Source organism: Corylus avellana, chromosome ca4 (assembly GCF_901000735.1).
Source record: "Corylus avellana chromosome ca4, CavTom2PMs-1.0".
Lineage (NCBI taxonomy): Eukaryota > Viridiplantae > Streptophyta > Magnoliopsida > Fagales > Betulaceae > Corylus > Corylus avellana.
The window spans coordinates 18841436-18898241 of record NC_081544.1 but is presented as its reverse complement, the minus strand read 5'-3'; the positions used below and the strand labels follow the sequence as shown (position 1 = coordinate 18898241).

The window sequence follows — 56806 nt, the reverse complement described above, 5'->3', positions numbered from 1 at the left end:
AGTCCCTCTACACACCAAGTCTCAGCCATAGCAACCATGGATTATCCATGGACAGCTTCATGACATTAATTTCATCTAATTACCCATCTCTCTGTCTCTCTCTTCCTTAGTCCAAACCATGGCTTTGCTCTCTGTTTGGTAGCTGAGAAAGTCCTTTATGTGGCCCTAGGAATCCTACAGGAAAAAACATTTATTTGACACATGCTGAAAGTTGAAGGTAAATGATGAGACTTAAAGCATAAGAAAGAGATTAAGGTCAGCAAGTGTGATAAAAAGCCAACATTCCTGTCTTCCTAATTAAACTTTTCTGCATTCCATACACATCAAACATTTCTTTCTGCATAATATATCAATAGACACTTCCTAAAAAGCAATTAAACAGGGAAAACAAAATGTAGAAGATAGAGAGTAATATATGCTTGCTACTACTTGGGTTCGACTTTTGCCGAAATTATGTTTCCGCCACTGTAATCAAACGCATCGCTGCCACTGACATCCTTTCTTGGCAAAGAGTCATTGTAAGTGTTAGAAGAATGTAGAAGAATGTGTTAGAAGAATGTAGAAGAATGTATTAGGGTATGAGGGCAATTTGGTCATTTATGTATTCTCAAAGCTTATATATAATATGTGTGAGGTAGGCTATGTATCTTTGAACAGCCTCCTCTTTTCTCTATACTTTATTCATAAAAACCTCTCAACATGGTATCAGAGCCTAGGGTTTATACCTTTTCCTGATATCTTATTCTTCTCTCCCAAATCTTTTTCTTTCTTTTATTTTAATCGTTTTTTCCCCGGTTCTCTTTCCTTTTTTTTCCTCTCCCATTTATATTGCTACTGATTGAACGTAGTTGAAGTGCTGGGCTTCAAGCCCGTGGTGGAAGATGGCGCTAGGTTCCCCATCGCCGATGGTATGAACCGCCGTCATCTCCATGGGCCTTAAGTCGTCGTCGATGATCGGTTGGTGCTGTCTGTGGTGATTACCGCTCTCTGCGGTGGCCGGAGGTGTGTTTGGTTGGTTGTTTTCCGGCACGATCTGGGTGTCGCCGGCGTCTGGCAGTCTCCGGAGGTGTGTTTGTCGTCGTTGGTTGTTTTCCGGCACGATCTGGGTGTCGCCGGCACGGTTTGGGTGTCGCCGGCACGGTTTGGTTGTCGTCGGCGAGATCTGGTTGTCTCCGGCGCAGTTCCGGTAAGGTCTGGCTGTCTCCAGCGAATTTCCGGCGATGTCTGGCAGTCTCCGGCGTGGTTCCAGCAGTTTTCACAGACGAAGATTGGGTGTTTGGCTCCGGGTTCCTGCTGTCGCTTATTCGGGATAAGGATATCCCAAACTTCAACCGGGATAAGGCTATCCGGTTTCTGGTTCTCCACTGTCCAGACCGGTCCAGCCCATTTTCCGGCCGGTTCAGTCCATTTTCCGGCCGGTTCAGTCCATTTTCCGGCCGGTTCAGGCCAGGTTCAAGCCGGTTCAGGTCAGTTTTTGCTAATTTCTCTCGGTTTCTTCCGGTTCACTATGGTTTAGACCTGTTTTTGCTCAACTTCAGTCCGGTTCAGGTCAGTTTTTGACGTATTTTATCGATTCTACCATGGTTTGAGTTGTTTTTTGGTTGGCATTCATCATTGTCAGCAAGCTTTGCTTTGAGTTGGGGCTGTTTTGTGTGGATATTTTTTTTTTTTGGTAGTTCGCTGGTTGGTGGACTTGTGTAGTTGTTTGCATTTGGTTAGTGCATTATCATGGCTCCTCCTTCCGATTTAATTAATTCTGCCTCTATGGGTCCGGCTACTATGACACTTGTGAAACTTAATGGAAAAATTATAGTTATTGGTCACGATCTGTGGAAGTATACTTGAGAGGAAAAGGTCTGTATTCTCACTTCGAATATGAGCAATCTCCGGAAGATGACTCCAAAGGCCTTTGGGACCAGGCCGATAATCAGATTATATCTCTTATGTTGAATAGTATTGAACCTCACATTGGATCCTCATGTCTCTATCTTCCTACTGCTAAAGCAATTTGGGATCATCTCCGGCATACTCTGGCGCTGGGAATATCACTCGAGTTTATGAGGTGTGTCAACGATATTTTGGACTAGAACAAGGTACTCAATCTTTAGATGAGTACTACAATCAGGTTGTGACCGTCGGGAAAGAGACATGTATCAGCCACTCTCCACTGACTTGCAGAAAATGGAGAAGCAACGTCAAGATGTGGATGTGGTTCGATTTCTTCTCGGCTTGAAACCTGAGTATGAGTCTGTTCGTGCGCAGATTTTGGGAGGTTCTGATCTCCCATTGCTTTCTGAGGTTTTTTCTCGGGTTCAGCGTGCTACTATTTCTGATCATGGTTCTTTGTTGAGCATGGAACGTACTGGTGATCGTGCTGCATTTATTGCTGCCCGTGGTAGTTATGGTGGCTCCCGTGGGGGGCGTGGCAGTCGAGGTGGTCGTGGTTTTCGTGGTGGCCGTGATTTCCGGGGAGGTGGTCGCATTGGAGGTCGTGGACCTCGCAAATGCACTCATTGTGGCCGTACCAATCATTCTGTGGAGTTTTGTTGGGACTTACATGGCACACCCTCTGGGTTTGCCAATCAGGTTACTTCTCATGAGGGTTCTCTAGCCCTGGCTGGACCACTTGGTACTCCAAGCTCACCCCTTGAGAATGATCTCATCTCCATCCCGAAAGATGAGTATGCTCAGTTCTTAGCCCATAAGCAGGCCTCTTCCTCTTCCACTGCTACTCTTGCTCAGTCAGGTACTGCATCTCACTGTCTTTTATCCTCCACTAGCAACCCGTGGGTTATCGATTCTGGCGCCAATGAACATATGACTGGTTCGTCTACTTTCCTCTCTAATTATCATCCTGTCGCATCACCTAGAAGTGTCACCCTAGCTAATGGTTCCCTATCCAAAGTGGTCGGTTTAGGCACTACCCATCTGAGTCCTGACATTGAGTTGTTATCTGTTTTACATGTCCCTGGCTTTCCTTTTAATTTGTTATCTATTAGTCAAATCACAAAATCCCTTAACTGTTCTGTTAGTTTTTATCCTTCTCTATGCATTTTTCAGGATCTCAAGACGAGGAGGATGATTGGTATGGGGCATGAAGTTGATGGCCTCTATTATCTCGATCTAGCACCCACACTTTCCTCTTATGCGTTGCAGTCGTCGGCCTCCGCTCTTCAGTGGCATTGTCGTCTTGGTCATCCTTCCCTTTCTACATTGAAGCATCAAGTCCCCAGTCTTCGTCATGAGACGTCTGTGCCTTGCGAAGCTTGTCAGCTTAGCAAGCATCATCGTGTCTCGTTTCCGTCTCGTGTTGTTAATAGGGTTTCTAGTGCTTTTGAGTTAGTTCATTCTGATGTATGGGGTCCAATTAATATCGCAGCCAATAAATTTCACTATTTTGTGACCTTTGTGGATGATTTTTCCCGTATGACATGGTTATTTTTAATGAAAAATCGTTCAGAGTTATTTTCTATTTTCCAACTTTTTCGCACTATGATTAAGACTCAATTTGCTCAGAAAATCCGTATTTTGCGTTCGGATAATGCTAAAGAATATACATCTCATTCATTTGCCTCTTATTTGTCTGATAAAGGCATTATCCATCAAACATCATGTGCTCACACTCCACAACAAAATGGTGTGGCTGAACGCAAAAATCGTCATTTATTAGAAATCGCACGTTGTCTCTTAATTCATATGCATGTTCCCAAACAATTTTGGAGTGATGCTGTCCTCACCGCTTGTTATTTAATTAATAGGATGTCCTCCTCGGTCTTAGATGGTACCTCTCCTCATTCTCTTTTATATTCTTCTTCCTCCTCATTCTCCTTGCCATTGAAGGTTTTTGGGTGTGTTTGCTATGTTCATAATTTGGGTCCCGGATTTGATAAGCTTGACCCTCGTGCTACTAAATGTGTCTTCCTTGGGTATTCCACAACCCAAAAGGGATACCGTTGCTATAGTCCGGTTCTTCGACGCTACTTCACTAGTGCCGATATCACATTTGTTGAGTCTCTCCCCTATTTTTCCGCTACTACCTCTTTGGGTGACCCTTCCCTTGAGCCTGATGTCGCGTCTCTTCCGCTGCCTATTCCTCTTCTCTCTGTGCCAGTCTCTCCTTCTCCTCCGGTCTCGCTACCTCACCACCAACCTGCTCCACTCCAAGTCTATCAACGCCGACTTCGACCATCAGCTCCTGCACCGCCATCATCATCCTTATCGTCTCCAGATCCGCTGCCTCCACATCCATCCGACCACTTGCCTATTGCCCTACGGAAAGGTACACGTTCTTGCACTACCCAACATCCTATTAGTCAATTTGTCTCCACTCGTTCTTTATCCCCTACATTTTCTTGCTTTATTTCCCATCTCTCTACTGTTTCTATTCCTAAGACAGTGCAGGCTGCAATATCTGACTCTGGTTGGAGGCACGCTATGGAATTGGAAATGAAGGCCTTGCATCACAATGGGACATGGGAGCTTGTTCCCTTACCACCTAATAAGAAAACTGTGGGTTGCAAATGGGTCTACACAGTTAAGTTTCATCCTGATGGTTCGGTTGAAAGATTGAAAGCTCGGTTGGTTGCTAAAGGCTATACGCAAACGTATGGTATTGATTATGATGACACTTTTTCTCCTGTTGCCAAAATTTCATTTATTCGTGTTCTTATTTCCATGGCTACTAATCTTGATTGGCCCTTGTTCCAATTGGATGTCAAAAATGCCTTTCTCCATGGGGATTTGAGTGAAGAAGTTTATATGGAGCAACCACCTGGGTTTGTCGCTCAGGGGGAGTCTCAGGGCTATGTCTGTAAATTAAGAAAGGCATTGTATGGTCTCAAGCAATCACCGCGGGCATGGTTTGGAAAGTTCTCTGAAGCGGTATTGAAGTTTGGTCTGCAGAGATGTCAGACAGATCATTCAGTATTCCACTTACATACTAGTGCTGGCTATATTCTCCTTGTGGTATATGTAGATGACATTGTCATTACTGGGGATGATTCAGGAGGCATTGCCCGATTAAAACAATTCCTACATGATCAATTTCATACAAAGGATTTGGGCAAACTTCGATATTTTCTAGGCATTGAAGTTGCTAGATCTCGAACAGGTATCAACTTGTCCCAGAGAAAGTATGCACTTGATTTATTAGAAGAGACAGGTCTTTTGGGTTCTCGGCCAGTTGATGTTCCAATGGATCCAAATAAGAAATTACTAAAGGATGAAGGTGAATTATTTGAAGATCCCGGCAGATACCGTCGTCTAGTTGGGAAGTTGAACTATCTTACTATCACCAGGCCAGATATTTCATATGCTGTTAGTGTTGTCAGTCAATTCTTGGAGGCTCCTCGGGTTTCACATTGGGAAGCTGTTACTCGGATTATTCGTTATGTAAAGAGACAACCTGGTCTAGGAATATTGTATAGACCAAATGGACATCTCAGGGTAGAAGGTTTTACTGATGCAGATTGGGCAGGTTCTCCTTCAGATAGACGGTCTACTACAGGGTATTGCACATTCTTTGGTGGTAATCTTGTAACTTGGAAGAGTAAGAAACAGACTGTGGTGGCACGATCTAGTGCTGAAGCAGAGTACAGGGCAATGGCTCATACGACTACTGAGTTGACATGGTTACAACATTTCCTTCAGGAGATCGGCTTCTCGACTACTACTCCTATCCAATTATCTTGTGATAACCAGGCTGCCATACATATTGCATCTAACCCGGTTTTTCATGAAAGGACTAAACACATTGAGGTTGATTGTCATTTCATCCGAGACAAGATACTCAATGGAAACATATCTACAGTATTTGTGAAGTCTGGAGACCAATTAGCTGATATGTTTACAAAGTCTTTATGTCGTAACCGGTTAGAGTTTATTTGTTCCAAGCTGGGCTTATATGATATATATGCTCCAGATTGAGGGGGAGTGTTAGAAGAATGTAGAAGAATGTGTTAGAAGAATGTAGAAGACTGTATTAGGGTATGAGGGCAATTTGGTCATTTATGTATTCTCAAAGCTTATATATAATATGTGTGAGGTAGGCTATGTATCTTTGAATAGCCTCCTCTTTTCTCTATACTCTAAAACCTCTCAACAGTGGATAATAGTCGTTCCTTCTGCATTTAGAGCGGGAACGGTACACATGCATGGATGGTGTATGATAGTGGGTCCTTCTCGCTTGCAATTGGAACAGGGAAGAAGGTGCATGGCACGGATAAATCCCATATAGCCCACACAAATGATCCTAGAAATGGTCCATAAGATTGGTAAGTTTTCGTTTGTGGGAAAGTATAGCAATGTGGTGATGGAGTCACATGTGAAAGGGAGATTGTTGATATACACATTTGAGTGTAGAAAGGTTAAGTCCTACATTAGAAAGATGTGATCTATAAGTGGTTAATATAGCATAGTTTGGCCAAAATCTATAGGCTTAAGCTTTTGAGATTGAGTATTCAACATGTTATATGATGAACTCACTTAAATACTCTCCAAAGTGTCAATCTCCTTTAACACCTTAGATGTGATAACAGGAGAAAATACAAAATGAATATTGGTGAACTGCTGTACATAAATCCCATGCACAAAATATCATCATGACATGCGGCATTGTCCTTGGGGACAAACTCACTCAACTGAAAAAAAGGTATGACATTCCCAGCAGGACATCCATCTTTCCACTGAACACTTAGTGTGCAAGGGTTGCTAGTTTTACCGGTAAATACTCTCACAAAGAAAATTTCCCGGCAAACGGGTAAGTGGCAGCTGGAGAAAAACATATGGACTAGGAATCACATAACCTATGGACAAGGGACCAAATCCATATCTCTTATTTAGAACTTATTCACACAGATTTATCAGATAATAGCAGTGACCAAACGAGAGACTGATTGTCTGGGGACTTCATTTCCGTACCAATGTACCACAATTCACTGTCTAATAGCAATTATGGAACGAAAGAGAAATGGAACAGCTAAACATCAAATAATAAGTAACTGAAAGGACTAACCTCGTAGAGACAGCTAGTTGGCTCCCAAGGTGAAAAGATGCCTTGGAGCACCACTCCATCAGGAAACTGAACCCGGATAATAGTTTTTTTGTATCGTCTCCTAGCAGCTTTCGCCTGCTTTTCCTTGTATGACTTTGGTACCAAAAGTTGAGATTCTGCAATCTTTTTCTTCTTCATATCAGCTTCTCTTTTGAGCTCTTCAGGCGTAAGATTATAGAAAGAAGCTGGTAACACAATTTTTGCTGCTACGCTTTCAGGCACTGAAAAGAATACGCGGACCTGAAAGAAAACAAAAATTAAGCAGTAAATGAAAAGAAAAGATGGACCGTACGTATATAATAAGAAGACTAGAATAATGAGTAATTATAAAAAGCACCAAAATGTAAAGAATAAACACCGTCATTAAATATCACATATAACCTAACAAGGGGACTTATTTTAAACAATAACAATAAGAAGCAGTACTAGAACACAAAAGGAAGTACTCTGTGATCATTACATTCTATAACCGTGCAGAGTTCATTTGAAACTGGTTTAACTGCTAGAATGATCAGCAAAAAAAGGGCAACAAGATACAAAATTCAATAACAAGGTCTTGAACTGTTAAATTACCATGGATTGGGGTCAAAGTTTCCATTAACTTCCTGGGGCCATGCAATTTGCTAAAAATGTAATTTCAATTTTTCATAAGATAACATATGAAAAATGTGCAATGAAGCAGTCTTCTGCCTTGATCATTTTTTTTTTTTTTTTTAATATGAATTATAATTTATTGAAAATGAAAGGCAAATCCCTCATACATGAAAAGTATACAAGAGAAACAATCACCCTAAAGGTGTCTAGAATCTAAAAAGTTAACAAGATCTAAAATATTCAAAGAGGAAAAATTAGGAACATAGGTTACAGCTGAATCCAAGAGAGATCTTAAAAAAAGAGGATTTTAAATGAAGCACATTAGATTTGCAGTCCTCAAATAGACGTCAGCTCCTTTTTCTCCAAATGCTCCATGTTAAGAACGCTGGAATAACTTTCCAAAGAGTCTGCTTGGGATGTCCCTGCCCTGAGTCCTCCAGCAATGTAGCAGCTCTTGGATGTTGTGAGGCATCACCCACGAAACTCCGAATAAGTTGAGAACCAAGTGCCATAGATCACTAAAGGACTCACAATGGATGAGTAGGTGATTGACGCTCTCTTTTATTTTATTTTTTTTGCAGAGGCAACACAAATTTACAAGAGTGCTTCTAAGATTATCAACCAAGTGCCAAAATCTTTGAACCCAATGACATATCCTCCCCCCAAAAGTAAGGGGCGGAGAAAGAATATCTTAGGAATTTGTAACAAGAGAGAATTTTGGGCTCAATATTTTTTTTAATAAGTAATCGAATATCACTATAAAGCGCAAAAAGCGCAACTCAAATACATAAGAAGTATCTAAGAGGGACACCTAACTAAAAAGAAAAAGATGGCCAAAAAAATCATGAAAAGAAAGCAAATAAGGAAAGTTTAAAGCAGCTGCCTAGTGGCTCAAAATAATTTTCTTTTATAAGTAATTAAGATATCATCAAAAGAGTAAAAGCGCACCCAGTTACACAAAAAATATACAAGAGTTACACCTAACTAGAAGGAGAAAAAAGAACAACGAAGGGCTCAAAATTAATATTAAGGTAAGAAAGGTTATAAAGAAACCAGTAGAGTCTTTACTAAAGTATTTAATAAATTCAAGATATGGGTGCAAATGTAATTATCGCATTTCTCATTTCTTAATCATTATAGGAATAGGATCAGGATCCTCTCCATTTCAAATGAATTAGATAATATCCAGTTAGTTATAGTGGAGGAGTATTTTTGTCTTTTCACTTTTTGAGGAGACAAAAATACACCTCCACTAGAACAAACTGGATATTATCCGGTTCATTTGAAATGAAGAGGATCCTAATTCATAGGAATAATGATGATAGGGTAAAGACACTTCAAGTACTTAAACTACCACAGAATTCAAACTTGATTATATTATCCAAGTCACTTTATGAACTCAATTTCGTTAAATCATATAACCTGACTGGAATTTGACTAGATTTTCAAAGACATTCATATATAATAAACCTGGAATAACTTCAATGCAATAAACTTGGTTAACCAAACAACATTCAAGCATATGCTATCACAAATTAACATACCTGTCTGTCAACCTTTTTTGGCTCCAACCGTTCTTCCACATGAGCTGAAGTTGCAGATGGAGAGTTTTCTTTCTTTTGTGGTTCCTCTGCCTTTTGTGGTTCCAATAACGCCACTGCACTATTAATTAAACTAATCTGGTCCTCCTTAGGAACCTCCATGACCGCCCACATCTCTCCATCCTCCTCTTTCAATCCAAAACCTACACACTCCAACAACTCAACCCCCCCAGTAACCTCACCAATGGCCTCCCTTATCTTCGGATTACTCATCCGAATCCTCCTAAACTTAGCATTCGCTGGTTCCCTCACTATATTCCTCAACAGCTTAAGAACAACCTCCACCGATCCCGCCGGGGGCTTCCCCGAAACAAAAGCACCAATGCAACTCTCCAATTCACTCTTAGACTCCGCCCCATTGTCGACCAAATCCGAACCACCATTGTTTTCAACCGAGTTGTTGACACAACTATCCACATGTACAGACACCTCTTCTTCAGACCTATAAGACTGGCCACAAATGGGGCATTCATACACATTTAGTGAGTACCCATTTTGTGATCTCTTCCCAGAGGTAATCAGCGAGCCAAATGGATCAAACCCGTTTGCGGGGTTGCGATTAGGGGCTGAATTCTTCGATGAATCCGACCTATTCTGATCGGAATTAGGTGTGTTTTGAGACAAAGGCTTCGAATTCAATCTCGCTGAATCGGCAGAAGGTGGATTCGGCTTTGGATTGGGAATCTGCGAAGAAGGGCGAGAGTGGATAGGATTAGCGGGTCCGGAAGAGGACGACCCTAAGACTCTACCTTGGCCCTTGAATTTACCGGTAGACGAGGATGAGAAAGGATTGTTGACTTTTTTCATGAAGCCCTTGACCTTGTCTTTCATGTCACCCATGTCTATATATGCCCCAAGAAGATTTCTCTGAAACGAAACTAGGGTTTATGATTGAAGAAAACTGGGAAACAACAAACAAAAGAAGAGGTATTTTGAGGGTTTTATAAGACAGGGAGGATGTACTAACCTCGGAAGCTCAGAAGAGAAGCTGTCCGAAATCCGAATTGGATTAGAAGAAGAAATCCGGGCTGTTATTGGCGGTTGGAACGTGGGCATCCCGTGTTCGGGACTTCGTCAGCTCATCAGGAAGTAGTCCAATGACGTCATGCCACGTTGGCGTATGTCAATAGTGGGCCTGCGGCCCCCGGATCCAGTTGGAATGTGCTGCTTCAGCAAGGCTTCTGGCTTCAACGTTCCCTTTTTTTTTTTTTATTTTTTTTTTTTAACAAAAAAAAAAAAAAACAAAGCCAATCATTTACATAACGGGGACTCTTCCAATATCTGTCCAGACATATGACTCTTAGGAAAAAAGGTAATTTTTAAAGTAAATTGAATTTGTAACTATGTACGCCTATTTTTTTATTTGAAATTTTTACAAGATAATTAAATATTAAAGTAGTGCGTTGCAAAGGGAGGAGGAGGAGATAGCACCACCTCCATCTTCTATACTTAAATGAATAAAGGTATGGAAGTAAAAATAAGACAAATAGGTAGATATTGGGGCATGAGAGGTTAGTTGGTCATTGCCTTTAGCCAACCTTATATAAGTGAGGTCTTGGTTCGATGGGATGCCCTATATAAGGCAAGTATTTTTAATTAGTGATTTATTTAGCTGATTGGATCTTTGATCATGTCACGAGTGTCCTTTGATATTCATCTTCCTTATCAGTACCATTGTCTTTGGTAGGGAGAGAGTTTTCCTCCAACCCAATTGGAGGAAATTCCTTCAACTAGTTATAAAAATAACTTATGTCTATTTTTTTTTAATAACATGTGAGATACACATGACTTTTTATAACAGGAAAAAAGTTAGAATAAATAATATTAAAAACTCATGTATATCTCACATGTTATTAAAAAAATAGACATATGTTATTTTTATAACTGGGTTGAAGGAAGTTCCTCCAATTCAGTTTGGAGGAAAACTTTGTCTCTTTGGTGGAACATCTTTATTTGAGGTGATTCTTTTTGGGTAGGCATTCTTTCTTTTTTTAAGAGTGATTTGTTGTTTCGGGCTCGTTTGTGTTTGCGATTATTTTTCTATTCAATTGAACTGAATTCAAAATTATGAATATCGAGGAAAAAAAAAGTGTTGAAATTACGTTTGGGTTGTTTGAAAAATATAAAATTTTGAATAAAGTTAAAAAAATTTGAGTTGAATTGAATATTAATAATGTCAAATCAACTAAAAAACAGAAAAGAATCGAGAAGAATGGTCTTCCCAAATAAGTAATCATGAGCTTTTGTTGCCTCACTTGAGAGGATTTTCTGCTAGCGACTTGCATCCCACGTCCAATACTTATTGGAGCATCTGGGCTCGCGGGTTTCTAGGTGGCCCTAAAGTCGCGCTTGGGCTGCTTGGACATTGGGCCAGCAGATGTTGGATCTGCATTTGGGTCAGCTGGTTACTAGGCCAGAGGGGGACATAAACCCCAATTGCATGCTTTTTAAAAAAAATTGGATAAAACTTCTCAAAATATAAGTTGCAGTGTAGCTAGTGTAGCTCACCGTAAACATTCTTTAACACCAAAAATTCTTTCTCTCACTTTTCTCTTTTTATTTTTAATTTATAAAAGTGTTTTCTCTCTCCCTCTCGTTTTTCTCTTTCACGACATACCCACAACAATGCCCACAAGAATTTCAAAAAGATCACTACTTTACACTATATTGATCAAAACAAATATGGTGATTGATGAACCTATATTGATCAAAACAATAAATTACCCAAGAATAAAGCTTAAAACAATATGATGATTGATGAACCTATATTGTTTGAAAAATTCTATTTGGCTTTTAAAATTCTGTGTTCTCAAAAAAGCACTTCCTTATCTACAATTTGAAAATGCAAAAAAAAAAAATTGTGTTTTCGAATTGCAATTTTCAAAAAACACAATCTCAAATAATTTTTTTATGCAATTTAGTTTAAATTCACACTTTTTATGTATGATATCACAATGTCAAATGCACCCTTATAAGGCTTTCAAGATGTCCTCAAAATAGAGAGAGGAGTTGATCATGATGATCCAAAACGCTTTCAGATATATTAGCATCCATAATTATAGCTGCACTCTCCTGTGGACATAGGCACATTGTCGAACCACGTAAATTTGTGTTTCGATTTTCTCTTACTGCTCCATTTTTTATTTCATATTATTTATCATTATTGTGTACGGTAATAACAGTTGACCACTAGATTTGTACCGTTTGAAGAGTTTTTAATGTCTAATCTAATGGTTGGGAGTAGGGATGAAAATGCGGTTAGTAAAATTTACTAATCACATTTTTAAAGAAAGAAAAAAAAAAAAAGGTTCACATTTATGAAAAAAAAAAAAAAAAAAAAAGGTCGTTTATATGATAATATGATAATACCTACATACGACATCATTTCTAAATTTAGGGAAAACCTGTGGTTTACCTGATTTACAATTTACTCCATGTGATATCAAAACGAACTCAAAGGTCCTCGTGGTATGCAAAAAAAAAAAAAAAAAATTTAGTCCCTGCAATTAAATTTCATCCATTAACTTAACGGATTCTGTTAGTGTGCCACGTTACATCTAATAAAAGTATGACATATGTCATATTTTATTTATGATTCTTAAAAATCCATGTCATATTATTATGCCAACTACTATTTTCACCTCAGATTTACTCTACGGCAAATACAAGTAAAATATTTTTTAAAAAAAAAACCTAATTTTACCAAATTATTGATATGAGCACCACCATCTTCTTTTTCTTCTTCACGGACTTCGTGTTCCTCTTCTTCTTCTTGTCCTGTCTTCCTTTTTTTCTTGGTTCTCTTCTCATCTTTTGAAATTCTAAATCTGTTTCTTAATTTAATTTCCTCTTCTCTTCCTATCTTCTATTTTTTTTTTTGCTCGGCTCTTATGCTTTTCTCTTATGTTGAAATTCCTCTTTTTCTTGGCAACTTTCAAGAGGGAAGTACATAGATAGAGACAAAGAAAAAAAAAATTATGTTGCTTGACAGAGACAGAGACAGACAGAGAGACATAAGAATTTTTCTAACTCAAATTCCATTGAAAAGAATTCACTAATTCTGTCAAAAAAGAAAAGAAAAACGAATTAAATAAATCAAAACAGCAATTTGAACTTTCTGTTGCTTTTCGTTGGAGATAGTGGATTAAAAAAAGTGATTTCCTTACTGTGTTTGCTTTTTGTGGATTTTGTTTGCCCCTTTGTCTGAATGCAACACGGAGAATTTACAATTTCTCAACTGCACATTCATACAAATATTTGCGTACGGACTTTTGACCAAGACCATTCAAAGAACTCCAATGTTGTGTTTGGATCTTCATTGAGTTTTTTTTTTTTTTTTGGTCCTAAAAGTAGTTCCTTTTATGTTATTTATTTTTTATTTTTTGAAAAATATGAAACTTTCATTGATGAACTTGCATAGAGTATACAACTCTGAAAAATCATAGCCAAAAGCTATGAAGGTTACAAAGTCATAAAAATGACTTTAAGCTTCCGCTAACTTATGTACAATTACATTTAAGGAACAGATTTACTTCGTGCAAACTATATCTAGAACATGGGTAGCTCAAATACAAAACAAAAATAAAAAAACAACTTGAAACTAAAAATCCGGCCGTGAGAGTTAAGCCCCCACAACGATCTACTCCATCCTAAACTCGAAGGTCAAGACAACAAATCCATCATCAACCCGAAGGCCAGGACAAACAAACTAAAAAACAAAAAATAGAAACCCCACAAGCAACAGCGGAGGAGCACATCGTAGATATCCCTTCTGAAGACACGCCTTAGCCAAATAAAACGATCAGATCTAAGGTTGAAGAGACTAGATCTAGATCTAGATTTAGATCTACATCTACATCTACATCTACAAACTAGATTTAAAGTAACCTGCTAGAAACGGAGACTAGCGGAACCTACAAAGAAGACACCGAGCACTGCTACAGTGAAAGGGGAGGATCTCCTCTTGAAGTTCTTATTGGTGTTGTCTAGAAGAAAAGAGAGAGAGAGTAATTCTAGAGGGGCTTGCTTTTTTTTTTTTTTTTCATAGCATACTCAATTTTTCCTCTTCTTTTTAATCCCTTTTATGTTATATATGTGTAGGATAGTCGAAAGGAAAAATATATATAGAGAGAGAGAGAAAAAGAGATATTTATTTCATGTTGTTTTGTTTTTCCTTAGTTTCTATTCTAATTTATATATTATTTTTCATTCAAATTTCATAATTTTCTTTTGTAAATTTAATTGACTTTGTTGTTCATTATTTTTTTTTTGTGTTTCAATATTCCTTCCATGATTTTTTTATCTCTTTCTGTTATGAAAGAGATAAAACTACTCCAATGGGAATAAATATTTTAATATGTTTTATGAGTCTTATGTTTTAGAGCACTAGTAGCAGACGCCCTATAGTCCATTCCCTTCCCTATGTTTAGAAAAAATCTCAAAAAAATCACCAAAAAACACCCACATCAAAAGCCCCAAATTTAACCAATATTAAATGGCATCTACAGTGTTTTTCAATGCAATGGGAAATATTGTAGACTTCCTATACATTATTAAATTATAAAGCATCTCATTCTCTCTCCTCTCTCTTTTACATGTCCCAACAATTCTCTCTCATTGGTTGCAATGATGAAAAAAAAAAGTATTTAATTAATATAGGAAAAAAGAAGGGAATCTATTGTGAAGTTTTTTTTTTTTTTTTAGGAAATCAAAAAGTAATTTTATTCCCTAAATTGAGAGAAAATGGTTGGGAAGCTGCTACTAGTGCTTTTAAGGGTCTTATATTTTAACTCATTCCAGGTTTTCTTCATGCTGTTTTCTTTTTTCTTTACACTTCTTTCTATTTTAAATTACACATATGAGAATTTTTTAATATGTTTTAATTTATATGGATTAAAACTAAAATTATATACGGTTCTTATGATAGTATATCTTGGCGCATTTTTTTGGTCTAACAGTCTCCGATTGATTTGATCTTCACGTTCTTCAAAGCGTCTGTGATTATCAATCTTCTGGCTCCTACAAAATAATAAGAGCGTCAAAGGGGTCTCTGGGGTGCCCCGTAGACCCTCCGATGCTTAAGTTAGCAATCGTATATGGTGATCTAAATGTAGTCAGAGCTAGCTATGTATTGAGAAAATAAATGATCGATCCCTGTTACCGATGCCTAGTGTTCCCTTTTATAGGGTTTTATCTGTATAACTGCTTCTTTGATTTTCTCCTTCAGATCATTAAGGGATCATTTGAAATAGTGGAGAGATAATGTGAGGTAGTTGAGATAATGTAGGATCTTATGAGATAATTGAGGGTTGTTGAGAGATAGTGGGACCCATAGTGGATTTTATCCTCAACAGTTACCACCGATTCCCATGGTTGACTTGTTCAGCTGGTCGGGCATCGAGAGTCTTATGTGTATTTGTGACCTCCTTCAGACTCAAGAAGCCTCTTCGGCTGTATATCTCAAGAATTATTTTAAGACTCGGGAAAGCATCTTCAGTTGTATATCCTGAGAATGATTTTTTGAACAATCCTACTTCAGATGCTTTATGTTCTTGACGAGTTAAATTTGGAAGAGTGCCTTAGTTATGTTTCCCTAGTTTGATCTCGGGAAAGCTCTTTGGCTTTTTTCCGAAGCCACTGGAAAAGTGCCTTAGTTATATTTCCCGAGTTTGATCTTGGAAAAACTCTTTGGCTATTTTCCGAAGCGACGAGATCTTCTGACTGAAGTGGCTGAGCCGCTATCTCCCAGTGTGCTGCCATGGTTACTTGGGGCTTGTCCTGCTTCTCCTTCAACAAGTGAAGGTGTAGTTTGAGGCCTTCATCGTTGCACTTGTACCAAAAGGTCTTTACGCGGAAGCTTCTCGATCCAATCCTAGCTAAGATGACTGCTTCCCTTGCGCTCACCAAGCCGTTTCTTCAAAATGTTGTTGATGATCTTCAAACCAGATACCCCCCCATTCTTAGATATGTGACTTTCGGGATCCTTTTGTTCGGATTCCCAGGAAATCTAGGGATCATGTGAACTTTCGGCGAGGTCCGGCGAAAGTGAGCGAGGGCGAGGCGATCATGGAATTCAGCAGTGCGAAGCTAGTCCATGTAGAGGTGGAGCAGGACTCGGCCATGTAGAGTGATGAGTGCCAAATATTGCATATTTGGACCCCTTAATTTGCATTTGCTAAGCCTTTAGCTTTATTATTTTCTGATGTTTTGGTTAGTTTTGGTGTTTTAATGATTTGCAGGTTGTTAAGAGAAAAATGCGGTTTTAAGGTGAAATTTGAAACTCATTCCATTAATTCTTGGGCTTAAGACACTTCATGGAGCATTGGCAGCAAATTGGGATCGAGCGATGATTTGCACCCAACGAGTCCCAATAAAAGGGCCATATCTGAAGTTTTGTAGTTCGGATTGAAGCGATCTTGGTGTCATTAGAAAGCTAACTCAAAATCTACAAATTCATATTTCACAAGAGTAGGCTAATTCCGACTGGAAGTGCGCTCGAGCGTACTCGCGCCCTACGCAGCAGAAAACATGTTGCCCGAGTGCGATCGAGCGCACTCGACCGACCTAGCAAAGCTGAAACCCTAAAATTAGCTTATAAATATCATTCTTTTCTATTGTAAACATACGGAGGCATGTCAAGGGCGCCGCTCTTTGTCGTTTTCGTGTTTTCTAGGCATTTTGTCACTTTGAACTCGAATTCTTTTGTAAGTATTTGATTTTAATGAAGTTAATTTAGTTTCTTTATGATTTCTTTTGTCATGAGAGGCTAAATCTTCAACTAAGGTTGAAGATGAAGCCTCATCATTGATAAACATTCATGTTCTTGTCGTTTTATGTATACAATGTGATTTTTAATTAAATTGTTGTTCAAAGTTAATTCAATTGTTTGATTAATTTCATTTGATTAAATGTTGTTCTTTTATTCATGCTAAATTTTATATTCGTTGTGTTTCGTCTGGGGGTACATCGAATGATTGGATTGAGACTAATATCAATTGTGATCTACGGATACAATGGATGGTTTGAGCTCAATTAAATATTCATTGTGATTCTTTTAAAGAATAGATTCATCGAATGATTTAATGTGCGTGTTTTCGACTTTTGAATAATGTATAAACTTTTTGGTTGTCTATTGTATGCATAAAATGCAAGAACATGTTGTTTGATTTGGCGAGGAAGATTCCGATAACCTTAGTACTTTTCCATTAATTGTTTTCAAATCATTTAGTTCAATTTATGTTTTTGCACAACAAAAATACGAAATTTGGAACTAGGTTAAGATAAAATTGGTTTAAATTAGAAAATTAATTTTTGCAAATACGACTCCCTGTGGATTCAACCTCACACTTGCACACACACTTTACTGCACACGACTCGTGCGCTTGCGAGTACAATTAAATTTGTACATCAAATTTTGGCGCCATTACCGGGGAGTCGTTTGTTTGTGAAATTTGATTTTTGTTTAAATTGAGTTTATTTTTTTACTAGTTATTTTCTTTTTACAATTTGTTTCTTTTTATTTTTTATTTTTTTTCTGTTTACAATTACTAACAAAAAAAAAAAAGTTGTTTGTTTTTGTTGTTTCTGTTGCAGTTCTTCCGAAGGAACTAGTCCCTGCCAAAGCGCTCGATCGCACATTACCTGCGTTCGAGCGCATTCGAGCCTGACGCAGCAAGCATCCCGCGCGCCTGCGCTTGACGCTTCCGCAGGTGCGCCCATCTACGCTCGATCGCACATCACCTACGGTCGAGCGCACCTCCACAGACTGCATCAAAATGGGCCAGCACCTAAAATTTTGCCAAACTTATGTTTGGTCCATTTTGTGAGTTTTTGAGTCTTTTGTTTTTTTTTTGGTATTTCTATTTAGTTTTGTGTTTCTGTGTTAGTTTTCATTTTTGTTTATTTTAATTTCTTTAGAAAAAAATAATAATAATAATAATTTGTTACTGTTTCATGTGGAGGTGTGTTTTGTTTTAAAGAGTGAGGGTAAGCATGAATTTTCCATTTGGTAATTTTAATGCTACTCTTAGTTGTAGGACACCCGCTCCTACCAACTTCTCTCACCATTTCTACGCACATGGACCATGTTTATACTGCTCCAGCTAGTGGCGGATCTACGCAAGGGCGGGGCAAGGGCGCCCGCCCCTGCAAAAATTTTGAAAAAAAAAATTTATAAGGTCGTTTTTAAATTTTTTTGCTCAAGCCCCCCTCCTCCTCCTTTCTTGGTTCGCCCCTGCTGGTTTTTGTTTGTTCAGCATGAAGGCGCAGGCCGCAAAGTAAAATCTTATTTTCTTCACCTCTTCTGGTTTGTGTTTGTGTGGAGGCGCAGAGAAATATCTAGAGGACCAAGAATTGAAAAAGTGATAAAGTTGAGTAGGTGGAAGCATTAATTACATACTGAGGTGTTGATTGATGAGAGATATAGGTGAGGTGGCTTATGGCTTGAGAAAGAAAAGCAATTTGTAGTCTCTACGTGGGGCAAGTAAAGCAGGCTTCAATTACTTTTTCTTTTCTTTTTTCTCTTTCTCTTTCTCTTTTTTAGCTATTTTTTATTGGGTTTTTGTCAATTATATAAGTAAACTCAGGTTGAGCATTGTCTTAATGTATTGTTTCTCCATGCACCCGAACACCTACTAAAGTTTGTTATGCAATTATTATTTTTCTTTTTTTTTGAAAATAAAAATCACATTAACCATTTTGCTATAATGAAATAAAAAAGTCACTACACGTATTCCTTTTTTTTTTCTTTTTTTTTTTTTATCCATTTTTGCTTCTAAATGCATTTTTTTTTTTTTCATTTTATTACCAAACATTAGTAATAGTAAAAGTAGCAAACACATGGTACCAAAATTTGGAGACAATTATGCCCCTACAATAACAAGGACCGGATCCCCTCTAGTCCAAACGGACTGGAGGGGATCCAAATGCAACCCTTAAAGTTTTTCAATGGAAATTTTTTTTAACAAAATTTTAGAGACAAAGTTCTATTTTTCTATGTAATTTCAAACATGCTCATAAGTTATTAAGTCTCTAGACTTTTCATCATTTTGTAAGAATATACTAGTCAACTAACATATCAATCAACTAATTTCTTAGTATAATTAGAAAAAAAAAAATCTAATTTCTTAGTACTATTTCCTACAATATCTCTTTTCAGGTTGATTTTTGGAGGACAGTGAATTTCAGTCGACAAAAAAAAGAAAAAGTATCAAATAAATGATAGTCATATAAGCTTCATGAAGAATAAATTTTTTATATTGTGTTATGAAATATTTTTATTTTAAATTGTATTTATCATTTTTTATGTTATAAAAAATAAAATATTATTTTATTATTTTAATGTCGCCCCTACTAAAATCAACTCTTGGCTCCAGCCCTTATCATAGTTCAGGTAATTGTCCATCCTTGGGACAATTTTTCAATTTTTCATATGAGCACATGAACATCAATTTCTCTAGTCCGGGGTCTGAATCAACTTCCAATTTCTACACCCCAGATTGGAGCAACCATTCTGATTTCTCGTGGCAAGCTCACGCTACGGGAAATTATGCTCCCCAATCTCATGAACTGCACCATCCTGAATATCTACAGTTCAATAACCATTCTTCCATGCCTTCACCTAGCATGGAAGAATGGAGCAGATGAACACCAATTTCTCCAATCCGGGGTCTAAATCAACTTCCAATTTCTACACCCCAGATTGGAGCAACCATTCTGATTTCTTGTGGCAAGCTCACGCTACGGGAAATTATGCTCCCCAATCTCATGAACTGCACCATCCTAAATATCTATTGTTCAATAACCATTCTTCCATGCCTTCACCTAGCAATTACCCTCTTCAAGAGTCATTAGAGCAACATTTTCTAATTGCTTATGTTGATGACTTAGATGAAAGAGTAAACCAACTCATGGCAGCTAGGCATGCCCATACCCAACCTCCTCACACTCACGCACCTAATAAGTCATGCTCATACTGTTATTATCCTTCTCATCGGATAGATGATTGTCCATTCATTAACTATTACATGATTGATGAGAAAGATGCTAGCAAGTCTGCAAATGAGCATGTTCAAACAACCACCATATTTGGGAGTGAGGAAAAAGATGAGGAGACTGTTGATGAGCCAAGTCTGGAGGACCCATTGGGAAAGTGCTTTGTTCAATTTGGATGTAACCTAGACCTTGACAAGTTACTTGAGCAAGCTAATGCCTTATTGGCCTCCACTCCTAAGATGCGAACTAAAAATGAGGAAACCACTGAGATATCATCATTTAAATCATCTTCATCAATAGCTAAACCTTTCATTTTGGATAACAATGAAGAGGAAGAGAAAGAGGAGCACTTGGCGCAAGTTGAGTACGAGAGCAAATTAAGCCCCCAAATATGTCCAATGACAAGGAAGTGAGTACTGAAGCTCAATCCTTTGTCACAATCCCTCTTGAGACACTTTATGGACCCCAAGCTTCATCTTATCAATGTCTCAAAAAGTCGTCTTATTCTGAACGTCTCAAGGATCTATGCACACAAGGTCACAAATCTAGGAACCATGTTCCAAAGAAGATCATTCGAAGCAAGCAACTAGGCTACCTGAGATGGCGAAACATCCTTCCAGAGGAATATTGAATTCTTAAGAAGAGAGGGTGGAAGGGATTGGTTGGACACCCAAATGATCGGGGAAAGTGCGGTATTCTTTCTTTCTTTTATTTTCCGCACTTTATTTTTGATTTATTTTCCTTTTTGTCATTCATTTCTTGTCATTTCATTTTTTTTTTCTCTAATAGCAATTAATATTTTGATGTTTGTTTCTATGAGGAAATATTGCTGTTAGATTTTGACAGATGTTTTGGTGTTCAAGTTTGGGGGACGCCTTGACTTTGCACACTCGAGTTTCCTCATCCCACGGTATTATATCTCTTGCCACATTGGGGACAATGTGTCATTTAAGTTTGGGGTGTGGAAAAACACATTATCTTTTTGTTTGTTTGTGTCTTTTTGTTTGTTTTTATCTGTTTGTTTTGTTAAAAAAAAAATAAAAATCGTGCCATGTTGTTGATTGGGCATGAGTTACATCATAATTGTGGTTTGCATGCCATTAGTGTGTTTAACTTTTTGAACACTGCATGTCATTAGAAATCTGAGTCCTTTAACTCATTTGGTGGATTAAAGAGACTTCACATGTCTGAGTTGATTATCACAAGCACACTAGCATAAAGTTTGTGAGGTATGAGATTTGGATTAATTAGGGTGTGCATTGCGATTTGTAAGATGAAGTGTTGATGAAACCTTGGCTTGAGGATAGAAAAAAAAAAAAATATATATATATATGTGTGTGTGTGTGTGTGTGTGTGTGTGTGTCATCATCAGTTTGAGCTTTTCATTGAGTAATCGGACCTCATGCCTCACTAAGCATTGAGTGTTCGCGTAAAAAGATGAAAAATTCAATTTGGTTGATTATATGGCTAGTTTGGCTTCGTAGCCTTTTTGACTTGAGTAATTAAGCTTTAGGAATGTTTTACATCTAGTGCCCTAAAACCATCTGGTTTGGGAGTCACTGGCCCAACACTCCTTACATAGGTCAATTAAAAAGCTTAAGAGAGCCGAACATTGCACAACCTACACAAAATATATATATATATATCAATGCTTGTCTTGATCTAAGCCTTTGGTGTTTTCATCTGTGTGAATTCCTATGAATTTTGAGGTACACCAGACTTTGAGAAAAATTGAAGCATCTTAACTTTGTGTTAGTCTCACTTTGCACCTATTGGAGCTTGTGTTGTTTCAAATTTCCACACTTGAGTTGAATGATTTGTGGTTGGCTTGATGATTTGATTGTAGTGTTTACTTTGTTAAACCTGCTCAAGATGTGAGAACCATGTGTTTGTGAGGAAATTGTGTTTGTCAATGACATAGTGCTAAAAATGTTTATGAGTATTATTTCTGTTAAACCTTCATGAGACTTCACTCGTCCACTAGGGATGCCTAGAGATTTAAAATGCTTGTTGCATATGCTAAATGCATTCGTCTCTCCCATGACAGCGGACATATGTTCCTTGCTTTCATTTTGTTTTGCTAAATGATTAGCAAAATGTAAGTTTGGGGATATTTGATGAGTGCCAAATATTGCATATTTAGACCCCTTAATTTGCATTTGCTAAGCCTTTAGCTTTATTATTTTCTGATGTTTTGGTTAGTTTTGGTATTTTAGTGATTTGCAGGCTGTTAAAATAAAAATGCGGCTTTAAGGTGAAATTTGTAACTCATTCCATTAATTCTGAAGCTTAAGACACTTCATGGAGCATTGGCAGCAAATTGGGATCGACCGATAATTCGCACCCGACAAGTCCCACTAAAAGGGCCATATCTTGAGTTGTATAGCTCGGATTGAAGCGATCTTAGTGTCATTGGAAAGCTAACTCGAAGATCTACAAATTCATATTTCACAAGAGTAGGCTAATTTTGACTGAAAGTGCGCTCGAGTGCACATTTAGTGCGATCAAGCGCATTCGCGCCCTACGCAGCAGAAAACATGTTGCCCGAGTGCGATTGAGCGCACCTAGAGTGCGATCGAGCGCACTCGGCCGACCTGGCAGTGCTGAAACCCTAAAATTAGCTTATAAATATCATTCTTTTCTATTGTAAACGTACGGAGGCGCGCCAGGGGCGCTGTTCTTTGTCGTTTTCGTGTTTTATGGGCATTTTGTCACTTTGAACTCGAATTCTTTTGTAAGTATTTGATTTTAATGAAGTTAATTTAGTTTCTTTATGATTTCTTTTGTCATGAGAGGCTAAATCTTCAACTAAGGTTGAAGATGAAGCCTCGTGATTGATAAACATTCATATTCTTGTCGTTTTATGTATACAATGTGATTTTTAATGAAATTGTTGTTCAAAGTCAATTCAATTGTTTGATTAATTTCATTTGATTGAGTGTTGTTCTTTTATTCATGCTAAATTTTATATTCGTTGTGTTTCGTCTGGGGGTACATCGAATGATTGAATTGAGACTAATATTCATTGTGATCTACGGATACAGTGGATGATTTGAGCTTAATTAAATATTCGTTGTGATTCATTTAACAGATGGATTCATCGAATGATTTAATGTACGTGTTTACGACTTTTGAACAATGTATAAACTTTTTTGTTGTCTATTGTATGCATAAAATGCAAGAACATGTTGTTTGATTTGGCGAAGTGGATTCAGATAACCTTAGTACTTTTTAATTAATTGTTTTCAAATCATTTAGTTCAATTTATGTTTTTGCACGACAAAAATACGAAATTTGAAACTAGGTTAAGATAAAATTGGTTTAAATTAGAAAATTAATTTTTGCAAATACGACTCCCTGTGGATTCGACCTTGCACTTGCACACACACTTTACTGCACACAACTCGCGCACTTGCGAGTACAATTAAATTTGTACATCATAGAGGCGGAGTGAGACTCGGGCCTCGGCCATGTTGAGGCAGAGTGAGCTCAACAGTATGAGGCGGAGTGAGACTCAGTCGTATGAGGCGGAGTGAACTCGACCGTATGAGGTGAAGTGAACTCGGTCCTATGAGGCGGAGTAGACTCGGGCCTTGGCCATGGTGAGGCAGAGCGAACTCAGCCGTATGAGGCGGAGTAAGACTCGGGCCTCGGTCATGCTGAGGCGGAGCGATGCTCGGCCATGCTTAGGTGAAGCGTCTTGTTGGCAACCATTTAATGGCAGCTTAGGAGCAAACTCCTCCTACATTGAGCTTTTCCTGCATGTATTTGGTTATAAGATTCATATAATATAAAAATAGAATATGTACCTCCCATTTCTATGTGGCAGGAGTGGTGTCAATGGCGAGATACTCAAATTGTGAAATGAGTTCAGTGGAGAGGAGTTGCCCTAGCCGATGCTTCCTTGCTGATATTTGACTTTGACCCTTGGATGTTGTTGCTTGGCTTTCGTCGAGTCATTGCCGACGGGCATGCTGAATCAACATTTCCATCTTAGCGGACCATGAGCTTGCATTATCATGATGACATTCGTATCTGAGGTGGGTCGCCTTGCCATGGCAAGGGTATGCGTTAGAGCAGTCTTATGCCATAGCAAGGTAGGACCTACTCTGGGCTGCTAGGTGCTCCATGGATGCGGGAGCTTCTTTGTCTTAATGAGAGACCCCCCGTGGAGGGCCCGCTTGTCTCATTGAAGTTGGGCTTCAATGAAAGCATCTTGCTGTCTAGATAGATGGTTGGAGCTATTGATTTTCTCAACTTTGGGTGACACACCATTGGTTGTGTAAGATGAGAGGTATACCCCCCGGGAGTGAGACTCGGGCCTCAGCCATGGTGAAGCTACCACCGAGAGCAAGTTCTGCTTCTTTGAAATGAGCTCCCTTTGTCCACTATTGTATCCCGTAAATTGTGAAATGACTTCATAGGAGCTCCATATTTAGAGCAATTGGGAAGTTCAGTTCCTTCGCCTTGACCATCGAGATGACAATACTATTTTCATGAGAGGAGTAAGCCTCTGTCTATCTTCGCTCTTTTTCCTTTCTCCAATTTTTGACAAGCAACGTGTTGGCTTTATCTCTTTGAAAAGTCAAATTTTGACACTTCAATAAATTGTCAAATGCTATTAAGTTCTCAAATTAAATGAAAAAGCATAAATGAGACTTATCTCGCAAATCTTGATGGGTCTATGACCCAGAAACATCTCTAAGGAGAATTTTGTTTTCTTAGTCAATCTGATTCAATAACAGCCTTGCAGTATCGACAAGAGTAGGAAGAGCCATGTTGTTGACATTAGGCTTCCGGGTATCCACTTGTTTATGGAACGTCTTGGTGTAAGTTGGCTGTATGGTTCTCGGGATTTTTTCCTCGAAATTGTTCCATTGGAGTTATAATTCTCGGGACTTTTCCTTGGAATTGTTTCCTTTGGAGTTGTGACTCTCGGGATTGTTCCTTAGATTTTGTCCTTTTGGAATTTTGACTCGAAAATTTTCCTCGGAATTCTCCATCCTTGGACTCTCGAACTCGGACTTCATCCTCGGGATTTCGGTCTGAGACTCGGACTTGCTCCTTGGATTTTCGCGAGATGACCCATCCTCGGAATTATTCCCTTGGAGTTGCGACTCGGAATTTTTTCCTAGGAGTTTCGGAATTTTTCATTCCTTGGGATTTCGAACTTTTTCTGCACAAAATGAGAACAAGTGCATCCAAGCAAAATACAATTCATAATTATAAATCCAAGAAGAGGAGTCAATGAACCTAAGGTTGAAGAGAACTGACACTCGACTGCCCTGTATGCAGCTAAGAATGGGTCGTCCAGATGACCCCAAGGCTGGCTCGGTGACTTGGCAGATTCGAGCCTCGTCACTCGAATTGCTGGTTCACCGGTGAGGTGACGCCAGGCTTGCGAGGACCAGGTGAGGTCGAGGTCGCTCGAGCGCTGGTTCATCGGCGAGTGCTGGGCTCGCTCATGGTGATGCCCCAGTCTGGGTCGGCGATTCGACGAATGAGGAGGGCTCAGTGAGATGAACCCGAGTTTGATCTTCGAATCTGAGGAGGGTTCAATGAACCTTTGGGCGAGCTAACTGCAACTCCGAAGCTGGTTGGACGAACCTGAGTTGAGAATATCAGGTGGCGACCTTCAGGTAGGACTTGGCGAGGCCTGCAATCTGGCGAGCTTGGGCAAGTTTGAGGCGAGGCCGAGTTTGTCCTGTGTGGACGCTGATCGTTCGTAGGAGGTGTCTCATGGCGGGACCGCAGGCTCGCTGGTTCGTCGTTGGAACTGCGGGCTCGAAGGTTGGATCGTTGGTTCACCGGGGTGAAATCGCAGGATCGCTCGCAGCGACCCTGTATGGAGCTCGCGCGGACCGGAATTGTGGGCTCGGCAAACCATGAGGTGAGGTTCTGTGAGCCTAAGTGGAGGATCGGTGGGCTTGGGTTTGCAGCTCCTTGACAAGCTTGGGTTCACCAAACCTGAGCTGGGACTTCGCGATCACTGATCGCGGGGCGTGGTGCGACATAGGACGAGTTCCCCGGTGAAGCGAGGCTGAGCAAGTCTTAGCGAGAGAAAAATATGTCGGGAATCTGGAGGGAGTTCGTCGGCAAGTTTGCTAGGCTCACTTTTGGTGGTGCCCGAGGATGGGTCGACCTCAGCGGTCTGAGGAGAGCTTGTCATGGGAGCCTAAAGTTGGAAGAGGTTCGGGGACTGAGGCATCCTTCATGTGTTCGGCAACATGTGAGCGAATGTCGTGGGTCTGCTGGCTCACAAACCTACGGACTGCTAGTCGCTGGATCACCGAGGAGAGGTCGACGATCCTTTTTAGCAGCGAGCTTAACTTCCAAATCACTGAGTATGGGCATCAGTGGTGAGGAGGAGTCGGTGTCGAGAAGGAGCACTGGCAGTTCTGAGGAGGGGTCGGAAAGACACTGTTGGTGCCTTCGTTTCTGGCACCTTTCCCATCTTTTGCTTTCAATTACTTACCCCTTAAAAAACCAAAGCCACTTTCAGTGGCATAGTCATGGGCCTACGTGTGCATTGCTCATTGTAGTCAGATGAGTTCAGAGACGTTTGTCTCTTCTCATGCAATTTTGTGAAGGCTAAAAAATCAAAGCCACTCTCATAAGTGGCCTCGTCATAGGTCTACGTTCTTGCATATGGTACTATTTTTTAAAATAATTTTCTAATGCAAGATTTCTCAAAAGCTGTCCTTTTTTACTAAGCTTTCTTCCCTTTTTCTTCTGAAAAGGCGTGATGCAAGAAGGTTTTTTCTTTATTTTTGACGGCTACAGTAAAAGTTGTCTGATTTCCCTTTCATTAAATAGATCTTGCAGATCTAACGAAAGCAAACACTGATTTGGGGTACGCAGATGGCAACAGAGTGGATCTGGGATCCATGATTTTAGATATGTGCAAATCCATCGGATAAGTATAGATCTGCCATGGATTCTCCGAAATTTCAAAATTTCGAGAAGGAAACCATCTCATTCCGGTTGATGTATCGCCTGAATGCACGTCACCATAACGGATTTTGATTTTGTAAGAACGTAGTTGTATTCTCACAAACGGCACCAAACTGTTGGCGCATTTTTTTGGTCTAACAGTCTCCGATTGGTGTGATCTTCACGTTCTTTGAGGCGTTTGTGATCATCAATCTTCAGGCTCCTACAAAATAATAAGAGCGTCAAAGGGGTCTCCGGGGAAGGCCTCGTAGACCTTCCGTTGCTTAAGTTAGCAATCGTATATAGGGTCTAAATATAGCCAGAGCTAGCTATGTATTGAGAAAATAAATGATCGATCCCTGTTACCAATGCCTGGCGTTCCCTTTAATAGGGTTGTATCTGTGTAACTGCTTCCTCGATCTTCTCCTTTCAGATCATTGAGGGATCATTTGAAATAGTGGATAGATAATGTGAGGTAGTTGAGATAATGTAGGATCTTATGAGATAATTGAGGGTTGTTAAGAGATAGTGGGACCCATAGTGGATTTTATCCCCAACAGTATATTTTTATGAGATTTATATATTCATGCAATCTTAATTCTTATGTGTAATTGTGTCACTATGTTCAGCAATAAACTATTGTATAACCTTTACTATGTTTTTTTTTTTTTTTTTTTTTTTTAATTAAAATAGGCATGATATATTTGTTTACATAACTTTTTTAACCTATAATAAAAAATACAATGGAAATGTGTTTTAAGTTTTAAAATTAAATTATGATAAATAATTTCGCGCATTGCGCGGGTTCTAAGCTAGTTTACATAATACATATGTTGTTACTTCAAATCAAAAAGGTATCACATTTATGTGGATGGTGTTTATCTCAACCAACCTATAGGTATAAAAATAGTTAAATTCCATCAAATGTATTTTTATTATAATACATCATAGACTGAAATAAAAGATAAAAAAATATTGCAGAAATGAATAGGTGAACATGGCACTACACCAATTAAAGAAAATTAAATAGAATCCATGAGAGACAATTAGGGAATATTGTAACAAAGGCAAGAAAAATCGGCTATAGCTAAATACAGAGAGAGAAAGAGAGAGAGATGAACCAAGGTATATGATGAAGATGAAGAAATATTGTATGAAAGCATAAACTGATATAGCATCTATATGTACCTCAAAAACTCAATCAAATTCTCAATGTAAAGAATGGAGTTTGGTGATGGAAAAGACCAAGGCTAGGGTAGTAATTTAACTTTGGACACACACACAAGCATCACAATCCAACAATAAGGGCATGAGTCATTACAGACATTTTCAGATTGTGAAACGTCTATATAAGGAAATCATTCTCGCCAAAACATAATCACCAAAAAAATAAACGCAACCAATAAAAATAAACAGTTAAATTCCATCACTTCTCAATGTCAATTTTCACCACCTAGATCCTATCCTTTGGGTGACTATTGACGAGGACTACACCTGCAATCCATACCTAGGTTACTCATTCTTTCGATGAAATTTAAATGTTATCGTGCTCAAGTTTTCTATTTTAGAGATTACCAAGACATGGAATCATTCCTAAACTAAAGGCCCCACCCCACTCTATAGTGTATAAGGTGAACAATACGAATTTGCTTCACGAATGACAGATTACTTACAAGACAAACATCATTGTTCACTATTGGACTAGCACTAAAACTATCATTGTTCCTCTTGATGGTCTAATTTAGGTGCTACAACTATCACCATAAAGACTTTGTTTTTCCCATTGAACCTAGAGTTTATTATTCAAAGTTTAGGTTGGGTTGCCATCTTTTAGTGATCTATTCAATTTGTTTTAGACACATTTCAAGTGGGGTTTTTCTCATTGTCTCACAGTGTTATATTTAACTAATGTGTCTTGACTTTCCATTATAGAACTTATTGTATATTCTTGATAATGTGGCTTGGCTATCACAATGTAAGAAAATGGGAGGCATTGGAGTTGGCCACACAGGCAAGTTAATCAATAGGTTTCTCAAACATTCAACATCTTTCCTAGCGGCTCCTAGACCAATTAACTCTGACTCCATAGTTGAGTAAGTTATGCAAGTTTGTTTCTTAGATCCTTAAGAGATAGCTGGACTACCGAGGGTAAAAACCTATCCACTTGTGGATTTAGATTCATCATTCACGGTTCCAATTTGCATCACTATACCTTTCAATCACATAGCGATATCATCCATAGTATGGAGCATAAGGTCTAGTTCCTTTTAAGTAACCCAAAACAATTGGAAATTTCTTTCCAAGATTCAATGCTTGGACAACTTGTGTATCTACTCAATTTGTTTATGGCAAATGCAATGTATGGACGTGTGCAATGCATTGCATTCATTTGACTTCTAATAACACGAAAATATTCTAGTTGTGAATACATTGATTTTGATTTATTCCAAGCTTTAAACTAGAGTTATAAGAAACACGATAAATTTTGTCATGTAAATGACTAAATTTATTCAAAATTTTGTCAATATAATGAGTTTGTGGTATAACATATGTAGTTCCTATTCTATGTATTTTAATATTAAGTATGGTGTTTAGCTACACCCCATATATTTCATATCAAAATGCGATGACAAAAAATCTTTTGTATCTTTAATACAAGAATTATTATTACTATGGGGGATGTTTTGTTTCCGGTAGCCTATATCGGTGAGGCCGCTACCGATGAGGCCGCTTGTTGGGATTCTTGTATCCGACTGGCTTCTAAGCTTTCTGCGCCGGTCGCTTTCGTTCCTAGTGCTGATTTCGCGCTTGCGATGTTGTGTCAGACGATGGCGGAGGTGTAGCCGAAGCCTTTTGTGAAAGTTGGTTTGGAGAAGACGATGGTTTGCTGTATCGGTGATGGGATACCTATTCATGGTTGCGTGTCGGGGCCTGGTTCGCTGTCGGAGGCTGCTATGTTGCCGGAGACAGGTCGAGGTTGGCAGACTACTCTAGTGAGTACTGTGTCTAGGGTAAGGGATCTTTTTGTTTCCCCTACTACTACGGTCGAGGCCTCTGTCTCTCCTGCGTCTCTGGCGGTGGTCTGTGTCCTTCCGGAGGCAGCTTCTGTTAAGGCTGATCGTATCTCTACATCGGCGAAAGGGTTGCTCCGTCAGGGTTTTTTAGGGTCTAGAAATGCTCCTTCTCTACCTGGGATGAAGGAGGCTTCATCGTCAGTTAAGGGTTCTAAGGTTGTCGTCGAAGAATCACAGGTCTATTCTTCTTCGAAGAATCACGTGGCTGAGCTGGGTTTGAGACTCAACGAACCTTTTCCTTGCATGTTGGAGGGTGGTGCTCCAATTTACTCCTTTGTCTCCAAGTCTCAAATAGGCTATGCCTGGAGAGTGAAGGAGAAGATTGCTTAGCAGTTAAATAAAAACAAGGAGTTGTTGGCCGAGGTTGTGGCGGAAACTTTGGAGAAGGGGGTGGAGACCTATTCGGAGGTGGTGCTAGATGCGGTGAAATTCGCCCTCATTGTGAGATTGTCTTATGGTGTAGAAGGTGACGAGAAAAGTCTTTTGAATCTTTTTTCGAATATTGAAGAGAAGCGGGAGCCCTATACCCCAAAGGTAAAAGGGAATAAGGAACTCAATAATTTAGAATGCTCCATCAATTTTGAGGCTAGAGGGAGACCTTCTCTAGAGAAGTGCCAGCGCTGGCGAGGTTGTGTTGGGACCGAAAATGCATTTTCCTTTCATCCAGAGGTGCATTAGGGGCTTTGGGTTTTTTAAGGCTGGTGTTGGGCTTTTGTGGGCTTTAGTCTTTGGGTTCTTTTTTTGGTTTTACTGTTTGGTTGTGGCTACTTGTTGGGATTTTTGGGTTGGGTCTTTTTGGGTTTTGTCTTTGAGTTTTAAGTCGGGCTACCTATGTATACTTTCGTGTGTACTTAGAGGCGCATTGCACTTTTTTTGATATATACAATATTACTTATCAAAAAAAAAAAAAAAATAGCATGTCATCTACATACAAACATATAATGACAACATCATTATCATACAGATTCATTTATTAGCTTTATTCAAATGTAAACCATTAGAAATAATTACGTTATTGAATCTTTCATGCAACCATTTAGAAGCTTGTTTTAAACCATACAAAAACTTAACTAATTTACAAACTTTGTTTTCTTGTCTTGGAAAAATGAATCTTTCTAGTTGTTCCATATGTACCTTTCTATCCAAATATACATTTAAGAATGTTGTTTTCACATCCAATTGGTTAATTTCAAGGTTAAATATGGAAGCCAAAGATATAAAAGTTCTAATTGATGAAATGCTAGCCACAAAAGTACATGTATCAAAATAATCAATGCTTTTAGATTGTCTAAACCCTTTGGTTAACTAATCTAGCCTTATAATCCATCAAGTTTCATCTTCTATTAAAGATCCATTTACATCTTATGAGTTTAGAACTGAAAGGCAAATCTACTAATATCCATGTATTATTAAACATTATGAACTCCATTTCATCATCAATAGCATCATTTTAGAATGTGGCATCCCCAAATTTCACAGCTTCTTCAAGGTTAGAAGGTTCATTTTCCAAGATATATAACATGTACGAAATTTACTCATAATCATATGAGAGTTGCCTTCTATAAAGTATGTCAAAATATTAGGACCTAAACTCCTTTCTTTTCTCATTCTTTTGGATTTTCTTACCTTTTCATTTTTTGAAACAACATTTTCAAAATTATTTTCATTATTAGAAGTACTTGCTCAAAAAAAAACTTAATAATATTTGATTCAAAAAATTCTACATATCTTGATTCAATTATAACATTGGAATCCAATTCATCAAAATGATAAGCTTTATTGTGCGAAGCATAACCAATTAAAACACATTTAGAAGTCATTGGTCCTAGTTTAGATCTTTTAAGGTCAGGCAACCAAACATAAGCCGTGTTTGGACAAAAGACAGCCAGAAACTAGATTCTTTTGAATTTCTAGTGCCTGAGATACATCAAGCAGAGTAATTATTTTGCTCGAAATAAACTTCAACTCAACGATACCTTTCTTAACTACTTTGGCCGTAGTTGAGTCTCCCATGTACAGTTTAATATCATCACTAACTTTCTCATACATCTTGAAGAGATTCTTATTTTCACAATTGTGATGAGTTGCACAAGTGTTGCCCCACTAGAAGTATTGACTACCATATTCACTTCGGAAATACCAACAATGATGCTACAATAAAATCTGGATTTGCGAATTTTTCGAACAAAATATCAATCAGCCTTCGAATTCGTGTTGAAATTTTGATTCAAGTGAAGAGCAAGCCTATTTCTTTTTTATTCTAAGACCTGTAGTTCTAGCGGTCGATTCACCTCTTTCAAATTGTTTCTCATTATTAAGGGGGGAAAACAAAGTGGAGCAACTCTCAAACATCCCAAATTAGCCAGCACAGCGCAACCAAAACATAAAGACCATTGAGAATGGATCAAAAGGTTGGCCCAACCCATTTAAACTTGGCTCTTTGGTCAAGAACTAGGCCACCATGAATGGCAGTTTGAAGTAGCCGACCAAAGGCAGATCTGCCTATAAAAACACCAACTACAGCAGCAAGTTTCGAAACTGCAGCAGGTGAAAGACCACTAGAACTGGCTAGATTGGAGCTGCTTGAGCGGAACACCGCCACGATATCCAGAGAGAGAGGTACCCAATGATGAAGGCATAAGAAATATCACCTCTGGAGATCTAGAGGAGAAATTCAGAAAAAGTTGTTGATCTTACATGTGGCAAAAAATTACGTGTGACTGAGGTGGCAATGTGTGCAACACGCGCGCTTGGGTGGCGCTTGATGTGCACACGCGGGAGTAGAGGGTAGTCAAAAATCTAAAGCTCAGTTCCGAGGCTAGGTCTATCTGCTGCACAAGTCAAGCTACGAGCATACATAGCTGTTTCAGTCTCTCATATTTTTTGCGCAGATTCATAAAATTTAAAAGCTAGGCTCAAAGCTTGGCCTTGAGCTTGTTTGTACAATAATCTAAGGATAACTGCCAAGCTCAACCCTTGGACTGCAGTGTGCCTGGTTTCATGAGATGAGCCAAACACTCCAAAATTTGTAGATAGATAATTTCATAAGCAAAGAAAATTTGAGGTATGAGGCTGGATATCTGAGGGAGGGGGGAGGGGAGTCTAGGGTTTTTTGAAAACCAGCTTTTGCGGAGTTGGTCTCAGCTATATTGCAAAAATTTAGAATCCAAGCTTGAGCACCGGGAAAACTATGATTGCTTCATGAGTTAGACCAAAAGAACTCGAGTCTGATTAAATTTCTCATGAAAAAGGAACAGATGTATTGGTGGAGAGAAGGGAGGAAGTATCAAGGTGGACGAAGATATAGGATTGGTAATAAATAAAGCAGTTCATACTGCAGTTTAATCTGAGCTCATCCAAGTTCATTCACCAAATTTAAAAGCATAGCTAAAAGCATGGACAAAAGATATTGCTTCACAAGTTAATCACATAGCAAAATCTAAAATCTAAGCTCACAGACTCGTATGACACTCATTTAATGAAAACGAGGAGAAGAGGTCCGGGGTGCTTGGTGTTTGGGGGGGTCTTAGGTTGTTCAAAAAAATAAAAGTGGAGCTTCTCAAAGGTAGTTTGCTCTCTCATATAAAGTTTGTTAAAAAACAATTATAAAGTCGAGGCCTACATTTCCTTTGTACATGAGTTAATCCTGGAGAAATCCAGGTTCTGAGGCATTGGCTCACGAACAAGAACAATAATACCCCTTTTGCAAACAATGCATCCCAATATCTTGATATACAAAAACCACACTGAATTGCATCAGAACTTAAACATAATTTCAGCTTGCGGACAAATCAACAGAATTTAAAGCAAACCCAAGCAAGCTTAAAAATGACTTCTTCTTTTTTCACAATTTGACTCAGTATGAACATGCCAGAAACAATCAATTGATGCTTTAAGACCACTAGGGCAATCGAATAACCCACATTCCAGTCTAATCCTTTTTTCCCACGTACACTACCCCTTTTTCACACAAGGCATTCAAAGCCAAATATTAGGAACATAATCTGAAAGCTACAAAATCTAAGTATAAACTTCCTCAACAACTACAACAATTAGTCCCTCTGCACATCCACCAAGGCAGAAGAACCCACAATTTGGCAACGAACGCAATAATCGGAAAAGCAAGGCTGTATCCGGTACTAGTGAATTAGGTCCCAAAATAAAACCCCATATCCAGGAACCGACAAACTCAAATAAACCAATCCAGAAATTATCCAAAAATCAAAACAACAACCACCATTAGATTACCACTGACCCAATAATCCTCAAATTCCATATACCATTAAAACAACAACGATCATCCTAGAGAACATAATCCAGTTTCATATAAAACTCGTAATAAAATTGAATTAAAAAAAACACGGACCGATTAACTCATCTCCAAAGGCATCAGTCCCGGCGGGCCTTGAGGCGCTGGTTGAGCTGGTCGATCCTGACGACGAGAGCGGTGACGGAGTAGAGGAGCCAGTAGAAGACGAGGGCGGCGGCGATAAGGAGGGCGTTGCGCTGGCTCTTGATGATGGATTTCTGGTGGCGGAGGTGCTCGGAGGGCGTGCACGACTCCGGGGACTCGCAGCTGGGGCGCGTCTCGTACTTCCAGTAGATGTCCATGAGAAGAAAGAGACAGAAGGGCACAATCGAGAGGAACGGCTTCAGCAGGTTCCTAGTCACGGCGGTCAGGCCCTTCCTCAGCCCGTCCAGCCCTGGAATAGTCAGCAACAACACCATGATCGCCTCCGCCCCCGCGGCGTAGCCCAGCACCACCCACTCCAGTGCCATTTCCTCGAGATCTGGGTTTCTTGCTTTCCGGGATTTCCTTTTTCTTACAGGGCAAGGAGTTGAGTTTCCTCTTTCCAGGTGGTAGAGAGAAAGAGTAAAAGGAGGCCCTGAGCGTGAAAATTGTAAATCGGGGGACACGTGGATGACTTCTTGTTAAACAGTGTGTACATTGTTTGTGATACAGATGGCAGCCACAGAGTGGTCAACACATGGGCTCTGCAGTTCAAGGAGTTTTATGGGCCATTCAATTAGGTGTTGGGCTTATATTAATGCTAGAGCAGAACTTCAAAGTCGACACAAGATTAGGGTTGTCAATTTTTTACACGACCAGTAAATTCGACACGAATCCAACGCAAAATTAAAGGATTAAGGTTGATGAATTTGATCCGTTTAATTAAATTAGTCGGGTTATAGTTGACATGTATATTCATTCTTATACCCATGCTAATAACGGACAATTTTTGAGATAACCTGCAAATTCGGCATGAACCTAATACAAAATTAGAAAATTAAAGTCGAAAGAGTTTTTCATCTAGGGTCACTACCAACTTTGCTAGCGGCATTCCCTGTTCCGTTCGCCTTCCGCCTTTAGGGCCTCCCTTCTTAGCAGTGATACTCTGTTGAATTGCTTGTAATTGGTTTTTGTTTTTGTTTTGTTTTTTGATTTTTGTGTTTACTAGGTTTTTGTTTAGTTACTAGGTTTTTGTTGTCTGTAGTAAAAGGATGGGAAGGGGCGACCAGTGTAGTTTCCCCCATTGGGCGTGACCATCGGGGTTCCCATCCGCTGTGGAATGTCCGGTTTGAGCCATAGCTACTGCCTGAGAAGGCGAGTCCGTCACCACAACCCCACCAAAGTGTGAGCCGGTAGAGCCCCTTCATAGTAGCATCTGGTTCACGCATCTACTACCGCAAGCGGATTCGAACACGCGACCACTATGATGAAAAGAGTTCTTCTACCAACTCAACTACCACCTTGGTGGTTGTTGTCTGTAGTTTGATTTCTTTTGTTTCATTTTTATTTTTTTTAAAAAAAAATTTGCATCAAATGGTTTTTTTTTTTTTTTTTGAAAAATATGGAACTTTCATTAATGAAATTTCACGAGCATAAAACTTTTACAATATAGAGCATACAAAGTCATAAAAATGACTTCAAGCTTCCGTTAATTCATGTACAATTACATTGAAAGAACATATCTTCTTCGTGCATACTAGATCTAGAACATGGATAACCCAAATACAAATACACAAAATAAAAAAAAATAAAAACCCACAAGCAGACGCGGAGGAGCACGGCATCATAGACATCCCTTCAGAAGACATGCCTTGGCCAAAGAAGACAATTAGATTTAGGTTGAAAAGACTAGATCTGAATCTACATCTAGATCCATACTACAAATTAGATTTAAAGCAATCCGTCAGAAACAGAGACCGGGTGAACCTATAAGGAAGACACCGAACACTGCTACTTTGAAAGGGGAGGAGGGAAGATTTAGGTCTAAATCTTCCATCCTCTTGAAGTTTTTCTTGGTGTTGTCTAGAATAAAAGAGAGGAATTCTAGAGAGAGGCACATCAAGATGTGTTCTTACTTGAAAGTGCAAGAATATGGAATTAAAGTCCTACTCCTATATGCAGCTTCTATCCAATTTATATGCCACAAATTACTTTTGAAACTATACTAATTGCTGAAATATGAAAAGGATTAGTAAATAATTAAAGAATCGTTTTCGTCTTAATCTGTAAATTGATATATATATATATATATATTTTAAATCTTGAGATATTTAAGATGCGAATCTAGAGCTCCCACGCCATGATACAATGCAAATATTGTGATTGGGATAATAAGATGCCCATTGATTTCACACTTTTACCATATAAAAAATGTGATGCTTATCACCTAACTGTTTCGGCACTAAATCTAACTATTGATTTTCAAAAAATTATTCTTATCCTCGCCACCCGCACTTAATTTATAATGTCTTCATGAATTGCATTAATGCTTCATTCAAACTACCAAAAATTTACAATATATCCATTTTGTCCCGCACCGTTGCTGTCTGTGCTTAGATGCTTTGATAACATCTAGACTAATATTTGTATTGTGTTTTGAGTTCAGATATATGTTCTTTTGCAAAGGGAATTTCACTATAGCATGTATTTTATATTACATGCACTTATTTGACTCACTGTAGAGGTGAGTAAATAGATCCATACTTTCTCACTCTGGGAGTCCCATAAGTTATTTTATGTCATTGTTAACCTTTAACTATGTCACAAGATAGAGACCTTAATGTATGTCATTTTAGCGTGTTGATGATTGATGCAGTTTGAAGAGACAGAGATGGGAAATGGGATTAGACCAAAGTTGATTGACATGAGAATGAAGGGAAGAGAATTTGATAATACATCTTTGAATATATTCACTATTGACAAGTTATGGCGTTGTGGTGATAGCGACATAATCGTTAATCCATCAAGGTAATTATGGGGTAGGTTAAGCATTGTTAAGAGTTTTTTGAACTTGGGAGAGATTAGAAATGCTTGATCAAATGTGTTCAAATGAGTCTAAGGCATATCAAGACACTTTATGGATGTTGCTATGCTAGTCCTTTTGGTGAAGATTTAATATAGTGCTCTTATTTTTTTGTAGATGCATGTGTGCTCGGTTGTCACGCAATTTATTTGAAAGCATGAATATGATGGAAAACACATAGAGAGATGCATGGTTAGGTTGTGCACACCATGTACGAGTGAGATATTAAATGCACGTCGCCAACTAGGCATTACCATAATGCATAGCTTAATAATTGAAAGTAATAATGTTTGTCAATTACGTTGACAGATGTTACGCTTTACATGGTATGTCGAGTAATGCTAAAGCGTTACTCTAATCTTTCCTCCTTCCCATCAATGGGGATGAAGCTATATGTAGTTCTCCATCGGATAAGTTTGAGACATTAGAAAATTGCATAACAATTTAAGTGATTGTGTGTGTTAGGCAATGATAATCTCTCTCTCAATGTGTTTTTTTTAGTGCTAATATACTGTGGGTTTGTGATTATTACTCTAGTTATTCCAATGGTATACTCCACACCCAGAAGGAAACAGATCTACGCCAGAGAATCACATACAATAATGTGCTATTTTAATATTCTAGCAAGTGAAAACTTGTAAAGAGAGTCTAGACCCAACCCATTAAGTCAATGGCCATCCTCAACACTTTCCTCGATGACCAAAAGACTAAGCCTACTTTCATTGAATGCTCACATTATTTTCTTGGTCTTGCTTGTCACTATCCATGCCCTAACCTTCTTATATGTTATAGAGTTCACATTAAAAGATAATTATTACTAGAAGCTTCCCCTACTTTTATTAATTGTTGCAATTCTCCAAGTCATATTTTAGTACCAGATCCCTTTTTCTTTTTGGAATTTTGAAAGGTCAAGGGTATAGAAAGCCAATGGCTATTTACTCCATAAACAAAATGTTTCTGGTAGCTTCCAAGTCATTGTCGTTAAGTCGGTATACTAGTTCACTGTTCAGTCACATTCTGAATACAAAAAAAGTAAAATACAAAAAGAATTCGTGTATATTGTGGTTAGGTTGGAACAAGCTAGAACGAGAATAATTGTTTAAGTTTTATATTAGTTCTTTATTATATGAGACTCGACGTTATAAGTGATTTTATAGAAATTTTAAATTGACTAGTTTTTTGGAAGTGATAATACATATTTGACTAACGTTGTTTATTTGACTAACGTTGTTTCTAGGATTACTATACCAGTGGAATATGATCAATCAACTTTCAAAAAACAAATGGTGCGAGAGTGTTACTATTAATTAGCAAAATCACGTTGATGGTTTTTGTAATGGGAGTTAGAGAAAGGTTGAGGGATTTGGGCTCCTTCTTGTGCCTCTTGGCAGTGCCATCCTTGGCTCAGGAAAGGTTGAGGGACCTTTAGTGGTTCATGCCCCTTTTCATGCTGCCTCTAGCTCGGCTTCTATCACCGCCTTAAACGGTGGCTATTTTTCTTGACATTTTTTGTTAAGAAAACTTAGGGTTGTGTTCGAGTCATTTATTTTGCATATTCCCTTGTAATTTCTCTTTCTTTCTTTTTTCCTTTTTTTTTTTTTTTTTTTTTTCTACTAATTCGGATATATATGAGCTTATTGTTGGATTCTCTGGCCCTTTATTTATGTTGGGTTGTTGTTGTATCCGCCCCCTCCCCTGTTTTAATATGACAAAAGAAAAAAGAAAAGTAGCTATAAATCAGTACTTCCAGTTGTGTATATGAGAGAATGCTCTGTACGTACAGTCATTTTGAACTTCATGAAGAAAGCTAAGAGTGGAAACCATCTTTTCAATGGTATTAAATCCGAATGTACTTGGAAGAATTACTATTAAGCAAATGAAGTTCTAGAGTGATTTTCTCAAAGGAGCCATTGATGGGACTCAAAAATCGAATCTCCACAAAGCATATATGTTGGAATTAAAAAAGTCCCCAGTCGATGTATGTGACTTAATTATTAAGCTGCCCCCTTCGATTTGTCATACCTCTTGTCACTTTTGTCTCTTCTTTAATCCCCCATCTGTCGAAGCTTAATCATAATTTCTACTCGTTAATTAATTGTGATTTCATATATATTATATATATAATACTTCCATCATGACACACACTAAGAGATTTCATAATCATTGTTGGGAAAAGAGTAACGAATAGTTTTTTCAAAATCTTTATTTGCCTGTAGATATAAAAAGAAAGAGGCTTAAAGCAGTGGTTTCTGATTCCAAACACTGGATTGGGACAGAAACCAAAAACTCCTAAGCTAAAAGCAAAGCAAAAAGGCAATGGATAATGGATGAGAGAGAAGATTCTTCACAGAAACCAATATCTTAAATCCTTTCCAATTGTCCCTTTGTTTTAAACACTATTTGGTCGTTGTTACTTCTTTTTCTGCTACGATCTTTGATACAGAAGCATATAATTATACATTAGAATCTTAACTTAATTATTGTGGGGATCATCATCATTAGATGTCTCTCTACATGCTGTATATTCAAAACATTCTTCTTGGACACCAAACATCGTGGTCAAACATGACTCCGCAGATAAAATCTCAGAAAAGTAGATGCTTATACGACTATCGTTCAATTGAAATGATGTGAATAATGAGTACCGTTTTAAGGGCCAATCTTCACTGTTATATCATCAAATCGTAAAATAATCTACTAAATAATACTATTTGCATTGATTTGGTTGAAAAGTAAGATAATCTTATGGTCTGCTAGAAAAATTGCAGCAACACAATCAAGCTACCTAGTATTAGTATAAAATCTTCCCAAATGGACGCAAGTGCAGCATGATAGTTTGCCTAGAATTTCAAACAGGGGGAAAGATCTTTTGCAATCAAGGAGAATATATAACATCTTTTATCCTCCACTTTCATGTCTTTTCATAGTCTCATATGTTATGCTTCAAAGTTCAGTCATGTAGCAAAACATCATGTGATTCTTCTAACATTTGTTGATATAAGGTCAGAAACACAAACAAAAAATACCAATTAGATTGCAAATTCGAATCAAACTGAAAATAGAATAGACAAGAAAAATAACAAATATTAATGTCAAAATCCAACTGTTGGATGAAATTAAAGAAAAAGCACCTAATAATACACGACAGAGGCACTAACTAGAGCATCACAAAGTGCACTTTTCTCTAATTTGTTCATAATTTATACAGATTAGCAGACAAAGCTAAGATTGCTAAGACTTGAGTGGGGGTGGGGGGAGAGTGGAATCTTTTGAGCTTTTTTTCTTGTTATTGCAACTTTTCTTTTCACTTGTTTCAAGGTCTGCTTTTCCATACACATCTTTATTTCTATCTACCCTATTCTTTAATGGAAACTTCAAAAAGTGATAAAGGGAGAAGCAAAAGAGCCACCGAAAGCCATATTATTTACCAGAACATTCAGAAATGATATCCAAGAATTGTAATTTACTTGCCACCTGCAAAAGAAATACAAAAAAACTGGTCAAATAACGAAAAGAAGAAAAGGGAGAAAAGAGATGAATAACAAGAAGGGTTGCACATATACATATATATACCTTTTCCTTTTTCACACAGTTTATTTAGGAAGGAAATGAATACTATGAACAATGCAACCGCTGCTATGAGCCCGATTATTATTGCAAGGGTCTTCTCAACCTCATCATCATTGTTATTAGAATCATCATCTACATACATCCATCAACAATTAATATCAAATAATTAGAATACATCTTACAACAAATGGTATGATATAATTGCAGTAATTTGAGAAATTGTTGAAGTTAAGTAGTGATTGGATTAGATAGAATATCTTTCATTTGCTTCATTTTGCGGTTAATAGAAATAATGCATTGACACCCAGATGGATATTTCAATCAGCTATAAACTTAAGGCTCTGTTTTTTTTTCCATTTTCATCGTTTATTTTTTTTATTTTTTTATTTTTATTTTATCTCATAAAGTTTCAACATGTAAAAGAGCACTAAGTTATTGATTTGGGCCATCAGCATTGGATTCTTTCTGTGTTCCTAATGAGACACTTATTCTTAGTGGGGCATCGTATTATGTCTTTACAGAAAACCTTTCTTGTTTATACAAGAAAGTCCAGGAACTTTGGCCCTGGAAATCTGCTCTTGTTTCAGGGAAATCATAATCAAAACCCCCCAAACACAACTTAAGATTGCCTTTTTTCCTTTCTTTCATTGAATAGTCATCTATATATATATAATCTTATCTCTAGCACAACAATTAGAAAGTTAAAGCATATAGATATGTTCACAGAAATTTGTATTGATTTTGAGCTCGTTATGGGATGAGGAACAAAGTGCTGAATTGTTCCAAGCCACAAGCTGCGCACATATGCCATTCCAAGAACCAACATATTCCAAAACAAACTCACTCATTAGATACAATTAAAACAAGTATTTAAAGTCTCCAACACTCATAATACACCCACAAAATAAAAAAAAAATAAAAATGTAAAAAAGTAGAAATTAATTTACAAAAGAAACCTTCTTGAATAATTTGAACTTACCCAAATCACCATGCAAAGTCAAAATTCACACGTACTAATTTAGACTTTCAATGAAGTGAAAGCCAAATTTTCAAAAATTATCTTATAATTAGTAAAATGATTAGAGTGGGGACTATAATTTCGACAAAAGAACCAACAAAGAACCGAAAATGATCAGAAACCACCGTCCGGGGTGGCAAAACCGCTTACCCTTTCCGCCGTGCGAGTGAACGCCACCTTCCGAGTAGCGCGCGTAACACTTGGCCAAGAACACGTCGCCCCACGCGGCGGGCCCACACTCGGTCTTCAGCCGTCCGATCGCGTCCCCCAGGCAATCCGTACACTCGCTCGGACTCAAATCCCCCACGCACTGAGCCACACCCTGGAGATTCCCTGACGCGCCAGCCCGGTAGGTCTTGTAGGGCCCGCCATCACCGGCCCCTAAAGAAGCCAGCACAGCATCTCGCCTAGTCAACGCGTCGGAGTCGTACCCAACCGGCGGCCCACACTTCTTGACGACCACAGTCTTGTCCTCCACGCCCAAAAAGGTAGCGTTGTCGTACTTGACGAGGCACCCGTCGAGCTGCAACGCGCCGCCGAGCGAGTCAATGCACAGAGCGCCGAGCTGAGTGACGGCGCGGGCGACGCAGCCGGCGCAGTCGCTGCCCTGGAGGTCGCCGCGGCACTGGAAGAGCCCGTAGACGGTGTCCTGCGGAACGGCGCCGACGGCGGTGAAGTTGTTGTAGGAGGAGAACATAGCCGAGTTGACGAGGGAGGTGAGCATGGAGTTCACGTTGTTCTCGTACGGCGAACCGGGGGTGTACTTCAGCTGGGAGCACCCGCCGAAGACGAAGGAGTCTATGGCGGTAGTTGACGCGGCTCCGACGGCTGAGATGGCGATCAGAAGCAAAACGCAGAGAGAGGAGAGAGAAAGAGCTCTTCTGGTCGTAGACATGTTTCTGTCGGCTGTGAGGAAGAACATGGAGATGGAGATGGAAAGCACAATTGAGAGAGAGAGAGAGAGAGAAATGGTTGCTTTGGAGAGAATTTACGTAAGGGAGTGAGAAACTTGATGAACGGGTGAGTGTATGATTGATTTGAAGCCAGAAGGTGGAACTAAAATAAATAAATAAAATAAAATTTTATTTATTTTTGTTGTTTGAACAGAACAGGGGATAATGTGTCCGTTCTGTAACGTATGATTAGGATTTGTATGGGATGGAATAAAACAACGTAAGATTAAATATGAGAACCTTCGAAGATGTTTCATATTTTTCATTTGATAAAAATTAGAAAGGACTTATAATGTCAATGACAATGTGTGTCTCCTCTCCCCTCTTCGCGTCAAGAGTAGGTGTAAAATTATGGGTTAAATTAAATACTTAATTAATTTATTATCATATAAAAAATGACAATTTGTATGAAACATGAAGCATGCGGTACGTACAATATTACATTTAGCATGCGGTATATATATATATATATATATATATATAATGGCATGGCATTTGGAATATTCATATATGTTGAGCTCTTTTAAGTCAATTATAGTTAAGGGGTTTGGTAATAGTTGACTGGCATCATAGCGTGGTCGGAACGTTACCCACTCCGGGATGGGCCCATATTGTAAGGCTCCTACAACATCAAAATCAACTTAACTAATAACCTAATTAGGGCTTGGGAGAATGGTTTGAGATGGATAATTGGCTCCTCTAAGAGTAGGGTCCTCTGTCTCCATCCATCGGTACGTTGGAGTCGGATTTTAAACTTAATTGCAATTTTAAAAACCACAAATCACTTCTTAATATTTTAGTTTTATTGATTTTACTTTCTAAGGTTTCAATTATTATCATTTTGTTCATTCTGTTGACATGTCATAGCCAATCGAATGCGACATGTGTCTTATTTAATAAAAATAAGGGGAAAGTCTATATATCCTTCAAACTACCACACAATTGACAATGTCCTCCCAAACTTTCAATTGTGACATGTCTCCTCCCAAACTATCAAAAATTATCAATGTTCCTCTCAATGACAAAATTGCCCTTAGTAAAATTAAAAAAAAAAATACTAAAACTTCTAGAAAAAACCTAAAACAAACAAAAAAAAACAAAACAAAATCCAATTGAATTTTTTTAATTTTTGTTTTATAATTTTTTTAAATAAAAATTTTCATTTTTAATACAAAATTAAAAATATTGTTTTTTTAATAAAAAATTCTGTTTTAAAAAAAAATTAAAAATTTTTCGTTTTAAAAATATTTCATTTTTTAAAAAAAATCATTTTTTTTTTAAATTTATATGAGTATTTTTGTTTTATTAATACATTTATAGGCACATTTTTGTCTTATTGCTAGTCTTGAGGAGACATTGACAATGTTTTGGTACTTTGAGGAGGACATTATCACAATTAAAAGTTTGAGCGGGACATTGCCAATTGGATGATAGTTTGAAATGGGTACGTAGACTTTACCCTAAAAATAAAGTTCATAAAGTAGAAAATAATGATCAGTATATAGATCATTAAGACACAACCTCTCTGAGGCATATTCATGGCAACCCAGAAGGTCTAAATTCATCATGACGTTGATTTTGCAATGTATATTATATATCTGCTTTCTCTCGAATTTTTCAGAAATAAACAAACAAATAAAAAGATGAAGAATAAGAAGATTCAAATGTTATATATAGGAATCGAAGGTAGGTTGACCTGGAAAATGCAGAAGGTTTTTAATTTAATTCATATTGTGATTATTAACAAAGGAAAAGAAAAGTTTAATAAAACAAGACAAATTAAAATTAGATTAGCAAAATAATAATAATAATAATAATAATAATAAATTTTAAGAAAAAAAAGGCCAGCCACAGACCAAAAAATAAGTCGTAATTAAAGAGAGACAATTTATATGATATGATCTATCGATATCTAACACGTCTTTATTATATACTAGAATCTAGAAAGAGATTATTACTTTATTGTTTCGTTCTTCCCTCAACCACTCTCTTTTTCTAAGCAGTGCAGGGCCCACAAAAGGCATCCATAGTCAGTCTTTGATTCTTTTTAATTTGGTTAATGTAATATACTATACTAATATTAATTTGAATATGCTTACGTGACAATTTTAATCAATAAATTGTGAATTTGGTTTTAAGTGCTATAAAAAAACTATAATATATGTGTTATAGTTTTTTTTTTTTAACTGTTTACGTTTAAGCTTTGTTCGTTTTGAGATAAAATGTTTTCGGTTGAAAAATATTTTCAACAAAATCATTTTTTCATATAATTTTTTTTTAATATTTTTTGACGTTTCACTCGTATAGAAAATGAGTAATGACGAAAGATGGCTGACGACTTTTGGTAATCTTTAGTGGTCTATCGGTGGTCCGACAATTTAAGAAAGAGAAGCTCAAACTCAAAAAAAATGGTTTACGATTTTATAAAAAAGAAAACCATGTTACATAAATTAAATAAGCTTTTTTGATCAATCCAAAAATGTTTTCGATTTGACTATTATTTTTTGTCACACTAAACACCAAAAAAATAAAAAATAAATATTTTTCATAAATCATTTCAAGCTGAAACAAACGGCGCATTTTCTAATTTCAATTTTTTGTTTAATTTTTTTTAGAGCACTAAAGCAAAATCCATAAATTATATACTCAATGCTTATGTATGAGTCTATAAATAGCTTAATAGTTGACGTGGTCCCAATGAGTTTGGTTTGAAGGTACACACGCACATTGGTAAATGACAAACAAATAAAGTTTTCTTATATATATTAACCCCAAAATGAAATCTGCTCCCCCCGTCCCCTCCTTTTTTTTTTTTTTTTTTTTTTTTACTCTTACACAAGAGAACAGGATCTTTAATTCTATTTAAGGGTACTTTTATCCTTTTACTTTTTTAAGGACAAAAATCCTTATTAAATATATCTAATTGGGTACTCTTCAGTTCATTTGAACTGGAGAATGTCCTAATTCTCACACAAAGAGAGAGGATAGAGAGATTCAAACTAGTGATCACCACTTCATGAGACGTGATTCTCAGCCAATTAAGCCTACTTATTGGGGACAGCTTGCAATTCATTTTAATTCCAAATAATTACCATAAACCTAATTAAACTTTATGAATAAGATTAAACAATCCAATTCACAAACTCTGTTAAAGTAGGAATACTTGCTTTAAAAAGTAAACGCCTCTTTGCTGACCCTTCTTTTCTCTACTTTTTTTCTATGCATGTCAGTACGGATATGAATCTGGAAGGATTATACAACACATCCTAATTAATTATATATAAATCCCAATAAATTGGAAACGTTTTCTTTATTTTTTTTATTCACTTGGATTAGTGAAGATGAGTTTTGGATTGGGGTTTTTTTTGCCCTCCGTGCAGAAAAATAAGAGTTATTTATGCATTAATTTGAGTGTATTTGACGTAGATCTGCTATTTAATTTAAAAATTAATTATAGATTAACAAATTTTGTATGAGTCTGAAATATAATACGTTATCTTTGACGTTTATAACTTTGTAATTTTGGCTATGATTGTTTCAAAATTTTTGCTCTATCTTACTTGAGCTTTATGCTCGTTTACCAGTAAATAAGACTGAACTCCTTCCTTTAAAAAATAAAAAATAAAATAATTATATGGCCGATTCTTCCTCAATTCTCACCTTAATTGCTCTGTGAACCACCTACCGCACTCGGGAGTCTCAATGGGCGTCTTCTTCGGCGGCTTTTGGTTTGATTCCCATTCCCTCCTGTTGAGGCTCTTTTTTGACGGTCTTTCATCCTTGTTGTTTATTATTTTTAAAAGCCAAACTATATTTATTATATTAATTCTTCCAACTGATACCCTATTTGCAAATACTCTCAAATTTTAAAAAGCTGATAATCGCTTTTTTTATTTTTTATTTTTATTATTATTATAAGTGAGATAATTATATTTGTACACATTTGATGTGAATGTATAATGGTAAAAAAATGTCAATATTGGTCACGTGGAGAAGTTTACCTCCAATTTAAAAGAAAAACATTAACTGAAACTTGGTTTCCATAATGAAAAAATCAAATTAAATTTTATTGGGTTAAAGCTACTGAAGAGGAACTTCATTTCCACGTCTAGCACGAGAGGTGTGTATTAATTGATAGGCTTAGAACATAAATTGTTAAATCCTCCATGAATAAAAGAGTGAGCACCAGGGACGGAACGACATGGTGGCTGGCTTGGAGGCGTTTCTCTAGCTACTTTTTTTTTTTTTTTTTTAAATGCCCTTATTTTTTAAAATTAGAATTTTACTCTCTCTCAAATTTTTTAACTTTTTAGTTTTGCACCTTAAACTTCAAATTCTCTTTCCGCCCCTGGTGGGCATTGACCATAAAGCAACATAAAAGAAAAGAGAACACAAAAAAGGAAATACACGATACCATAAACCCTACTTACTTTGTGATGTAAGGAGTAGAAGGAAGCGGGAATGGGCGCGTGAGGGAGAGAGGAAAAAGATGTGGAGGCGTGTGGGGAAGGAAGGAGGAAAAAGGCTAAGGATGGTGGTGAAGGAAAAAGACAATGGTTCGAAAGACTAACATAATTAAGGGGAGGGGGAGGACGAGAAAAAAGGCTGAGAAGAAGGAATTGATGGAAGCTCTTCCTCCTCCTCAAGATCCCAAGAATCTATGACTAAGATCTTCTGTGTGATAGCCCTGTTACTTACACTAAAGTTATATACAATGCAACTTAGGGCCTTTACATGTATATAAAGGAAAATATACAATCACATAGGCCCATGTACCAAAGGTATAAAACAATCTTTCTCATCTATTCAATTAGGCTAAATTATTGAGCTTTGTTCATCAAATTGCTCTACTCCAAGGAAATGACTTAGGCATCGAAGTTTCCTTGGCATATGTTGAAATATATATAAAATATAAAATACTAAAATAAAAGAAAAAGAAAAGAAAGCGGAAGCGGATAGAGACGTATGGGCTACATCTTGTATATTCATTGTATCAATCAATATTACATAATTTTCTATTTATAGAGAAACAATGAGTAGTGACCAAGAAACCCAAATTAAACCCTAAAATACATAAGGAAAGAAATAAACCCTACATTACAAATTAAATAACGGAAATATAAAATATTCTAATAAAGGAAATAATATATTCTAACATCCCCCCTCAAACTCAAGGTGTAAGCTTGAGTTTGGAAAAGAGAATAAATTCAAGGCATCTGAAGTCGATGGTTGGATCAAAACAATGCAGGCAAGAAAGGCTGAAAGTGACGGCCGAAGAAATACCGGAGAACAGAGACAAGCTGCTAAAAGAATCCGGTTAAGGGCCAAGCCGCAACTGACAATGACGGTCGAAGAACGAAAACTAGTCATTAAATCCCTTGAAGGGCCAAACCACATTGTGCCAGGGTTCGCCAATAACAAAGACGAGAAAGGCTGAAAGTGACGGCCGGAGAAATACCGGAGAACGTAGACAAGCCACTAAAAGAATCCGGTGAAGGGCCAAGCCGCAACTGACAATGAGGCAGAAGAACAAAAACTAGCCGTTAAAATTCCCGTGAAGGGCCAAAACCGCATTGTGCCAAGATTCGCCAATGAATAAAGCCGTGGATCACAACAAAATTAAGAGATCATCAGAAGAGAATGCTAGAAAACACCATAGAAACGTCATAAGACTTTTATTGAAAGCCACAAAAACAGAAACATGGCTCTGATACCATGTTGAAATATATATAAAATATAAAATACTAAAATAAAAGAAAAAGAAAAGAAAGCGGAAGCGGATAGAGACGTATGGGCTACATCTTGTATATTCATTGTATCAGTCAATATTACATAATTTTCTATTTATAGAGAAACAATGAGTAGTGACCAAGAAACCCAAATTAAATCCTAAAATACATAAGGAAAGAAATAAACCCTACATTACAAATTAAATAAAGGAAATATAAAATATTCTAATAAAGGAAATAATATATTCTAACAGCATAGACGTTGGCGGATTCTTTAATGCTCTTACTATTTTGCAGCCATCAGGGAGCATCACAAGCGTATTCCAAATCTAGTACACCCCAAAAAACCCGCAATTCACACCATACCGGAAATTGTTAGATAGAAAATTGTTCTAACATATACCAAATAAGAATATAAATATATATATGCTCATTGTTCAATAATAAAATCAATGAATAAACAACATTATTCAAACAGAATCAAAACATCATCCAACTCATTGGAGTTTAGGACACTAGTTCTAACACACACAAAAACCTTAGATTACTCTTTTATTTCACTTCAAAAATCATGCTAACTTAAGTCCCCAGTCCTCTGAGGATTGGCGGATCCGTTGACGCTTTCTTTATTTCCCAAGTAGTCTAGCATCAACTAGGCTATACAAAAAACCGCATCAACAGATAACATCAAGTATCTCAATTTTAGACCAATCACCACATCTACATCCCAAAATAAATACACATCATGTCTATAAGTCTAGATGAGATACATCAAAATAGAAATAGCTATGGTCTATCAACAAAAATCCTTAAGGGTCTCGCTATAATGTATCAGGAAATTAATTAACTAGTAATTAACTTCGCAATTCACCTGCCTATCTTACTTATCAAATAAATAAGACCTAGGGAAGACTTGTCACTTTACACAATAAGATAACCACTAATCACACCCACAAAAAATAAATACCATACCATACCATAGTCTAAAATATCATATCAATAACATAGATAACACCAAATGTGACTAGCGGAAGTGATAATTGTGAAAGAGAAGTTGCGTTCTCAATGCACACACAATCAACACACGTTAAAAGAGAATAGAAACCGGTAATATTATTGATGAAAAGTTTTTTTATTCTATTACAACTTCTACTAATTTATAATGAAACCCTAAAAGCTATTAAAGGATAAATCTCCCTAGAACGTAAATAAACTAAAGAAGCACAATATAAAAATTATGGGAATACTTGGGCACAAAGGATTTCCATATTTATGGAAATACTTTGTGCCAAAGAAAATCTAAAGATGAGAATATTCTAAATGGGAAATCAGGAGAATTAAAGAAATATATTGTGCAGAACATCTTCTAAATCATAATCTGTCAATTAGTCTCATCTTTCCTTCTTGGGCTTCAATCTTGTTGGCATACATCACATGATTAATTAATTAATTAATGGCCGGCGATACTGAAAATCCGGATGTGCCCAACGATATTGAAGGTCTGCCGATAACTTCTCGCTCCTTTTTGGCTCGCCGGTAATATATGATGGCCTTTTCCTTTTGTACTTCCACCACCGAGTATTGGCAGACATCATACCCACTTGGTGCCAACGGTATTGGATGTCCCGCTTAAAGTAGTTCACTCGTTGGAACCTATTCTTTTTCCGACGGTAGGATTGTTCTTGCATAAACCTCTTTTTTTCTTTTTTTTTTTTTCTTTTTTAAGCAATCTTGAAGGTAAAACGAGCCCCCTTGATAATAAGAGCCCCTCGGGAACAATATGAAATTCTTGTCCACATCAGTTTGGGTCTAAGACCAGTAATAATCAAGCATATGAAAATTGATTGATGTCCACTTTTAGGGATGTAAACGAACCGAGCCTGAGCGAACTTCCCTTGTTCGGGCTCGGCTCGTTTAAATTTTACTCGAGTCGATCTCAAGGATGAGTCAAAAAATTGAGCTCGAACTCATAATAAGTCGAGTCGAGCCAAGCCAGCTCACGAGCTTGCTTTTATATTTATTTATTTTTTAAATTTAAATTTCAAGTACTCTTAAACGGCTCAAGAAGTCAGCTTGCATATAAGCATTTGCTTAGCCTGACTAGCCAAGTATGAAACCTAAGTCAATATAGAAAGGCACTTAGTTTCGAAAAGAGATGATATGCATCATTTTATAGATAAGTAAATTTGAGAATTAGTGTTTTCTTAGCAATGTAGGACAAGTTATCAGGTTGTATTTAGACTGCAGTGGGACAACGCCCCCTACAATTTTTTTTTTCAACGTCTCTCTCTTAATCTCCCTCACCTGTCACAGCGCATCATTTCCCACTCTCCTACTCTCGCTCACCAAATTTTTGTTAAAAAAAATTATATATATATAATTTTTTTTAACAAAAATTTGGTGAGCGAGAGTAGGAGAGTGGGAAATGATATATATATATATTTGTTATTATTGAGTAATATTGACTATATATTGTTATTTGTTACTTAATAAAAAATATGTGAGTCAAGTCTTATACGAGCTTGCTTCGTTTAGTATTTGAGCCAAAATTTGTATTCACGGAGCGCCTCATTTAATAATCAAGTCGAGTACAAGCTGCACTTATACGAGCCGATCCTGACCTTGTGAGCGAGCGGCTTCGCTCACCCCTATCCACATTGATGAAAAAGAGGATTCCTCCCCATCTATGTCGTAGTGTGCTAGTCATTAACTTATATGCTTAAGAGTATTATTAGAATTGACTGATTCCAACTAGTCCTAGAGAAGACAACTATGTCTTTTTTATGATTAACTACAACACACTCACGCAAACATGTAACAACCATTAACTCTCACTTGTACGTACTATATATATATATATATATATATCGTGGAGGACCAAGCAGTGGTCCAGTGCATGCATGTGCATATATCCATGTTCCATCAAAGAAAAAGAAAAGGGGCAATAATAATATGCAATTATTAAGGTGTTTTTATTTTTCTAAAGGTGTTGAGAATCTGTGTTAGGGCTTTTTGCCGGAAACTTCCGACCAAGACATTGTCATTTTGCCCTGCAGATAAGGTTTCTCACGACCACCTCACGTACACCTTCATGCTTTCTAGTTTCAATACCCATGTTTGTGTTCATCTTGTGTCTGTAGATTGGAGCTGGCGGTTGTTAAAATATTTGATTTAAGAAAATTATATAATAATCTTGGATTCTTGGTAATGTATATATACTATAGCTAGATCCCGAATCTTGACATATTATTTTTATTAATTTTTGTAATTAAAAAGTCGGAAAGTGGCAACGAGAGTGGCTACTCTATCTGTACGTGATCGTGGGGCTTAGACGATAGAAGCTACAGGTGCTCCCTCAAGCCCAATTGAATTATAGTCTAATTTAGCTTCATCAGGACATTTTATACTAGTCAAGCATGAAATTCCTATTGAGGAAGTCGAATTTTTGACATATTCGGTCACTACACTAATTATTAGATATATGAATTTATTATATATCATATGTAAGGTGCTGATATTTAAATACACTAACCAGAAGAAATGAAGGGAATTTGAAATTGAGAGTATCATTTTCCAATTTATATATGTGTTGAAATTCATTTATCACATAAGAGTTGACAAATTGATGTCTCTTGAAGAGACGTAAGAGAAGAGCTCTTTAATCTCACTTTCAAAGAAATTGCATTTAATACATGCAAACTATTGACAAGAATTAAGACTAATGATATGAAATTATTGAATGAAATCTTCACACTTGAGAAAATTCTTCAATAAATGGACGAAAATGAAACTTTCAAGTTGACTTGGAATAATTTATAATACAATTGATAGTGATATTATTTCTGCTCAGAAAAAAGAAAAAAAAAAACAAAAACAAAAAAAAACAAAAACAAAAAAAACAAAAATGGAAAGCTTTGGCTCCGGTGAAAAACAACTACTAACTTCCAAATTCAAGTAAGAATGTGAGAGAATTGCTTGGCCCAAAAGTATCTTTTGCTGTGAGTTTGAAAAAATCATTGGATCCTTTTTTGTCGGGTGCCCATATAATGAGTTGGGCTTGGATTATTTAACACGTTACCTAGTCCTGGCCCAACCTGCCAAAACAACAGAAAACCACTCATTCTCATCTCTCTCCAAGCTTTTCCAACGAAACCAAATAAAGAAAAAGAAAATGATAGAGTTTTCCTCCAAATTAAGTTAGAGAAATTCTTCTAACCTATTTTATAAAAATGACATGTATCACTTATATGTGAGAAACACATACTTTTTTAATTGTAATGACAAAGAAATAAGAAATTTTGTTTAAAAAATATGTGCTTTTCACAAAGATGTAAGAAATTTTGTCCTTATCAACACTTCTAAAAAAAATTTAAGGGCTAATTTTTACTTTACGCCATTCTAGTTATATGACAGTTGTATAATAGTATATAGCATTACTCTTCGGTAAAAGAACAAGATCCATTTTATGGTTTTTATTTTTGTTGTTGCATTTGTTAGTGTATAAGGTGCAACATCATATCCATTAAGCCAAACCGAATCATCATAGGCGGCAAGGGAGGTGGTTTCCTCCTCCTCCAACCACACTCTCTTCCTTTCTTTCCCTCTTTTGCTTAGATATGCCGTCCAAACTCTCTAACAGCCTATCACATTCTGCGTACCACCATCCCATTGGATCTGATGAGGTCTCTAGATCTATCTTCTTTAGAGTCAGATCTAGCTTTCTCCATTAGTCCCGTCAATCCACGTTATCACTCACCATGTTTGCCGGCCACCCCTACTTCCAGCTGCTGGCCTTCATGCATCATTCTGCCAGCCATGCGCCAGTGTGTTAGCAACATTGTCACAGGGAATGGGGTGTTTTTTACATTTTTTTATTTTGTATTTTGAATTTTCTTTTTTGCTTCTAAATAAGACAAGTCTGTTGTTGCTCTTGCTGCAATAAGTCTTGGATTTGTTATTTTCTTAGGTTTTGCTTAAAAATAATGAAATAGTTTCTGGTACATCTTTTGTTTTCTTTTGATTCTTTTCTGGGAGCAAACTATTGACTGATGACGAAGGAGTTATAAAGTTTATGGAAGATTTGTCATTGATGAAAGAGACAGCGACCAGAGACATGGTTCGTCGATTTATGCAGCAGATCTATATACTGATTGTGATGATGACATTTCTAAGGTGTTGTTTTGTAATAACCTCTACCCTAGAGGTTATTGGGTATGTCATAAATAGTGTTGGGGGCCGCTTGTATATTTGGCATTGTATGTTGGAGCATTTTGCTCAAAATTGATTTTATATCAATGAAAATAACTAGTTTGTTCAAAAAAAAAAAAAAAAAAAGAAGGTGTAACATCATTTAAAAATTTTAAATGACATGTCAATATATATCATTAGATTTTTAAGATCTAGCATGTACCATGTAATGGATTCTCTCCATGTTATTTAAAATTTTTAAATGACATGACAAGATATTTACTATTGGACAATATATACATCAATAAATATGTGAAACTTAATAGAGTAACGCTACATATTACACTCTATCTTATTGGACTAAAGTAACCGTGCCCATCAACCCTTGTTAAATAATAATAATAATAATAATTTTAAGAGTGATAAACACGGACACATTAGCTTTAATATGATGAAGATAAAATAAAGTTATAATATGTAGCATACTCAATTTAATATGAATTATAAATTGAATTTTTTCCATTTTATGTAAAATGGAGCCGAACTTATTCCATTATTGCTAGGATACAATCATCAACTCTGAATGTACAGGGGCAAACAGAATCATCAACTCTGAATGTACAAGGGTAAACAGATCTTTTCCATTTAAAATGAAATGGAGAGGAACCGATTGGTTACTTTTGAGGGGCAAAATTGTCCATCAAAACTGAAATTACAATTTTGCCCTTAAATTTTAACAAACTGGCTCATCTCCATTTCATTTGAAATGAAGAGGATCCCATTCCTATCCGGAGGACGATAGCTTCTAATCAATAAGATGGTGTAAATTAATGAGTCAGTTGAATATGGTCTTCAAGAGGTTACTCTGCACAGGGAAACTGAAAATTAAAAATTGAAAAAAAATAACAAATATCACATTTGCAATTTGACATAAACATAAATTTAATTCCAGCATCTTCAATTTCAATTTGAAAAATAACCAAAAAAAAAAAAAAAAAAAAAAAGGAAAGGAAGAATTGTTAGAACTAGTGTCCAAAACTCTAATTAATTGCATGATGTTTTGATTATAAAAGATAAAATATTGTTTATTCTCTTATTATTATTATTAAACAATGGGCATATACATTTATATTATTATATGATATATATGTGTGATTTTGTATGATCCGATTATATACATGTGAGATCCTTAAAATGCATTGTATTCGAACTATAATATGAATAAGGGAATTATCTCACAGAAGATCAGAGTGAAAGGTTCTTGCAACGTATAAAATTATTGTTCTTAGTTGTAAATGGAACTGGAAACTCCATCTATACTATAACATGTCAACCTTAACAACTTATCTTGGTTAGGAGAAGCATGTGGGTTTCGGGTTGATATATTAGTGTAGAAGCAAGATAATGCCACACATTGAATGGACTATGTAAATCATTATTCATTTATAAATGTTATCATAAAGAATGATTTACGTGCATGACGACTTATAATATTTACTCTAAATCATGAGGAGTTTGTGAACTCAGATGTGAAGTGTAAGTTACTTTGATGTATCAAAGAGAAATCTTTTTGCAGTAAAAAAATCTTGATATTTTGGGTAATCGCATTAGCATGATCGGAACGCTTAGCATGATCGGAACGCTCGCTTCAACAAAAATCCAAATCTTTTGTTAGGGATAGGGAATAATATTCCTTTTGTTTTAGATTTAATGAGAAATATTATCCTAAAGCTCATGTTTAAGTATTTTAGTGAATATACTGAAACTTATATATGTACAAAGTGAGATGAATTCTCACAAATACGGATAATCATGAATTTAAATCAATTACTCAAGGAAAGAAATAGTGAACATAGTGATAGTACATAGATTTTGGTTCGACTACGGAATGATTCTATAGAGGGGTAATATGCAATAAATAATTATATCATGAGGATTGATTGATTAAATCAAAAATACTTATTAGACTGCAATCACATTTATTTATTGGAATTAATTGTGATTAAATAGAGTTGTATGACATGGTCGAGGTAGACATAGTCACATGCCTATTGGAGCTAATACTACTTTTTTTTTTTTTTTTTTTTTTTTCTTTGAATCTCTAGAAATTATATTAGACCCCAATTATATATTTATTTTATTGGGCTGTTTTATTTTAATAAAACATGGGAAAAGTTAATTTATAATCTAAGTGGTTAATTAGAGAGAATTGGGCTTTGGGAATTAAATAGAGCTATAGGCTCAAGATTTAATTCTTATAAGGTTTAAGAACTAAAAGAGCTTTGGATTCAGGGCTTTAATTTTTAAAGGCTTGAGCGTGAGCTTTGGGCTCAATGGATTTAATTCTACTGGTTTAAGTTCTATCAAAGGAGTATTGGGCTTAAAGATAAAGCCCAAGCCCATGCTAGAAAGCATGTGGGGGTGGGTTAGGGTGCCCTAGGCACATGGAAAGAATATTTTCTACCCCACGGCCGGTCATGTAGTGGCAATTCATTTCTCACATAAGACTTGACAAATTGATATCTCTTGAAGAGATGTAAGAGAAGAGCTCTTTAATCTCACTTTCAAAGAGATTGCATTTAATACAAGCAAAAACTATTGACAAGATTTAAGAGTAACGATATGAAATTATTGAATGAAAACGTAAATGGACGAAAATGAAACTTTCAAGTTCACTTGGAATAATCTATAATACAATTGACAGTGATATTATTTCTGCTCAGAAAAAAAAAAACTAATATTATATTATATTATTATTATTATTATTCTCAATCAGGCAAAAAAATAAAAA

The 56806-nt window shown here is 37.0% G+C and overlaps 3 protein-coding genes across 3 annotated transcripts; all 3 read right to left on the bottom strand.

Moving 5' to 3' along the window:
* Positions 1-6193: 6193 nt before the first annotated feature.
* LOC132178749 (plant UBX domain-containing protein 2-like) lies at positions 6194-10373 on the bottom strand. The gene is made up of 3 exons (XM_059591275.1): positions 10214-10373; positions 9190-10113; positions 6194-7291 (listed from the first exon to the last, which is right to left on the bottom strand). Exons 2-3 carry the CDS (start codon positions 10084-10086, stop codon positions 6977-6979), a joined length of 1212 nt encoding a protein of 403 aa, XP_059447258.1. The 5' UTR covers positions 10087-10113; positions 10214-10373; the 3' UTR covers positions 6194-6976.
* A 24095-nt stretch (positions 10374-34468) lies between these two features.
* Positions 34469-35124, bottom strand: LOC132179083 (uncharacterized). The gene has a single exon (XM_059591714.1). It carries the CDS (start codon positions 35022-35024, stop codon positions 34635-34637), a length of 390 nt encoding a protein of 129 aa, XP_059447697.1. The 5' UTR covers positions 35025-35124; the 3' UTR covers positions 34469-34634.
* A 5494-nt stretch (positions 35125-40618) lies between these two features.
* On the bottom strand, positions 40619-43215 carry LOC132178918 (plasmodesmata-located protein 6). Its single transcript, XM_059591502.1, has 3 exons — positions 42297-43215; positions 41132-41260; positions 40619-41032 (listed from the first exon to the last, which is right to left on the bottom strand). The coding sequence occupies exons 1-3, from the start codon at positions 43066-43068 to the stop codon at positions 41022-41024; spliced, it is 912 nt and encodes a 303-aa protein (XP_059447485.1). The 5' UTR covers positions 43069-43215; the 3' UTR covers positions 40619-41021.
* Between the last annotated feature and the right edge of the window lie 13591 nt (positions 43216-56806).

Bases quoted from the DNA above. Each gene is read 5' to 3' on its own strand.
- LOC132178749 (XM_059591275.1), bottom strand. From the start codon at position 10,086: ATGGGTGACATGAAAGACAAGGTCAAGGGCTTCATGAAAAAAGTCAAC. The intron at 7,292-9,189 runs GTATGTTAATTT...GTTTTCTTTCAG, and splicing joins CAAAAAAGGTTGACAGACAG to GTCCGCGTATTCTTTTCAGT.
- LOC132179083 (XM_059591714.1), bottom strand. From the start codon at position 35,024: ATGGCACTGGAGTGGGTGGTGCTGGGCTACGCCGCGGGGGCGGAGGCG.
- LOC132178918 (XM_059591502.1), bottom strand. From the start codon at position 43,068: ATGTTCTTCCTCACAGCCGACAGAAACATGTCTACGACCAGAAGAGCT. The intron at 41,261-42,296 runs GTAAGCGGTTTT...GGATGTATGTAG, and splicing joins TCACTCGCACGGCGGAAAGG to ATGATGATTCTAATAACAAT.